General features: G+C 46.3%; 3 protein-coding genes across 4 annotated transcripts in view; 2 read left to right on the top strand and 1 right to left on the bottom strand.

The window, feature by feature from the left end:
• FABP3 (fatty acid binding protein 3) overlaps nt 1-22,175 on the top strand; it is a 22,201-nt gene extending 26 nt beyond the window's left edge. Inside the window, exons 1-4 of the mRNA XM_077838036.1 lie at nt 1-93; nt 6,729-6,901; nt 21,229-21,330; nt 21,911-22,175. The exon at nt 1-93 is cut by the window's left edge and continues 26 nt beyond it. Of these exons, the coding sequence (XP_077694162.1) occupies nt 21-93; nt 6,729-6,901; nt 21,229-21,330; nt 21,911-21,964 (402 nt within the window). The 5' untranslated portion in view covers nt 1-20 and the 3' untranslated portion in view covers nt 21,965-22,175. The remainder of the gene's footprint in view (nt 94-6,728; nt 6,902-21,228; nt 21,331-21,910) is intronic.
• A 2,733-nt stretch (nt 22,176-24,908) lies between these two features.
• On the bottom strand, nt 24,909-52,182 carry ZCCHC17 (zinc finger CCHC-type containing 17). 2 transcript variants are annotated; one of them, XM_077837940.1, is made up of 8 exons: nt 52,105-52,182; nt 50,578-50,752; nt 47,512-47,569; nt 45,718-45,818; nt 44,205-44,296; nt 43,289-43,389; nt 37,158-37,294; nt 24,909-26,320 (listed from the first exon to the last, which is right to left on the bottom strand). In XM_077837940.1, exons 2-8 carry the CDS (start codon nt 50,641-50,643, stop codon nt 26,138-26,140), a joined length of 738 nt encoding a protein of 245 aa, XP_077694066.1. In that variant the 5' UTR covers nt 50,644-50,752; nt 52,105-52,182; the 3' UTR covers nt 24,909-26,137. The 2 variants fall into 2 exon arrangements, with proteins under 2 accessions (XP_077694066.1, XP_077694067.1); XM_077837941.1 differs by lacking the exon at nt 52,105-52,182 and adding an exon at nt 51,131-51,375.
• Nucleotides 52,183-52,395: 213 nt separating this feature from the next.
• Nucleotides 52,396-67,882, top strand: SNRNP40 (small nuclear ribonucleoprotein U5 subunit 40). Its single transcript, XM_077837744.1, has 10 exons — nt 52,396-52,609; nt 53,391-53,520; nt 56,007-56,100; nt 57,020-57,185; nt 58,231-58,353; nt 59,548-59,668; nt 61,426-61,508; nt 61,944-62,005; nt 65,441-65,544; nt 67,221-67,882. The coding sequence occupies exons 1-10, from the start codon at nt 52,469-52,471 to the stop codon at nt 67,268-67,270; spliced, it is 1,074 nt and encodes a 357-aa protein (XP_077693870.1). The 5' UTR covers nt 52,396-52,468; the 3' UTR covers nt 67,271-67,882.
• Nucleotides 67,883-70,416: the final 2,534 nt, after the last annotated feature.

The raw sequence follows: 70,416 nt of genomic DNA, 5'->3' as shown, positions 1-70,416 counted from the left end.
GCACGGCCCCGGGGCTCGCCATGGCTGAAGCTTTCGCCGGCACCTGGAAGCTGATGAGCAGCTGTCATTTCGATGACTACATGAAAGCGATTGGTGAGCGCGTGGAAGGGGGCTGGGAACTGGGGGTACGGGGGACGAGCCTTTATTCCCAAGGGGCAGCGATGGCGAGGGGCTTATTCTTTGCCCCGGAGACACAGGCTGGCCAGGAGAAAAGGCAAAGAACAGAGAGTGAAATCCCGGGATTGGCGCATTCCCGTCGCGGCGCTAAATTCCGCGCACTGGGCGCAGGCAGGTGTCCCCGCGCATCCTGGGCCGGGAGTGGCCTCGCTCGGGGGGGTACTGCGGGTAACATTTTAAACAATGGTGGCTGTTTTCTCTGTCCATTTGACACTGAATTTCCAGCACCCGTAGGGCTGGGGCAAACGTTCCTGTCCGGAGCAATGCTTTGGAAATGGAAAATACGGGACACGTGGTATTGGCAAGCAGTGGCCAGAATGGTCTTTCTTTCCTTTTTTAAAAATTTTAAATAGCAGTTTTTAAACCTAAAATCAAAGGCAAACGGGCTGCTGCGCTGTGGTTAAAATGCGTGCTCGCACACACGCGCGCCCCTATCCGACCTTGATGGGGGGCATGGAAGTGGCAGGGTTAATTGCTCTGTCACCTGATGTCTCTGGGAGCAGCTTGGCCTGGCAGGAGGGTGTTCTGCACGTCTGACAGCTGGGGGGCGGGGGAGGGGGTGTCTAACTGCAAGCGAGCAAGGTCAGTGTAACGGATCCAAGCCTGGCCCGGTACTGATATATCTACAATCAGACACAAAAGGGGAAGCCTGGGTTTTGCAGCGTCAGCCCCCAGTTGGGCAAGCGAGGCGTGGCAACTGGCCAGGCTCATCACTCTCGGCCACAGATACTTGCTGCCAGCATCAGGGAGCTCGCAGGCATCAGCTGCACCCATGCAACCCTCTCTGCAGGAGCGGGGAGGGGGGGTGTTAGAGGCCCTTTGTGTTTGATGTAAGATTCTTCCTACCCTTTGCCTTGCCATGCGCTGGCAGCGGGAGCTTGGCTTCACTCGGTGCCTCTCCTCTCTGCCATGCGCCGACTGCTCCGTGCCAGGCAGCGTTTGCAGATGGATGTGGATTCATCGCTGGGTGTCGGCAAGGTTCAGACAAGTGAGCTGGGCCCAGCAGCAAGCAGGGGGTAGGGGGACCCTGGTCCAGCACCATCACAGTGAAGCTGCCGGGGTGGAATTGAGGGCAGGATTGGAACCCAGGTCTCCTCCTTGTGGCATCGGAGGAAAGGGTTTGACCTGCCCAGTGCCACACTGGACACCCCAGCCACCTCCAACTCACCTGGGCTGGGCAGTGCTCTGCTTTGCACGTGAGTGACTGTTGGAGCATGGGGCAGACACTGCTCCAGAGCAGTGCAACCTCTAGCATCAACAAAGCATCCAAGAGGGGCTGCCTGACTCCTCAGGGGACCCATGCCCTGGCCAGCCTGCCTGAGCTACCCTAAGGGAGGGGATCTGTCAAAGATGGCGAGTGGCTGCTCCAGCCTTCTCCCTAGCAGATTGTGGGGCCTGCTGTGTAAAATGGCTGCTCCCTCGAACTCGGCTCCCAGAAGCTGCTGACATTGAATAAACAGGGTGGGAACATTTTCCAGTCGTGCGGGTTGGACAGGGTCCACGGTCCCCCCCGACTGTGACACTGAAATATCAGGGGTGCAACGTGGCCTGGAATAAATGAATGAAACATTCTGTACGTGTTTTCCTGTGCATACATGTACACACACAGGCATGTGTACACACACACACACACACACGGAGAAGTCACCCAGTTTCATCCCAATCTGATTATTCAGGGCCAGCTCTGGCCTTCGATTACTTTGGCTGGGAAGGTTTGGCTTCCTGGGAGCAGAGGCCCAGCTGACACTCAGTGCAGAGCCAGCTTTGGGCTGCTACGGGGGAAGCCAGACAAATGTAGATCAAGATTTTGCAGAAGGGCCTAGTGATTCTGGGTGCTCACCTGAGCACACCTTAAAGGAGAGGGTTTGCAGAGGACGGGTGCTTAGCAACCCTTTAGGTGTCTCAGCATGGGCCCCCTAAATCACTAGTGAAAACCATGCTGTAGCAGGTTTGCGGTGGTCCCTTGCCCTCTGGCTCAGTGGGAAGCCACTCCACCTCACTGTGACTCTGGGATGCCACTCTATTGGGGATTAAAGCTGCCGCCTTTAGGCAAGGTAGAGCAAACAAGCAGGGTTAAGGCTCAGGCCCTTAGGTGGGGCAGAGCAATACAACAGTCTGGCATCCCAGCTCTGGCAGACGGCAGACAAATGCAGGCCTCTTGTCCTAAGGTGAGGAGGCTGCCACCCCAGGGGGGAGGTTGGCAGCAGGGGGTAGGGGGACCCTGGTCCCAGCCCAGTGGTGGAGTGTTCTGCCACTTGATCAGTGGGGATCTGCCCAAAACACATTGACCGGGGTTCAGGCAACAACAGAAACCAAACTACTGTCTGGTGTCCCTGGGCTACTTCCTACTATCCCACCATAATGTATCTGCGGCTTGGGGTCATCTCCCGTCTCATTGGGGTATATGGCGAGCGGCAGTCTTGGCAGCTCTTCACCTGGTTCAGTCTCCTCCAGGAGCAGGGCAGGGCATGGCGCAGCGCGGGTTCAGGTCCGGGGATCTGCAGCAGCTTGGAGACATCTGCTTCATTCCCTGGCTCAGCCGCAACTTAGTTAGAGGCATCGCCTTTTACACTTCCTGTCTTGCCCCTTAGCTTCCGGCAGGAGGTGTGAGCCTAGCCTGGCTGCACCATCCAGGGATCACGGAGTGACTCTGTGACATTCCCCTGGTGTTATGTGGACCGGTGATCTGCTAGGTCACTCCAATCCTCGACTCTGGGAGCCAGCCTTACCCTGCTGTGCTGTGAGAACCCCCACTCCTGCGCTGTTCACGCACAGCCTCTGGCATGTAACCTGCTCCTTGGATTGTGCAACCGAATGACACTAGCCAATATCTCCGGTCCCAGACACAACCCTAGGAACCTCCTGTCTTTCAATGTCCAGTTATGCCTGCTAGACGCTGCAAGTTTATATGAGTTCGTCAATTTAACAAAGAAATTGATATGTACCCAAGGAGAGTTTCTGACATGCTTCAAACCAAACACATTGCTTCAGGTAGAATAAACAAACAAATTTATTAACTGCAAAGATAGATTTTAATTGATGATAAATCAAAGCACAACAAGTCAGATTTGGTCAAAGGAAATAAAAGCTAAATGCATTCTAAGCGGATCTTAACACTTTCAGTGCCCTTACAAACTTAGATGCTTCTCACCACAGGCTGGTTGCTCTTCAGCCAGGCTCTCCCCTTTGATTAGCGCTTCAGTTACTTGGTGGTGATATCTGTAGATCAGGGGTCTCAAACACATCGCCCGCGGAGCTATTTGCTGCCGCCTACCGAGTTCCCTGCGCACCCCCCCGTTATTTCCTATGGCCACCAAGCTCCCCTCCCCCACCGCCCCCCCCCAGCACGCCTCATCCCCGCTCCTCTACCTACCTCCAGGCACTTCCTGCCACCAAACAGGAAGTGTTTGGCAGCACTTAGCGGTTTCCAGGAGGGAAGGGGGAGGAGCAGGGAGCCGCATGCTTAGGGGAGGAGGCGGAGAAGAGGTGGGGCAGGGGTGGGGACTTTGGGGAAGGGGTTGGAATGGGGGCGGGGAAGGGGTGGGCAGGGGCGGGGAGGTGTCAGTGATATGGCCCTCGGACCAATGTATTAGTCTTCATGCGGCCCTCCTGGTAATTTGAGTTTGAGATCCCTGCTGTAGATGGAGGTGGAAGAGAGAGGAAGAGCATGGCAAACATCTCTCCCTTTTATCGTGTTCTTTCTTCCTTCTTAGCTTTGCCCTATCCCCACTTCAGAGTCAGGTGAGCATTACCTCATCATAGTCCCAAACTGACCAAAGGAAGGGGGGTGACTCACTCGAGAGTTCAACAGATCCTTTGCTGCTGCCTAGGCCAGCGTCCTTTTTTCCTGTGAGGCTGGGCTGGGTTTGTCCCACACATGCCCTGATGAGGTGTGAACTGCCCCTCTGCTCTTGGAGAGTTTTTGTCTGGGCTTGTTTTAAACCATGAGGATATATTATATTCTCAGCCTCATAACTATACACACAAAATTACAACCTATAACATAACTATAACAGCAATGCTCAGTGAATCATGAGCCTTCCGAAGACACCCGACATGACAAACTTTGCACTGGATACCACACAATCATATTATAAGGATGAACATTCATGGGGGTACAGGGCGGTCCCACAAGGTACAGAATGTCACAAACTCCTTCCCTTCTACCTCGGTGGGTGGCCACTCCACCTCACTACACATGCCCACTTGCTGAGAAGCTCTGTTCCCCTCCAGCGGTGGCTAGGCCAAACAGATTGATTGATGAGCCTGCTCCGGCCTTGCCGAGGAGAGCTGGCTCTTTTAGCTCTGGCAGTAGAGGCTGATGCATTAGGATCCAGGCTCCCAGGTTTGATCCCTGCTGCTGCCAGCCTACCTCCCCAGGAGTGTCCGCATTACACAAGTCATTCTTGGCCACGGTTTCCTGCATTCCCCAGCTGTGACGTGGTCTCTGCACCACACAGCTCAGCCCCAAGCAGAGAGGGTGCCGCTTAGACTGTCTCTAACTGGTGGTGGTGATTTCACGGTGAGGACTGTGGCTAACCCGCTCCTGTGCCTGCAGCAGTTACTGCTACATGTCCCGAAAGAAGGAAAACAGGCGCCAAGTTGCATGAAGCCAAGCCCTGTTGTGCCTTAAGTGAACGTTTGCTCAGGTGGTCCCCCCAGCTGAGCCAACATTTGCTAACTGCTGGCGTATCGCAGGATCACTTGCTGCATGCAACTGACCCCCTGGCCTTCCCAGCAGCAGGTACGCAGCACTTGAATCACTTCTCAGGTATTGCGCTAGACGTCAGCCCTTGTGCCTCAGCCATAGGGGCCTTCCACACGATCCTGCTGAACGCCACTGGCATCAACGTCGGAAATGAGTCTGACGCGTGCTTGGGAACAGTGCAGCTGCCATGTAGACGAGTGCAGAGATAGTGGACACTGGGCCAAAATCTGTCCTGTTGCACCTTTGCAGCCCCAAGAAAATCAGCGGGTGAGCAAGGGTGTCCCAGAGACAGCAGCTAGGAGCTTGCAGGTGGGAACGCAGCCATGCACGTGGATGCTGGGGAAGGGTCAGCGCTCAGCACAGCAGCCCTGATGGAGCAAAGCACTTGAGCACGGGTGTGGGGGGCTTTTGTCCCTGAATGAACCTGAGCCCAGCCTTGTGTAGGACAGACCTTCCCTAAGGGTGCTCTCCAGAAAGAAGGCCTGCCGGCAGCGTGGATCCCACAGACAAACCAAGCTGCAGCTGTGCTGGGAGCTCAGGTGCACCTTGGACTCACACATTCAGAGGAAGCGTTTGCTTAGCGTGTGAAGCCCTCTGTCTCATTCCTCACTGCCCCCTCCTCAGTGCCTGCCGTATATCTCCCCTACCCACTGTATCTGAGCCTCTTCCAGCATCTGACTCCCTCCACGGCAGCTGCTCACATTCCTCTGGGCACATCTGTAACCACAAACCCATCGCTCAGACTACCACTGGCCAGATGAGGGCTAGGGAGGCTGAGGGCCAGCGCTCAGTGGGTGGAAAGGGAGTGAAGCTGGGCCACTGAACAGCTGCCAAAGACCGAATCCCGAGGGCATCTCCCATTCTGATGCGTGTCCTGAGGGTTGTAAAATACTGACTCGTGGATTCGGGCTATGCAGGGAGCCCAGTACAAATGCCAATACATTTCAGAGCACGGCTCCTCTCCGGGCTCCATTCAGCTGCTCGCTGGCAGTGATTTGGGGTCAGTAGGCCACATTCTCTCTCTCTCTCTGTTAGCCAGGAGGAATGCCCCTTGAAGGCTGTGATGAGAGAGGCGCTCACAGAGCCAAAAGCCCAACTGAGATAAGTGAAGACAAGAGGCACCAACGCTCAGGAAATGGTCCAGTGCTACCTGGAGAGCGATGGAAATTATTTGTCAGTTGTGAGTCAGTCAGTACAGCTGAAGAGAGAACTGATTTGGGAAGGGGACTTACAGCACACAACCCCACTAAAGCTACTGAGATGCTGGCGGGCAGGCTCCCAAGCTCTTGGTTGTAGGAGTCAGAAATGATCACGGGTGTGTTGTCGCACACCTGCCCGTGCCAAGTGCAAGTGCCTAGCGTGAACCTGCCCCCTCTGGTTCTTGTGTCTCACAAGAAATAGAAAGCTGGTAATAGGCCTGAATGCAGCCCCCAGGAGTGCGTGGGGAGTCACCCCTTGGCAGAGATGGGTGGGAGTGAGGGCAGAATCAGGCCTGATGTGTCCTGTGGGCTCCCGCTGGTCGGTGATCTCTCGTCGGGAGCTGTGGGGAGAGGCAGCAAGGCTGAGCTGGGCAGTGAAGTGCTGGAGGGAGAGGCCATGTGGCGGCAGCCGTGACGGCCCTGTTTAGAGCTGCATTGCCCGAGGAGGAACCAAGGCAGGGCAGTCCAACGCAGAAGGGTGGTGTCAAATGACACGGCTCTATTGGAGTTCGTTCACACCAGCTGAGGATCTGTTCCGCCTGCTCCCCCGCAGGTAGGCCTTGAGCCCACTGCCCTGTGAGCGGGTCCTGAGCCCACCGCCTGCAGCTCCCACTCAGTGCTGGCTGGTCTTGTTTGTCCCACAGGCGTGGGCTTTGCCACGAGACAGGTTGCAAACCTGATCTGGCCCACCACCACCATCAAGCTGGAGGGCGACAAGGTCACCTTGAAGACCCAGAGCACCTTCAAGAACACAGAGATCAGCTTCAAACTGGGGGAGGAGTTCGATGAGACAACTGCAGATGACAGACATGTCAAGGTAGGAGGAACAGTTGGCATGGAGAACAAACAGGACACACACAAGGCAGCCCTAGCCACCAGATGGGGATTCTGCTAGATAGCCAAGGGCTAGTTTACATGGGGCCACTCAGGAAAATGAATCTGAATTAAAGGTGTGAATTAGTGAAAACACATTAAATCCCAGTGTGCATGCTCTTATTCAGCATTCACTTTGGAAGTGAATTAAGGTAGCTTTAATCCCCAGTGGGAGCTCTCTTATTCAGAGTTAATGCAGTTAACTAAACCACCAAACTAATTCAGATTAACTTTTCTGAGTGTCCCCATGTAGACAAGCCCTAGTTCAGATCTGTGTCCTGCCACCAGCATAGCAAATGTAATGCAGGGCTGTGAATCAAGGACATGGGTTTCCAAATGGTCAAGGTCTAATAGATATTACTAGAGATTGGCCTGAGCCAAACATCCCCAAACTCTCAGGTATATTTAGAATCTAGACACCAATCTAGATCCAACTTTGCAGTTGGCCTGATCTCTACAATGGGCCAAGGCCCGGGGTCCTTGGCCCCCTGGCCCTCTCTGCAATCTAGATATGTGGTACCTTAGCACCTACACCCTTCAGTCTGCCTCTTCAACCCATTCCTTCTCACCTACAATCCCTCCCTCTCTGCCTTGCCTCGGGTTTGCCTGTCCTGTCTCATTGAGCCTGAAAGCTCTCCAGCTCAGGGGACATGTCTCAAGGGAAAGTGACACAGTATTTTGTAATAACTGTCCTTTCAACCAGGAGATTTGTATCTGAGCTTTGTGCCCATGGCCCCTTGTTCCGGGGGGTGTGGAGACAACGGCTCATAGCCATAAACAGCCAGTGCAAATCAGAAGGGCTTTTGAATCAGAGAGAGGGAGGGCAGAGTAGAAGTTTCAACCTTGGACAGCAACAGGTGGCTGAGGAACCTCCACGTGCTCCAAGGATCAGAGAAGGGACAGCAGCCGAGGCTGTATTAATTCCCTCCAGTCCATTGACCAAGGTGAGCATTCAGATAGGCACCTTTCCTGCAGCTGCTGTACGAAGCAGGCTGCGAGGCTGCCAGGGCCCCACTGCTGAGCCACAGGGCACTCTTGGGAGTCCTTTGGTAAAACTCCACACCAACCTGAGCAGGGGGCGTCTCCCTACCTGTCCTAGAGTCCCAGCTTCCCTGGACACTGCCTCACCAGAGAGAGCCCAGAGTGAACAGCCCTGCTTGGCAGAGCAACCAGAAAGCACCCAAGAGTTTGGTGTGGGTAACCCTCGGTCTGCTGCAGGGTCATCACCCCACCTCCTGCAAACACCACCCCGGTGACTGTGGGCTGTTGTATTCCCTACTGAGTTTAAGTGAAGCCTGGCTGCTGCGCTTAGGTCCTGTCCTCTCCCATACCCGTCTGAAAAGCCCTGCCCTCTCCTGGGACTCTGATCTTGGGGCCCCTCTCTCAAGTCCTTTGCTCTTGACACGCTGCAGAAGAGCTGCTGCAGGAGTTCAATGTTGCAAAATCAGGTTCTTTTGCGAGATAAAATCAAGAGGAAGTTATCCACGCCTGGCTGCCAGATGCACTGGAAGCTTGTAATGTGAAGGCAAGTTGTGCACAATAAATACACCCAGCCCTCACTTTCCCCAGGGTAAAAGAACAGAGGTTTGCATCCCCCTTCTTGCTTCTTTGTGCCCTACCAGGAATGCCTGGAAGGGGCTTTCCAAAAACATTTGTTGCATTTTTATTTTTTTACATTAGAAATGTAGGTTTGCAGCCCCTGTTTTCCATCCGTGACTGGAGAATTGGTAGGGTTCTGCCACCACAGGTCTGAAGAATGGAGCATGATCAACTGGCGCTTTGGATGGGATGTTTAAAAACGCTGGTTTTGGTAACCCCTCCTTAATTCCAACGCCTGGTAAACAGTGAAGCGAGAACCTCTCTTTGGGAAAGATTCAAACACTCCCACCCCTCTATGCCGAATTACCTCACACCAGATCTCTCCTCTTCCAGGAGTCCTCCAAAGAAACAGGGACGGCAAGTTGGGATACCCCTGGGGGAGGGAACCCACAACCAGGAAAAACCCTTTTTGAGGGGAGGAAACCTGCCTTTTCTAGCGTCTCTATCCATCAGAGTCCCCCCAAAAGGGAGCACACCCTGGATTTCCCTGTCTTCAGGTTACTGTTAGCAAAGAACGCTCCCCTCCCTGGAGCAAAGTGAGATCTGGCTGCACGGACAGTAAGCTGGCATAGACATGAGGCTCCCAGGCTCCATTAAATACACTTCAAAGACCTCAAACATGACCGTTTGTGCCCTTTCATTAACGATGGGGATATCATCAAGGTTGTTGTGTTATAAAAATAAACTCCAGCCTGCCTTGGGGCAGGAAGGAAGGAAGACAGCAAGGAATGGGGCCAGCCCCCATGGGTGCTGGAACTCGGGGTGCTGGAGGGGCTGCAGCACCCCCTGGCTTGATGTGGTTTCCATCCTATACAGGGTTTACAGTTTGGTTCAATGGCTCTCAGCCCTCCCACTACAGAAATTGTTCCAGCCCCCCAAAGAGAACGTGGCCAGGCCCAGGACAATCACGCTGAGCCCTACTGAGGGACGTAGCACATGCTATTTCTGAACGGTCTCCCCTGGCGCCGCCTGGTGCTTGCTGTCCATCCCTGCATAGTGCCTCCACCACGCCCGCACCAGGACTGCCCTTTTGCTCACACCTGCCACCCAGCCAAACACCAAGACCTGCCCAGAGTCCGAATGGCAAAGCTAAGTGGGACAATCGGTCACACGCCCGCGTTGGCTCTGTCATATTCACAGCAGGCTTGTAGCCACGGGTGGGCCTGAGTGGGCTGTGGCCCACCCACTTAGCCTCCCGGCCCACCCAAATTGGGGCTGGAGCCACCCGAACCCACAGGCTGGGACTCCTGCCCCCAGCTCGGTGTCCGTCCCGCTGGCCATGTCCCTGTCCTGCTGGTGCCGAGTGCAGCTGCCCCGTCTCTGGCCCCAGCGCTTGCCCCGCCCACACCCATCCTCACGAGGCACCCCCACACCTGGGAGGGGGGCGAGTCGTAAGGGTGGGTCTGGGTGGGGCTAGCACTGGGGCTGGAGACTGGGAGAAGTGTGTGGTGCCGACAGGAGTGAGACACAGACAGACACCGAGCCAGGGTTGGGAGGGGTGGGCAAAGCTTGAGCCCTGGTGGGGCCCCTTCTGCTCCATGGCCACACCCCCAGCCTGTGTGCCCTGGGCAGCCTCATCTTTGGGTGCCTGCTGCTGAGCGGTAAGGGCCAGTTGGAGGGGCTGCAGGGAGGCGGGTCCCCCTCCTTTCTGGCCCCCTCCCTCCCACATCCTGTCATTGCCTGCCCACCCGAAGGCCGGGGCCCACCCAGTTTTCCTGTCCTCGCTATGCCACTGAGTCACAGTGGGTCCCCCACCCCGAGGCTATGACCTTGCAGGGACAGTGCTTAGTGCAGCATGGGATTTTTAAGGGGAGTGTTTGAGAGAGTCCTATAATGTATGTTACAAGCTGGAAAATCTATATAAATGGCTAAAGATACCTAGCACTTTACATAAGAGGCTTTTTACCACTTCACAAAGCTGGGCAAGAATCATCTCTCCCCCACCTCCTTTTTGCAGATGGGGAAACAGAGGCACAGAGCAGGGATGTGACAGTAGGAGGCATTGAGGGTCACTGGCAGAGTGGAGAGTAAATTCAGGTCCTGTCCATAGAAGCACACGGCCATGCCTGACACCCTGTCACAGGAGGTTGTAACTTACAGTGAAAGAACAGGAATGTACATTGCTATGGGGCTCTGTAAGATCCTGGGCCTATATTCACTAGCCAAAATGTTCAGCTGATTCTACTGTGTGTGTGTGGGTGGGGTGGGAGGTCGACTCTCTTAGCTCAGGCTGCCCAGGGGATCTCGTGATGGCACTGGAAATCTTGAGAAAAACATACAGGGTGACTAGGTCTGATGGAATCTACATTAATCCCACCTGGGCTTCCCATAGGGAGCAAGCAGGCGTGAAGTGCTGAGGACTATTCTTTGTACGCTGAGCATGTGCCCTTCAGGTGCCCCTGGGCAGCTGGCCAAAGGGTACAGAATAGCAGGAAGAGCAGGATGGCAGCACAGTAGCCTCCAGCCCGAGGCAGCCGCTGCAGAGCTGCACCGATCTCGGCACCGCACACAGCCGCAGGTCACCCCGCTGAGCCCAGCCAGCTCAAAGCTGTGCGGTTTGGGGAGAGCACCCGCCAACCTCTAACCAGGGGGCGGGGCTACTCAGGAAGACCAGGGCTTTACAGAGCCCGCTCCTAAGTGACCAGGAGCGGCTAGCAGGGGAGCTTCGTGAGGGAGTTTGGGGGATACATGTAACATTCCTTAAATTTCTTTAAACTTAAGTTAAAACACATCCCCTGATTAAAAACAAAATAACAAAGGAACCAGCTGCAGGAGTAAAAGGAGAATGCAGGCTGAAGTCCAGCACCAGTGTGGGGTCTACCCAGTTTATTTTACTCAGTGCCGCATGTCTGATTACCTGCCCTATGGGCAGGGGCGTATGTGTGCATTCGGAGCCAGGAGCTCCTGCCCTCAGAGACCGTGTACGGGCTTTGGAGGCCAGGGTGGCTGAGCTGGAGGAGCTGAGGGAGACAGAGAGGTTCACAGATGAGACTTTCTGGGACACAGTAGAATAGTCCCACCCGGTACTGGTTTCCCATGGCGCCAGTGGCTGCATGGGGCTGGGCCCACACCCAGAAGGGCCCATAACGCTTGCTTCCTCCTCTCTCAGTGCGTGCAGCAGCACACTAGCTACTGCGGCACCCAGCCTCCAGCCCCAGAGAACACCTTACCCCCCACCCCGCAGGCTCGGCCAGCCCCTGCGCGGAGCAGACGGCCAGCCCTGCCCTCCCCCCCGGGGTATGATACACTGTGTCAGGGCCCTGATACATTGTATCCCCCCTGCCACGACCAGAGACAGGCAACAACATTTCAGACCAGCTCTCACCCTCTGCCTGCAGGGATCCAGCCTGGCAGCTGAGAGCCCAAGGTACGTGGTGTGGGGGTGTAGTTCTTTGACCAGCTCCCTGCCTGGAAAGCTGGGCCTGGAGCAGGAAAGGAACTACATCTCCCAGCATTCCCTTGGCTGCTGTCAACCAGAAAGGGAGGGGAAGCTGCCAGGGCTGTTGAGACCCCATACACGGAGCTTGCTGTGGATGGGGAGCTGGCTGCTAGAAAGGGGTGGTGCTGTGAATGGGGAACATATAGGCACAAGGAGTAAAAGACTGCCCCAGATTGGATTAGGGATGCTAGTGGCCTCGGCTGGCAGTCCCCGAATTGCGTGGAATGAATGGACAATGTGCCTCTATCTGAAGCCTAGCAAGGGTCAGAGGTCTGTGGACCCTGCCAGGAGAAGTTAAAATGATAAGTAAGGAAGGGAAGGCTCTACTAGAGGACCTGGGCAGCTTTAGATACCAGGCCTGCAGGAGTATGTGACTCAGTTTCCACTTCTGAGCCATGGAAGCAGAAATTGGCTTTTCCTTTCCAGACTTATCTAACATTCAGAAAGGGAATCTAGCACCTGCCTTCCCAGATTTACACCCTCAAAGTTCAGAAGTGCTCAAGTTCAATCTGGGCCACTCTCTGTTACTTCATTTCTCCCAAGTCAAATACTGATCCACTGTAATTTTCTGTAGAAAAAGTAGGATAAAATTGAACAACAAATGTTGGCATCTTCCCAATGCTAACGAGGACCAGAATTCTATTTTCAGTAACCATTACCCTTTTTTTTAGTTTTGTTTCCTGTAAAAACATAAAAACAAGATGACAAGTTCTCCACAGAAACTAAGATTGCAACAGACAGCAAAGGCACCTCAACTTTTCCTCATTATGTGGGTCAGTCTTACAATACGGATCCAGATATCCTCTAATCCCACAAACTGAAAATTGTTCCACTTTACTGCAGTTCTGTAACCATGCAGGAACCAATCCTGTGTCCTGCGCATATCTAAAATTCCTACTGAATTCAGAAGTGCCTGGCTTTTGTAACCATACCACCTGATATTTTCAGACCCTGTAAGCTAAGCAGGTTTACGTTCAGTAGTGGAGTGGGAGACCTCTCAGAAAAAGTTACGTGTTGCAGAAGGTGTTGATTATTCCACACCCAATCTGACAGCCTCTGTGCTGTTGAGGAGGATGAAAATCTCAGGGAAGGAGAACATCCAATTGGAGCACAGGGAAACAATCCCATAGTTACAGGTTTCAGAGTAGCAGCCGTGTTAGTCTGTATTCGCAAAAAGAAAAGGAGTACTTGTGGAACTGAAGTGAAGTGAACTGTAGCTCTCGAAAGCTTATGCTCAAATAAATTGGTTAGTCTCTAAGGTGCCACAAGTACTCCTTTTCTTTTTGCGAATCCTATAGTTGGAACCCTCCTTCCAGATGATGTTGTGGTATCCTCTTGCACTGAGGATACCTCTCTGGGGGAGGGAACTGCAGCTATTAAGAAGAGACAGGCATTAGTAATGAGTGATTCGATCATTAGAAACATAGATTGCTGGGTTTGCAATGACCAGAACCGCATGGTGACTTGCCTGCCTGATGCAAAGGTTGCAAATCTCTCGAGACATCTAGATAGGCTTATGTGTAGTGCTGGAGAGGAGCTGGTGGTCGTGGTATATGTCGGTACCAATGACATAGGGAAGGATAGGAGAGAAGTCCTGGAGGCCAAATTTAGGCTGCAAGGTAAGAGATTGAAGTCCAGGACCTCCATGGTAGCGTTCTCTGAAATGCTTCCAGTTCCAGGTGCAGGGCCAGTTAGACAGGCAGCACGACAGAGTCTCAATGCGTGGATGAGACGATGGTGTAGGGAGGAGGCTTATTAGGAACTGGGGAAACTTTTGGGATAGGGAGAGCTTATGCAGGAGGGATGGGCTCCACCTAAACCAAAGTGGAACCCAATTGCTGGTGCTTAAAATTAAAAAGGTCATAGAGCAGTTTTTAAATTAAGGGCTGGGGGAAAGCCGACAGGTGCGGAAGAACATGTGGTTTGGACATCCCTTAGAGGAGCATCTATAAATGGAGATTCCCTATGTCCTAATAAGGAGGAGAGGATGAAACGTGATAAAATACAGGTAGGATCTGATGAGAAACAGTCAAACGACATTCAATTACATCATGCAATGGCAGGCAGCTAAAAAGTGACAATTTTTTAAAGTACTTATATACCAATGCTAGAAGTCTAAATAATAAGATGGGTGAACTAGAGGGCCTCGTATTAAATGAGGATATTGATATAATAGGCATCACAGAAACTTGGTGGAATGAAGATAATCAATGGGACACAGTAATACCAGGGTACAAAATATATCAGAATGACAGAACAGGTCATGGTGGTGGGGGTGTGGCACTATGTGTGAAAGAAAGTGCAGAATCAAATGAAGTAAAAATCTTAAATGAACCAAACTGTAGCACAGAATCGCTAAGGATAGTAATTCCATGCTTGAATAATAAGAATATAGCAGTAGAGATATGTTACAGACCACCTGACCAGGATGGTGATAGTGACTGTGAAATGCTCAAGGAGATTAGAATAAAAAACTCAATAATAATGGGGGATTTTAACTATCCCCGTATTGACTGGGTCCATATCACCTCAGGACAGGATGCAGAGATAAAGTTTCTTGACACCTTAAATGACTGCTTCTTGGAGCAGCTAGTCCTGGAACCCACAAGAGGAGAGGCAATTGTTGATTTAGTCCTAAAGGGAGAACAGGATCTGGTCCAAGAGGTGAATATAGCTGGACCGCTAGATAATAGTGACCATAATATAATTAAATTTAAAACCCTGTGGTGGGGAAAATGGCCCAACACTGTAGCATTTAATTTCAGAAAGGGGAACTACACAAAAATGAGGAGGTTAGTTAAACAGAAATTAAAAGGTTCAGCACCAAAAGTAAAATCCCTGCAAGCTGCATGGAAACTTTTTAAAGACACCGTAATAGAAGCTCAACTTAAATGTATACCCCAATTTAAAAAACAAAGTAAGAGAACCAAAAAAGAGCCACCGTGGCTAAACAACAAAGTAAAAGAAGCAGTGAGAGGCAAAAAAGCATCCTTTAAAAAGTGGAAGTTAAATCCTAATGAGGAAAGTAGAAAGTAGCATAAACTCTGGCAAATGAAGTATAAAAATATAATTAGGAAGGCCAAAAAAGAATTTGAAGAACAGCTAGCCAAAGACTCAAAAAGTAATAGCAAAAAATTTTTAAGTATATGAGAAGCAGGAAGCCTGCTAAACAGCCAGTGGGGCCCCTAGAGGATTGAAATGCCAAGGAGCACTCAAGGACGATAAGGCCATTGTGGAGAAACTAAATTAATTCTTTGCATCAGTCTTCACAGTTGAGGATGTGAGGGAGATTCCAAAACCTGAGCTATTCTTTTTAGGTGACAAATCTGAGGAACTGTCCCAGATTGAGGTGTCATTAGAGGAGGTTTTGGAACAAATTGATAAACTAAATAGTAATAAGTCACCAGGATCCGATGGTATTCACCTAAGAGTTCTGATGTAAAATTGCAGGACTACTAACTGTTGTCTGTAACCTATCATTTAAACCAGCTTCTGTACCAAATGACTGGAGGAGAGCTCATGCGATGCTGTGACTGGGGTCCTAGTGTGGAGCCAGCTACAGTCACTCAATTAGAGTGAACTGCAAAAAATGGAGCAGCCAAACCCCAAAAGCTAGCAGATACTCCAATATTTAGATTCACCAAGACAGCATAAAACAGCTTCTTTATTACCGTACTGGTTACTCAGAAGTCCAAACAACACAGTTCCCTTAAAATGATCCAGCCTCAGGCCTCCATCCAGGTACCTATGTCAAATATGATGAAAATTTCTGTAAATCTTATTTCATCACATAAAAGAAAATGTTCTACCAATCCCAGAGGATCGGGCACATCACCTCCCAGGTTAATGAATGTTTCAGATCTTACCCAATACACGCTACAGCCAATTCTTACTAACTAAACTAAAATTTATTAAAAAACAAGAGAGAGAGAGTATGGTTAAAAGATCAATATACATACAGACATGAATTCAATCCATTGAGGTTCAGATTCATAGCAGAGATGGTGAGCTTCGTAGTTGCAAAGAGTTCCTTTAGAATTCAGTTCATAGGTTATAGTCCAATGTCCAAATACCATATTCAGGGTGTACCAGCATAACTGGGACCTCAGTCTTGTGACTCAAACTTCCCCTGACGAAGCCTAAGCAGATCTGAGATGACAGAATCAGGACCCAAGGATCTTTTATACAATTTCATGTCCTCTTTGACAGGTTGAGAGTTCCTCGGGGAACTATTAGGATGACTTTGAAGGATGTCCATCATCGGTACTTAGCTATACGAATTAACATAAGGCCATTTGCTTGTTCCTCCACCATTCACAGATTATTTGCTATACATTTCAAAGAGAGATGAATACTGAGATATCCTGTGTTTACAATTCATTTAAATGCTAGGATCTTCTTTTGACCTCTGAATTATCAGAGTACAGCATAGACAGGGACTGTTGATTACATTGTTGACCCTACTCATACATATGTAAATACACAAAAACATAAACATTATCTCCCCTCATGTCTTCTGTGGGTTATTTATTTTGCAGGATGTTTAACCCTTTCCAGCCATGCATCTGAGATTCCACTTTTTAAAAAGGGCTCCAGAGGAGACCCTGGCAATTATAGGCCGGTAAGCCTGACTTCAGTACTGGGCAAACTGGTTGAAATTATAGTAAAGAACAAAATTGTCAGACACATAGATGAACTTAATTTGTTGAAGAAGAGTCAACATGGTTTTCGTAAAGGGAAATCATGCCTCACCAATCTACTAGACTTCTTAAAGGGGGTCAATAATCATGTGGACAAAGGGGATCCAGTGGATATAGTGTATTTAGATTTTCAGAAAGCCTTTGATAAGGTCCCTCATCAAAGGCTCTTAAGCAAAATAAGCAGTGATGGGATAAGAGGGAAGGTCCTCTTATGGATTGGTAACTTGTTAAAGATAGGAAGCAAAGGGTAGGAATAAATGGTCAGTTTTCAGAATGGAGAGAGGTAAATAGTGATGTCCCCCAGGGGTTTGTACTGGGCCCAGTCCTATTTAACATATTCATAAATGATCTGGAAAAAGGGGTAAACAGTGAGTTGGCAAAATTTGCAGAAGATACAAAACTACTCAAGATAGTTAAGTCCTAGGCAGACTGCGAAGAGCTATAAAAGGGTGACTGGGCAACAAAACGGCAGATTAAATTCAATGTTGATAAATGCAACGTAATGCATATTGGAAAATATAATCCCAACTATACATATAAAATGATGGGGTCTAAATTAGCTGTTACCACTCAAGAAAGAGATCTTGGAGTCATTGTGGATAGTTCTCTGAAAACATCCACTCAATGTGCACCAGCAGTCAAAAAAGTGAACAAAATGTTGGGAATCATTAAGAAAGGGAAAGATAATAAGATAGAAAATATCATATTGCCTCTATATAAATCCATGGTACGCCCTCACCTTGAATACTGCGTGTAGATGTGGTTGCCCCATCTCAAAAAAGATATATTGGACTTGGAAAAGGTTCAGAAAAGGGCAACAAAAATTATTAGAGGTATGGAATGGCTGCCGTATGAGGAGAGATTAATAAGACTGGAATTTTTCAGCTTGAAAAAGAGATGACTAAGGGGGGGATATGACAGAGGTCTAGAAAATCATGACTGGTGTGGAGAAAGTGAATAAGGAAGTGTTATTTACTCCTTTTCATAACTCAAGAGCTAAGGGTCATCAAATGAAATGAATAGGCCTCAGGTTTAAAACAAACAAAAGGAAGTATTTTTTCACACAACACACAGTCAACCTGTGGAACTCCTTGCCAGAGGATGTTGTGAAGGCCACAACTATAACAGGGTTCAAAAAAAGAACTAGATAAGTTCATGGAGGATAGGGCCATCAATGGCTATTAGCCAGGATGGGCAGGAATGGGTCCCTAGCCTCTGTTTTCCAGAAGCTGGAAATGGGTGACAGGGGCTGGATCACTTGATGATTACCTGTTCTGTTCATTCCTTCTGGGACACCTGGCATTGGCCACTGTCAGAAGACAGGATAGATGGACCTTTGGTCTGACCCAGTATGACCGTTCTTATGTTCTTATGACAGAGGATCTCTGCTAAGCAGGGGTGAGAAGCTCATGGCTCGGAAGGGGAGAGGCAGCTAGGAATGGAATCGATTCAGGGACAAGTGTTTAGGGGGCTCAGGAGAGCAATTAATGAAAGCCCCAGTTCTGGGTGGGTGCTGCTGTCTGGAAGGGTTTGCACCAATGGGAGATGGGGATTGGGTGGGACAGTCCAAGGGGCAGCCAGCGGATGGCATTTGGGGAAGGGATTTCCCTAATGGTGAGATCTGCAAGGCTGGGGACTCGTTTCCTGGAGGTTGGGAAGTCCTGTTCCTTGGGACACTCAAAGCTACCCTACATAGATCTCCCAGATATACAGCAGGGAACAACCCTGCTGTGGTCCCCACCTCCTGGACAGGGATGGCAGGGGTCTGATGCTGCTCTCACTGCGAACAGGAGTGGGCTGGCCAGATCTCTGCCATCTCTAGGTCCTAGGATCTGTTTAAGCTTCCCCCAAAAGTGCTGTGAAACATCACACGGAGGCCCCCCTGTCCCACCCAGCTGCTGCACCATTCCTCTCTCTTGCCTTTATGGAGCCTTCTGCCCTCTGCCCCATGCTCCCACTTTGGGAGAGGGCAAGTTGTGTATCCCCCCAGGTGCCTGGAGCACCAAAAGGCTAGGAGGCCACCTGCTCTAGTGGGAACATGCCTGCAGCCGGGGGGTGGCCCAGACCAGGGAAGAGAGCAGTGGGGCAGGATCACCAGCGAGAAGGGGCTTGGTGGGGGTCTCACATTTAAGCAGGATTAGCAGCCGGGAGCCATGGAACAATCTGGGGGGTTCAGCAAGGAGTTTAGAGAGCCCTAGAGGTGCCTCCCAGAATGTTCCAGGAGGGTGGCTGGGGGTAACTGCATCCTACAGAGATGGGTACTCCCCAGGCATTGGGGTGCTGGAAAGCAGCAGCTGAGTCCTGCAGCCCAAGCCCGTCCCTGCGGGCATGGAAGAGGAAAGTTTTTATTGCAAACACATGCAGAAGGAGCACACTGGGACAGCAGCAGGAGGGGGGTTGGGGAATGCAGCCCATCTCCAGAGGGCAGGAGGCTGTCTGGCCTGAGAGGGACCTGGATTGGCCTCACAGCACCTGATCGCACGGGGGTTCTCTGGCTCTTTAGACAAGAGAATTGTCACGCTGACCTTAGCCATGGCCAGGCCCGGCTGTTAGGCCAGTGTCAACACAAGACGCAGTGTAAACAAAGCCTTGCCAAGGCCGGGGCAGGTGGAGGGAACCATCAAGCTTTAATTACACTGCTCAGAAACCCATTTGTGACACTGTGACCTGAGTCCCCCACCCCTGTCAATAAGCAGCTCATGGGGAGATGAAATTCAGCCTCTACAGCTCTCATTTCCAAGGGAAAACTGGCTCATCTGAGCAACCAGCTGGGCAGTGATTAAATAAAGAGGCCTTCGTGATTCAGTCCTCTCTGAACAGCCCAAGCAGCTCTGAGGAGGTGGTGAAGCAAGCGGTGGGGGGAAAGCAGAGGTAATGAAGCCATGGCCACTCACCACCATGCCACAGCGATCACCAGGACCATCAGTCCTTGGGGCCTGAGCAAAGGGTGACCATTATTAGCACGCTGTTCTAGATGCGGAGCGTAAAGAATAGTGACACCTTTGCTCACTGGCCTCAGTGGACCTCTAAGTCATCCACCTGCCCTCTCACGTACACACGTACACACACACACACCCCCACCCAGGCAGGTGCAGAGCTGCCTGTCTGATTCATCCCGGGAGTCAGAGCAGGGTGGGGGTCACTCAAGCAGCACCAACTCTATTATAAGAGACAGAGTGGCTCCCTGAGGGAGGGCTAGGAACCAAGGCTGAAAAGCCCTGGGATTAGGTGTCTCAGGACAGGGTTTGCATTTGTAATTGAAGCCTTGGGGCTTTGTCAGGTTGGAGTGAAGGCCACGCCAGGAGAGAGCAGGTTTGGACAATCCCCTCCTCGCTGTGGGAGAGACACTAGAAATACACCTGTTCTCATCAGCCACAATGAACAGACACACTTCAGTCTTCCAAACCCGACTGAACTTCTGCTCTGGTCTGTAGCAGCTTGGGCTACCCTTTCCTTATCCAAACCAATGTGGCCACCCCCAAACTCTCACATAACAACCGCAACATCCCCCGCCCCATCTTCCCAGTGGATCTCCTGAGCGTTTATTCCCCCTGGACATTAATCAGCCCCTTCAATTTAAGGTTGAGGCAAGAGCAGCCTCAGGTGGGACCAAAGGATAGGAAAAACTCCCTCCTCCTCCTCCCTTTTTTGACATTAACTCACCAAGGAAATTCATGTCAAGATGCACCATTAAACTCAGGGTCAGTTCTAGGGTCCCATGATTTACGGGGGGGAATGGTATTTTGAGGCCCCTGGATATCGCTATTTAAAAAACAACCCATCTTCCAGAAGTCCAGGGGCTGGTGAAACTCCTGGAAAATCTTGGATTTTAAGAGTTTACAAATAAAACGTAGCTCTGGTGTCAATATTTTGCTGTGATTTAGAATGCATGTCGAGGATGAAGACTCTCCCATCTGCCGCTGTTCATGGCTTTTCGTTGGACAACTTGGTTCATATTTTAGCCTCTCTCACAATTTAGGACCCTTTGATGATCTTTTGGGAGGGGGAGATAGAATGTCCCCTTTGCTCCCCGGTAGCTCTGGGCCTGATTAAAATCTCTCTCTTTGCCACCATGACTGTCCCTGTAAACTAATTCTAGCAGCTGGGAGGGCAGGGTCCATTCTCTCTGCAGCTACCAAGAAACTTCATTTGTACAAGCCACCAAAATACAGCCACTAGGATGGCTGGGCGAATGCTCTGCCCTACTCTAGCTGCAGCAGTGAACAACCAAGCATCAGTGAGATCTAAAAATCCCCCCCTCCAGCCCTGAGCTAATTCTGATGGCTCTTTCTGCAATGACACCACTCTGCCTGCACCCCTTCCTTGGTTTCACAGTTCCCAGGCATTCACCCCTTTAATAGACATGAAAGGTCTTGCTGACCTGGATTCAAGGGCAAATCCTTGGGGACGTGCGAGCAGAGACGCTGCGTGTGCCCGAACCTTTACCCCACGCAGGATCTATTTTATTGCCCCGTTTTAAACCACTTGTGCTGCTCCTGTGCTATGCGCTTTGATCTCTCTCTTCCCCTGCAGTCTCTTGTGACACTAGATGGAGGAAAACTTATCCATGTGCAGAAATGGGATGGAAAGGAGACGACGTTAGTCCGAGAACTAGAGGATGGGAAGTTAATTCTGGTAAGAGGGCAAAAGCATTCCTAGGATCTGCTAATAGCACCTGCCTTTCCATTCACTCAAGATATTGCCAATCAGTGGGTGGCATCAGATAAGCTTAGAGGCTGTCTACAGCAGTAAGTTGTAACTGCTTTAACTAGCCCCGTTAAAGCAGTACAAAGCCCCTTGTGTGGAAGAAGATACATCAGCATAAAGGTGCATATTCCCTTACCAGAAAGAGAAATAGCTATCCTGGTAATAAGGTACATTTATACCAACATATACCAGGGAGGTACCGGTATAAAGATACACTCTCAACCCACAGTTAAACCAGTCCAACAAGTGTAGACCAGGCCTTGGACGGGTTAGAAGAACCAGAACAGCTGGCTGAATATCTGTCCTACAGGGATAGGTTAAAAGCGGAGAGAGAAGCTAGGGGGCAGATCCCAAGATCTGTTAATTCCCTGAAATGCAGCCTAAGTTGCCGTGCCCTGCGGTGAATGCCTGACAGAACCTGGTGGGGGGAAAGTCAGCTGTGAAGCTCCTGACGAGGGACTGACCCCAAATCCTCCTCTAACCTCCCTTGTTTTGTTTCTGATTCCAGACTCTCACCATGGGCACTGTTGTCTGCACTCGCACGTATGAAAAGGCAACATAGACGCCAGCTCTCTGCTGATCACCCGGTGCTGAACTCACTGAATTGCCTATTCCCCCTCCCCCCCAATTTGTATTCAACTGAATATTTGAGCATGGAGCCAGTGTTGGTGAGCCCTCCCCTTCTGCCCGTGACTCTGCTTTCTGTGATACTGTGTTTTTGTTTAATCTTGTAAAACCCCATGCGGAAAATAATAAACCAAAGTTGTTACAGATTGGTGTCTGGCTTGCTCTGGGAAAGGCTCACAAGCCATCTCCATACCAGGACTAATTTCAGCAGCTCTAGCTATGGGCCTCACTCTCTGCTCTGGGCCAGGGGTGGGTTCTGCTTCGGTAATACTGTAGGCTTTGGACTTGCAGAGACCAACAAACCCTAGCAAGGAAGGCAGAGCAGCTTAATACAGCCTTCGCTTCCAGGCTCACTGGGCAGCCAGGGCGGAACAAATATTCTTTTAAAAAATTCTAGATTTTTCCAGGGAGGGAAAGGCTGTTTTCTAGCCAGCTACAGTCGTAGCCCTGCTCAGAGCAGGTCAAAGCAGCCTGGTGTTTAAAATATCAGTGGTCTCTGCTGGCCTCTCTACTAGTGCTCCCACCAGTGGAAAAACAACAGGATACCCATAAAGTTTAAGCTCAAATAAATTTGTTAGTCTCTAAGAACTCCTGTTCTTTTTGAGGATATGCAGTGTGGCCAGAGACATAAGGCCTCAATACACCTACTCCACAACGCTCTAGTCATTGATTGATCAAACACTGTTTAATCTTGGATCAGTCCCTCCACCATCTTCTTTCAATCCCCCTCCAATTTGCCAATAAGCTGAGCAGCAGTTGGGTCTTTTAGGATCACATGCTAGCTGCTAGGTTCAAGGGTCCTGAAAAACAGAGGGATGCTGCTACTCACCTGGATACAGCTCCACAAGTCTCTCCAGTTCCCTCCCCATTCCATCTCCATGAGTTGTTTTTGTTCACATTTTGCATTACACTCCCTCTAAGGGCCTTGGCCCCAGGTAGAATTGCAGCTAAGGAAGGAGAAAAACATTTTCCCAGGGCTGACTTACCTTTAAGGAGCCTGTTCAGGCAACACAGATGTCTACTACTCTGGGGAAAGTTGGATCCAAATGCAGACATAACAGGCACTGTTCCCGTTTGTTTTGTAACCAGGCAGCTAAGAGGGTGCCACAGTGGTTTAAAAAGACAGTGTTCCACTACGATTACTACAGAGAAAAGCAAGCTGAAATTGCAATTCCAGCCTGCCCCCAAGTTTAGTATGAAGACCTCACAATGACGCAGCCTTCAAACATGTCTCTTTACTCCAACCACACAGGACTCACTTCAAGATTTCATTGTTAGTGGTCCCCCTGCAATGGATTAGTATCTGCCGTGAAAGCACGAGTCACAATCTAGCCTGGTTTTCTCCGGGCTGTTATATTTTTGCACCAGCAATTTTACTAGTAGTTGTTCAGAGTATAATTTATATATACCCACACACACATCATTCCACATAACCAAATCCTTACACCACAACTTCAGCAGAGAATGCTGCTGTGTAGCGTAAGCATGATACTGCGCATATGAGCAGAGGGGAAGATGGGAAATCAAAGTTAGGAGAAAGGGATGCTCAGCTAGATCCGTCACACTGAGGTTTGGGAAATGAGTTTTCGATAATGAAGGATTCCTGCTTTGGGACTTTTCAAAGAAGAGTCTGATTTTGAACTGAAAATTCAAGTGAAGCATATCACACCACGCCACCAGTGCTTGAAGACCTTATAAGTGGCAGAAATGTTTGGTCTTCCCTGACTTCGCTGAAGAACACATGTGGAATGAGAGCTCTCTCGATAGCCTGCTCTTTCAATCTAGGGCTGAATTCTTAAGCCTTGTCTACCTTGAGGAAATTCAATCTGGTGCTGCAAATGCACTAAAATTTATCTTGTAGTAGTGGCTAGGGGCCTGGTCAGTGATCAGGGCCCCCATTGTACTCTGCAGTGTACAAACAAAAGGTTTTGCAGGGTTTCCACTCATGTAGCTTACTTCAGTACGTTACTGGTTTAGCTGTATTGATGGAAGCCCTACTTTGCATCAGTTCAGTGCAGTCACATTAGAGTTGGCATATCCTTTTACACTGCAGTGAATTTCCTCAGTGCACCCAGGGCTTTCCCCGAGAGATTTTCTCCCTAGTGAGTTAAATAGGTGTATCAGAGTTTTAAATGAGAGTAAGAATCACTTATCTTCTCAATTAGGAACCACCCTTGTTGTCAGGGATGTCATTCTCTGGCCCACGTCATGCAGGAGGCTAGACTAGATGATCATAATATTTTCTGACTTGAATCCTTCTAGTTCTTCAGTTGTCAAGAGAGACTTTCAGACTTGCTCTCTCTCTGTACATCAGACTAGCAAGACAGTACAAAGCCACCTTTTTTCCTTGTCAGGTCAGTTGACCAGTCTGGGGCAGATTTATATGAGAAAGCTGCAGCATTTTAACTAAAGGTGGTATTTGAAACTGATGCAAACCCCCTATGGGGACAACCCTTAGTTCAGCTTAACGGTGGTCTACAGAGGTTTATCTTACATGGATTTGAAACAGGTTTCAACTACTCTGAAATACACCCGTAAACCATTGCAACTTGTGTGTTTAGACAAGGCCTTTGTTTTGCTGCCCCAGACAAACGACTGTAGCTACCCCAGGAACACTTTACTGGTATAGGAACAGTGTTACACTAGATCAGCAAAGAGCTCCTAGTGTGAACACAGCTCTACTGACAAAGCTGAGCTTTTGCTGGACTGGTAAGGCCACCCCCTACAGGGGACAAGCTATAGCGGTAAAAGTGAGGTTTTGCTGGTATAACTGTGGCACAGCTCTGTCACACAAAAATCACCCCCAACTGACATAGGTATGCCAGCAGAGTCTGGAGTGTAGATACAACCAAAAAAAAATCAAAACAGCATCAGAAGAATGTAATTTAGCATTTCAGAGGTTTATTTTTCATAATTTACACAGCTAGCAATACTGACAAAGCTAATGTTCACCTTGAGTGTCTCCATAACATAATTTAGCTGATTTGTTGCCAACCCTCTGCCACTGCTAGCAGACAGAATGGACAAGATTGAGGGGTTGTCTACACACAAAAGTTTTTCTGCTTTTATTATCCCAGTGTAGTTAAAGCAATACAATCCCCCTACTGTGGATGTACTTTCCTATAAAGACGCCTTATACTGGTACAGCCATTCCTGCATGGCAGGGGATTAAGCTGTATCAGTATAAGGACCAGAGGCACCAACTTTGTGATTTCCCCAGGAGTGCTGGACCCCCACTCTGTCCTCACCGCACCCTGCCTCTTCCTGCCCCGTTCCACCCCCTCACCCCTAGCACCTCCTACACACCACTCAACAACCGATCGCGGCGGCCGGGAGGCGCTGGGAGGGAGGGGAAGGAGCTGATCTGTGGGACTGCTGGTGGATGCTCAGCACCCACTATTATTTTTTCCCCCTGGCTGCCCCAGCCCCAGAGCACCCATGCAGTCAGCGCCTATGATAAGGGCATAATGGAGTTCACACTAGGAGCTACCCCAGTATAACTCTACGGCAAACAAAAATCACACCCCCAGCCACATAGTAACATGGATACAAAAACAGTGCATAGAGCAGGACTGAGATGCGGAGGGGTGATAACTGTAACAATTAGCAGGGAGGCAGTGCCCATGACTAGACAATCAGCTGACAGGGTGTGTGAGTGGCTCCCTCTAATGTTTTGCAGGGACCAAACCCGAGTGGCACAGCTGTCACCCTTTGACAGGCACTGGATACGCTGCTGCTGTCCTGCACACTCCTTGCCGTTTCAAAGGAACTCACTGCAGCCCTGGCAGCTCACTCAGAGGAACGTGAAGCTTTACAGGATGGGAGAGTCACTGATGAATGGGTATAATTAATCTATTTTGGCAGGCAGAACCATTGGCCTCTCAGCAGGAGAATGGCAGCCTGTGTAACTTTATAGTGGATAATTAATTTCATAGTCGACACCTTTAACATCAGTGACTGAATGCTGCTTTAAGAAGGAAGCTCTTCATCCCTGAAAGAAGCGTGTAGTGATTTAACTCTACTCTCTCCGGATAGTTTACTCTAGAAGGCTAGAACAGGCAGGCAGGGAGATGACAACACCAGTGCCCCTTTCTAGCTCCTCTTCTTCTCATTCTTTGTGCTTTTTCTTGTGCTTCTTTTTCTTCTTCTTTTTCTGAGGCTTACTAGCTTTCTCCGAACGTTTGGCCCTCTTGCTGGCTGGCTGAGCCCCATCACTGTCCAAGTCGGAGCTGTCTGAATTGTCGGACTCTGATGACTTCTTGCTCTTGTGTTTCTTTTTCTTCTTCTTTTCCTGTTGGCAAGAAGGAGACAAAGCCACACCGGTTGCAAAGTGCTCACCTCTGCTCACTGGTTAAGGCAGCGAGCTGCTTTTCAGAACGAGAATGTCAAGTCATTTCTTAACATATCGCCTCCTGCTGGGAAGAACAGGATGGGCTGCTGGTCGAGCTACGCAGCAGTTAAATAATTCTGACATGTCAAACCATATCAGCAAACTGAGGCTAGGGTTACCATAATGGGGGCTGTTTGATAAAGCATAAACCTCAATCCTTCAAACTGTTACTCGTGTAAGTAATCCCTACTCACGTGCCTAGTCCCACTGAAGTCAGAGACTATTCAAATACAGATGACTCACTTGGGTAGTAGTTGGCAAGATCAGGCCCTTGTTTATTCATAAAGTGGGTTTCTAAACTAGCTGGTCTAAAACCAGTTTCTGTATCTCCCCTCCCCCGCACTCAAAAATGTGAAAGTAACTGAATCCTTAAGCTCGGCAGGGAACCCTTGGGGACTGTTCCCTACAGCAGCAGTTCTCAGAAAGGGTTCTGTGGCCTGCAGTGGGCTGTGAACAGGTTTCAGGAGGTCTGCCAAGCAGGGCCAACATTAGACTCACTGGAGCCACAGCATCTGAGCAACTGAGCTTTGCCGGCCCCTGTGGCGTGGGGCCACAGGCAACTGCTCTGCTTGCTACCCCCTAACATCGGCTCTGCCTTTTATATTCAGAAAACCAGTTGCTATGGCACAGGTGGGTCATGGAGTTTTTACAGCATTTGGGGGGGGGGGATGGGAGCCCACAGGGGACGGGCGGAAAGAAAAGGATTGAGAACTCCTGGATTAGAGCACTGGTGAGTGAGGGTACATGGAGCCTAGAGGAATATGAAGGGTACAAAAATAGAAAGAGGGGCATCGATCAGAATTGCTGAAAGTAGTACAAAGGGGCATAGTTCGGAGCAAGCAACAATGGAGCTGATACAGAATGGTGCCCCATTAGTGTATGCCGAATGGAAGCATCATTTGAAAAGAAATAGTCTCTTGCCTTTATGGCTGTGATGATAACATCTTGAATGTGACTTACTGCTGTGCTGTTCTAGCCAACTTGCCTAGCTCTTAATATTTCCTCCTGATTCACCTGCCTCCAGCTCCTGCATCCAATTTTGACGCTCTTCTCAATTCTTGCCAATTAATCTGCTAGGAGTTTGCTTATAAAAGTCATCCACAGTATATGTTTCCTACCTTTCTACTGATGATGGCGGCCACTTAAGTATGCTACAGAGCCACAATGCCTTTCTATGAAAGGCAGGGACAAACACACAACCTCACCAAAGGTGCAATCCTAACTCTCACTCATAGCTACTCAAAGCAAAACCTCATTTCAGTGGACCCGTCCAACACACACTTTATTAGGCATGAAGCAACTTAGGATAACCTACCCTCCCATTTCTAAAGCCAGACCTCTGAAGCCAAGAACTTGGCAGGATTCAAAAAAGGATTGGAAATTGACATGGAGAACAAGAATAGCCAGTGTTGCTATAATTAATATTCTTAAAGAGAGCTAGAAAAAGGATCTAAACTCTCATGTTTTCAGACATAAAACAATCACTGACTACTAAGCACAGGTTACCCCATAACTAGCAGAGCAGGATTTCTTCCCCTGAAGCAGTCAGACAGAGGACACTGAACTGAACAGACAGCTGGTATGATCCAGTAAGGCAATTCTTATGTTTAATTGGATGAAGAAACTTTAATGACAGGTTTATCTCATGGGGAATCCTGTTAGGGAGGGCAAGGGAGTACATTCATATTGATTTAATTTAGTAATAAAGTGAAGTAGTAAGGCTAATATTTACAATCAAGCATGCCTATGCCATAACATTAGCAAAATATACCTCTGTTGAAATAGGTAGTAAATAAAAGCAACTGAAGCCAAATAGTGCGTTTATAAGGACACTTGATCACAGAAGGGAATAAATCAGAAATGTTACTTTGTTTAATAACACATGGACTCAGCTCAGCCAGACATACTAAGGTCCTACTATTGTTGTTAAAACAAGGAGAACAAAAATGGAAGGTTTATACAGCTGTTCCAGTTTATACTGCTGGAGACAACAGTTCTTGAAGTCACTTTGTATTGTATAATGAATGGACTGTTAGAACAAGTTTAAAAAGCATCAAAGAATAGGAGTCACCATCTGAATGGTCCACATCAGCACCTCCAAGAAAAGGAACCAGGTTGGACCACATGGGATAGGATAAAACAGCCTGTTTTCTTCAGCACATTGCTGCCCAAAAGCCAAAGATGCCTAGAAAGATGACTGAGGTCCTAGGCCGGCCACCTGGGAGGCCTCCTGGTGACTCCAAGTAAAGTACCTATCTTGGATAGGCACCTTTAACTGTCTCTTATTTTCCAGCAATTCAGGTTGCCTGCTAGTTCATCGGAAAGAGACTATAATCCTGTCTGTCCTTCACTCCACCTATGTTTGCAGCGTTAACTCCTGCTATGAATAATAACTGAGCTAAAGGCTGGTGGCTGAGTAAAGATCTGGTGAGAAGTAATACAAACTTTCTCTTGGGTGACTAACCAAATCACTCACTGACCACCACTTGAAACAAAGTACCTAATGAGTGAGGAAGCATACATGCTTGTGTATGTGCTCTATAGACTGACAGAGTTAGTGTGTATGTCTTTATTTTGGAACAGGTTCCAATTAAGATTGTGGTAAAGTAGATTTAAAACTGAAGACGTTACTGTTAACTACATGTACTGTGAACTGTAGAACTGTACATGTGTTTACCCTAGTTAATGGTTTCATACTGCTTTTCAAGTTCTAGGTGTATGTAGATATAAAGTGAGACCAAGCCTTCAAAATTTTTATACTGGTCTCAGTCTATCATAATGTAGGAGTTTATTTTAGGTAGTTAGGAGTGTTTATCTGATCCTGAGACAATCATTCACTGGGAAGTGGGCAACAAGGGCTGACTACTACATATTAGGAAGGAGACCTTGATGAACTGGAATGTAAATAATTGACCAAATTGTCTTGTGATCTAGCCTTGGTTTGTGCTTCTTCTGTTGTGTTAGCATCATCAAAATCCGTAACTAATTGGCAAGTGAGGATGAGGGACTGAGTCAAAAATCTAAACAAAGTCACTTTCCAAGCCAGTAATTGAGTATAAGTGTTATTCTCTATTCGGTGTACTTTGATTCTGAAAACCTAAACAGCTGTATCAACCAATGTTCTAATTTATGTAACCAAATCATAGTCCAATATCATTTTTGCCTTCTATCGTATATGATTAGTTGCTAGTGTTAATTAAGGATATTTAATAAATTCTATAAATCTACTTTCAAATCATTTTTGTTTAGTTAAGCAATTGAAATTAAAAGAACTCTACACTACCCGCCAGATCGGCAGGCAGCGATCGATCCAGCGGGGGGTTGATCGCGTCTAGTTTAGAAGCGATAAATCAATCCCTGAGCGCTCTCTCGTTGACTCCTTTACTCCAGCGCTGCAAGAGGCGCAGGCAGAGTCGATGGGGGAGCGGCAGCAGTCGATTCACCGCGGCGAAGACACCACGGTAAGTCGATCTAAGTACGTCAACTTCAGCTACATTATTCATGTAGCTGAAGTTGTGTAACTTAAGTCAATCACCCCCCCCAGACCAGGGCTAAGAAATGTGGTAGGGGTAATGAGTTAAATAGTTGCTTAACAAAGGTTTTCTTTATACTCTGTCTTTCTTACAATAGCTCTGAAAGGTATTGCTACCAGTGGGTGAGATTAAACAGGGAAATGGTAAGTTCAGAAGGGGCCATCTGTCTTGACCCCCTTTTGGGGCAGCGTGAGCAAATGCCCGGATGTCTTGGAGTGTTGAGCTTTCCCCAGTTCAATCAACCTGCTTTTGCGTACCCAACACGTCTACAGAATTAGAGCATTTTTAAACAAAATTTCCAAACGAGTGCGACATTGCACCTGTGTATTCTAGGAGGTGGTTAGTGAAAAACCCAGATGACCAGTTTTTCCTTAAGAATGTGATGCTGCCTGTCCCGTCCATCTGCTCTTGTGAGGCTAGAGCACAATGTGGGACCACATCCCACATTCTAGGCCAACCAGCACCACTAACTGGCTTTAATAATACTTTGCAATCCTGATGTGCTTTACCAACATCAATTTGTAGAGCCCTGCACTGATACAAATTTATACTCTCAGATGTGGATATCTGTAGATATAAATTGGTACCCGCGGAACTGCAGGGCTCTCCTAGGAACTGCAGCAGTGAAAGGAGCAGGGCGTGGGGCCGCCTCTCCCAGGAGCCAGTGCCCCGTGCCGGCAGCTCCTCTGGCGTGGTTGTACCGACCCCAGTTCCGCCCATTGGGGCGGGCACCAGGTTCACTGTCAACTTGTGTTCTAGTGGCGCGCACGCCCCCAGACAATAGACGCAGACAGTTGCATGGAAGGGACCAGGGCAGGGCCGGGGAAAGTACAGCTACGCTGCAGGAGAGGGAGCCCCTGGGAGAGGCGGCCCCACATTCTTCCTTTTTCACTGCTGCAGTTCCTGGGAGAGCCCTGGGGTTCCGTGGATACAGATTTGCATCCATGGGTATAAATCTGTATCTGCACAGGGCTCTATCAATTTGGCTCCCAGCTTTGTGCTCACTATAGACGATGCTGGCCTTTAATAACAATTCCTAGCTCTTCTACATGGTTTTCCATCAGCAGATCTCAATGCACTTTACAAAATGAGGTTAGCATCATTTTATTCCCATTGTTTACAGATGGGGAAACTGAGGCAGAGAGGAAGTGACTTGCTGTAGGTCATCCAGCATGCCAGTGGCAGGGCTGGGAATAGAACCCAAGCCAGAGTTCAGTACTCTTACCCACAAAACTCTCAGGAATGGATCATCATGCACTAGGGGCTGTTTTGCATTTTTCATACAGTTCAAGGTTGAAAAGGGGGTGGGGAGGGGAACGGAGGTTTCCTGGGCAGAAGGGGTGCCATGCATACAAACCAGGCTGGTGAAATTAAACCATTGCCTGGAAAAAATATTTGTGCCAACTGAAAAGGGTTAAGAACAACTTCAAGATCAACTACACAAACTCCATCACTCCCAGATCACAGGAAATGAAGCCAATATAAGGTTTACACTGTGCCATAGTCAGATATTTGAGTGTCATTTACTTGCTGTGGGACTGTTGCACTGGTAATCACGAGCTCACTCTTCACTGTGCCTATTTCTGAGAGGGTCTTCTGACCTTCCTTCCCCCGGGCACTAACACGATATGCTCTAACAATGAGTGTACTGTATCAGGATTTTTCCCAACTGTAACTTGTCCCTGCCCTAACTCCCTTCTCCCCCCAGCCCCCTTTGTTCGTTGTCACCCCTTGCTATGTGTATCTCATTTACACTGAAGTCATCCAGCCACTGTAATGCTCTATTAACTGACAGTGTAAGCAGTGCACAGAGAACACAACATTTCTGAGCATGCATCCTCTATTAACAAGCATTCAATCAATAACGGGGTTAAAACAAGTTAACTGTCCAGTGGTTAAAGCATGAGAGGGCTGGTATGAAAGGAAATATGGGGGGTTGTGGGGATGAAGCTAGCCCTTGTTGCTCAGGAAAACAGTCACAAAGCAGTGGGGTGGAGGAGGGCAGAGTCCACTTCCCTCCTCCAGGTGAAGGAAAGACCACTGCACAGCGTCCGTAATGCGAATCACCTGGGCACAGGCCTGCTGGCTGGAGAAGTCCTGGGCTATTCATGCTTGCTTGTCATGAGAAGAGATGAACAAGGGATCTCAGTACATCTGACAAAAAGACTTATTTTATTTTACTTTTTTAGTTCAACAGGTTGACAGACTGTTAACAAGGCTCAGGGTCTGGCTGTGAACATGCTTCAAGGAGCGGAAGGACAGAGGAAGATGAGGCAGCAAAGTAATGGGAGCCCTAACCATAACCTTTTCATTGTTTCTGTCATATAAAGAATGATTTACATTCCTCCCTAGAGGGGAGTGTAACGGGAGAAGCCAAGTGTCACCGAAGCTGACAGCACTCCTTATTATCTTAGGGAAGATGTTCTCCAGTAACCTCGAGCCCATCCCAGGGCTCATGGGGAGTTTTGCTGGAACAGCCTTGCTGTAAATCACTCCTGCCCTGTCACAGCTGTTAGTGCTGTGCAGTCACTTGGTGAGGAAATAGAAATAAACAGTCAAGCCAACTGGTATAGAATCATAGAATATCAGGGTTGGAAGGAACCTCAGGAGGTCATCTAGTCCAACCTCCTGCTCAAAGCAGGACCGATCCCCAATTAAATCATCCCAGCCAGGGCTTTGTCAAGCCTGACCTTAAAAACTCCTAAGGAAGGAGATTCTACCACCTCCCTAGGTAACGCATTCCAGTGTTTCACCACCCTCCTACTGAAAAAGTTTTTCCTAATATCCAACCTAAACCTCCCCCACTGCAACTTGATACCATTAATCCTTGTCCTGTCATCTTCTACCACTGAGAATAATCTAGAACCATCCTCTTTGGAACCATCTCTCAGGTAGTTGAAAGCAGCTATCAAATTCCCCCTCATTCTTCTCTTCCACAGACTAAACAATCCCAGTTCCCTCAGCCTCTCCTCATAAGTCAGTGTGCCAGACCCCTAATCATTTTTGTTGCCCTCCGCTGGACTCTCTCCAATTTTTCCACATCCTTCTTGTAGCGTGGGGCCCAAAACTGGACACCGTACTCCAGATGAGGCCTCACCAATGTCGAATTTCTAAGGAGTGAAACTTTCCTAGCTGGAGAGGAAGGCTACCTCACATTGCCAGGGCTATTTCTTCCCTTAGAAGAGAAGATCCTATAGCCTCTTCCCAGATTATTAACACCACACAAATGTGATTCGATGTAAATCCAACGAAGTTGAATATGGGAGAATGACATGGTTTGTAAATGGTTTAAAGTAAGTGCTTTGAAATACTATACAACTATTCACATAGGACAGTGATGGGACCACAAATACCTAGCTAGAGGGCAGTGTGCGCCAAAACAAGTGACTTTTGCCTTTTTTTCCTGTAAAGTTGTGATTTTAGCATTGTTTGGCATGACAACCAACCAGCCTGTATTTTTAGTAATCCACACTACGGGGCCTGTTTATTTATATAGTTTATTTGACCTACAACAGGATTTAAATATTTTGGGCATGCTGGAAAGACGCAATGGTGGCAAAATACAGGTTACAATGCTGGAGGCTGTAGTGGGCTTCATTCTGACTGGAAATTAAAGGAATTTTTTTCATCCTACAGAACATATAGGAGAGACTGTAGCAAAGAGTATCACTGTCTCCTATAATTACAACTACTTTCAATGGTGCACGCTCTCTCTCTCTCTCTCTCAAGTTATGGAGAGACAATAGTCTCTTCCATAATTACGATGTGGTTCCTTTGTGGAGAAGCAGCTCTGTAAAAATAGCATCTTTGAATTGTATTTAGGTTCTTATACTGCACCCAACACCCTATTCAAGTGTCTCTGCCTTCTTTACTCATAACTCTGAAGATTATGTTCCTATTAACCTTGTACCATCCCACACAGCTGGATGTTGTTCTGGCTCATATAAGTGGCAACAGAAATAACTTAGCTGCAACTATAGGATCAAATTCAGCTCTCAGCTAAATCAGTGAAACCTCTCTGGAGGCAATGGGGCTGCTCAGATGTAAATTAGGGCAGAATTTGGTCTATAGAATCTTTATTGATGGTGATGATGCATTAGCTGACTTCTGATTCTCAGCTGAGTTTGCAGGACTGGAAGATAGAAAAAACTTTTTAATTTTTCTTGTAAACACACTCCAGATTTAAAGGTGCTCAGAGAGACAACACATGTTCTAAAGGTTGTCTGTGCAGTGTGTGAAGTAGCACTTCCTTATGTTTGTTTTAAACCTGACGCCTATTAATTTCATTGGGTGACCACTACTTCATGTGTTACATGAAGGGGTAAATAACACTTCATTTTCTCCACACCATTCATAGTTTTATAGATTTCTCATACCCCTCTCCTCCCCTTAATCATCTCTTTTCTAAGATGATGAGTCCCAATTTTTGTAATCTCTCCTCATGCGAAAGCTGTTCCATTCCCCTAATCGTTTTACTTGCCCTTCTCTGCATCTTTTCCAATTCTAATAGAATTTTTCTGAGACAAGCTATACATGAAGGAACAGACTGGAAAAATACTTCTGAAATATTGTTCTAGTTCTTTTTGAAAGTCACCTCTCAAAACCAGCTCTGTTTGGGATTATGTAAATCCAAGGAGATTGTGCTGTCACTTTATATGCATTAGTCAGACCACTTGACACACAGTGTCCAGTTTAGGACCTTATGTGAAGAAAGATGTAGCTTAGCTACAGAAAGCACAGCATTTGAGCAGAAAATTAGATGCTTAAGTGGAATTAAATAAACTGAAGGAGATTTTAGTCTTATACCTGGGAATAGCTGACCTCTTATGGATGGGGGATGTGTGGGGGAAAAAAATCAGAAGGGAAATTTTTGCTCAGTATATTTCCCTCCTACACATGCCCAGCCGAGACTAGGTATGCACTATGCCCATGGGAGTTTTTTGTTCTCCTGTGACCCAAAAAGTTAAAGAGTTTGTTTCAGTAACAAAATTTGAGGCAGCTTTCACAGAACTTTTACATAATCTAAGGTATTTATCTGGCCCCCATTACCATAATACCGGAGAACCTCACAATCTTTAGTGTAGTAACATATGAGGGGAAACTGATGGACAGGGAGGCTAAGTGACTTGCTCAAAGTCACACAAGAAGTCTGTTGCAGAGCAGAGACTTGAACCCAGGTCTTAGGCTAGGGCCCTAGCCATTGGACTACTGAGAAGTTATATCAACAATGTGACAAAGTTAGTTGGGTTCTATGTGAATACACAGTCTGGTACAGACTACCGTTTCCTGAACAAAAGCTGGCATTTGTGCTGATCAGCGTGAATCATCACTTAGAAGTTAGCTGGCCCTCCATGCAGTCTTCTCATTAATATTTCATTAGCTTTAGTCCTGCAAAGTCCATGGGCAGTCAGGGTGCCTAGGGGCGCTGTGCGTGTGAGAGAATCCCATCTAATACTAGTTGATAACAGTCTGCCTTTTGGGTAGACATGACTAACACCGCTGTGCACTTTCTTTACTTTCAACAATTCCCTCAGATAGAGTGGGTAAGTAGACCCACAGACTACTGATGCCTCCAAGCTGTAGGTCTCATTCCCAACTAAAGAATTCCCTAGCTAAAGAATTAATATAATTTAAATTTATCAGACTGACCACCTTCTGTGATCCAAGAGAGCAATGTAAAAGTACAGATTCCCGGTTTTTCTCCGCAAATAAGTATACCTGAATCCAAGATGGCATTTGAATGTCAGCAATCTAAACAGGATGACCTCTTGGTGACCTCTGATGTAAAGATCTATGTCCTACACTTAGAGCACAACTCCTACACAAAAGTCCTAAAGAACTGAATAGTAAATCACCACCACATCTTTGGAAACATCCTACAGAATTTAATTATAAACACTACTGTAGAATTCCATAGGCTAGTCCAAAACCCTGCAGGAATGAACTCATTCTCTATTACATTTCAGAGGTTTATAGAACAGGTTTGATAGAGCCCCACTTGTATTGCCACGATTAAGTTCTCCGGGGCTTTTTTGACAAGAAAAAGTAAATCTACCCAATTACAATATTCCACCTCAATTGTACCATGGAAGAGATTCAGGTACCATTGCATGCAGTAGGAACACTTTGATAGCGTCAAGTCATTCAAGGTACAAATCAATTCACAATGGAGAGAGGCAAACAGCTGGGTTCCCCAAAGATCTGTACCGGGACTTGTGTTGTTCAACATATTCATTAATATGTTTAATTAATATGGGATTGGGGTGTTTTCTGGTAAGCTTATTAGCATGCAAGTAGGTCCTTTTATTTTTTAAGGAGTTTTTTTTAATGGTTTTGCAAAAACAACAAACCTCATTAAACCTTATTGGTTTTATTTAATGCTCAGGCAATCTGACTTGCTGAGGAGCTTGCAGTATAGGTAGGGAACTGTGCAGCCTGGAAAAACCCCAGTCAGGAAAAAATCCACATGTCTCTGCCCAGGAGAGATGGCTAAAGAGCCTGCAGTCTAGAGTGGGTGCCCATGATAGACCACAAGGGGGTGCCCTGAACTGTGACAAGGCGGGGTAGAACTATCAAGCCATTCCAGACATGAAGGACCCATGGCTGGCTTCCACTCCCATGCTACTGTGTATAAACAGATGAGGTGAAGAGCTCCATTTGACACTGAAAGCCTAGAGATAAACTAGAATTAGAGTTACTTCACTAGATGGTAGCTCAGTTCTATCATTCGTTTTTCTGGAGAAGAGAATGAAAGAACGGACAAGTGGACTACATGGAAACCGATGAGACTGCAAGACTACAGTATACTATCATAGAATCATAGAATATCAGAGTTGAAAGGGACCTCAGGAGGTCGTCTAGTTCAATTCCCCTGCTCAAAGCAGGGCCAATCCCCAATTTTTGCCCCAGATCCCTAAACGGCCCCCTCAAGGATTTAACTACAACCCTGGGTTTAGCAGGCCAATGCTCAAACCACTGAGCTATCCCTCCCCCCACTATGGTAACAAGCACCTCAAATATCCAAGCTAAATTTATTAAAAATGAATAAGTCTAAAGACAGCTAGAAAAAACTTGCATAAATTGTCTATTTCACTACACAAACTGTTCAAAACCAAAGTCTATCCCATTCTCAAACCAATGAGCTGCCTGCTTGTAAACTGGTCCATTTTTCTGTGGTCTAACATCAACAAGGCTACAACCTGTACCTTTTTTCTTTTCTTTGAAGAATTCTCAGTGTGGCTGGATTTTTTATCACCTTCATATTCTGCTGTCTCCTCCTCCTCCGGTATCAGACTATACTTGGTTCCCCCAGGCTGCATGAAACACTCTTTGGCAAAATGACCTGCAAAATGTTTGAAACAGAAAAGAGCAAAATAAATCCCCCTTTTTGGGCTATTTCTTTTGAGGAGCCTAATGAAGATTCTACTTGGAGCCTATTTCTATAGTGGCACCTTAGAGACTAACCAATTTATTTGAGCATAAGCTTTCGTGAGCTACAGCTCACTTCATCAGATGCATTCAGTGGAAAATACAGTGAGGAGATTTATATACACACAGAACATGAAAAAATGGGGGGGGGGGGGAAGAGAGAGAGAAAACCCTTTATAGTGATAATCAAGGTGGGCCATTTCCAGCAGTTAACAAGAATGTCTGAGGAATGGGGTGGGGGGGTGGGAAATGGATAAACAAGGGGAAATAGTTTTACTTTGTGTAATGACTCAACCACTCCCAGTCTCTATTCAAGTCATTCAAGCCTAAGTTAATTGTATCCAATCTGCAAATTAATTCCAATTCAGCAGTCTCTCGTTGGAGTCTGTTTTTGAAGTCTTTTTGTTGAAGAATTGCCACTTTTAGGTCAGAAATCGAATGACCAGAGAGATTGAAGTGTTCTCCGACTGGTTTATGAATGCTATAATTCTTGACATCCGATTTGTGTCCATTTATTCTTTTACGTAGAGACTGTGCAGAAACTCTGAAACCTATTTCTATAGTGATTACTTCCGTCTGTTAATGTTAAAATAAAATCTCCTTAGAAGTGATAGAATGCCTGCGTAATACCAAGTGAGCATTGGGCTGCTCCCCTCTATCTGCTGTGAGAGTTAATGTAAGACACTTCCTTCCACTGTGCTTTTGTTCCTCCCCCCAGTCTTTGTTTAGGCAAAGCTCTCCAGGGCAGGGACAGTTTCTAGCTCTAGTACAATGGGGTGCTGATCTCAGTAGGGGTCTCTAGGTGCTATTATAATACAAATAATAATTAAGGCTACAATTTAGTCATGGGTATTTTTAGTAAAAGTCACAGACAGGTCACGGGCAATAAACAAAAATTCATGGCCTGTGACCTGTCCATGACTTTTACTAAAAATACCTGTGATTAAATCTTGTGGGGGGAGACGCACTGGCGAGGCGTGAGGGGCCTGCTGCTGCTCTGGCCAGCCTCCCGGGGCCGGGGCTACTCCGGCTGGCGTGGCTGTACATAGGGCTGCTCCAGCAGCAGCTGGTGTGGCTGTTCTGGTGGCAGCCAGAGCGGCCGGCCCCGGAGCCAGCTGTTTGGGTGGCACTGGGGTCAGCCACACTGGCCCCTGCAGAAGTCATGGAGGTTGCAGGACTCACGGAATCCATGACTTCCGCGACCTCCATGACAGACACGGAGCCTTAATAATAAATGAACTTGCTCTTCACAGTTGGAGCCCTTTGAAACTGACCAACACGAAAGATAATGAAAGGAACCACTACATACGTTTGTTTTTGTTTTGCTCATCAATTTGAATTTATGTTAGTGTGTCCACGCTGCATTCTCTACAAAGGGACAGATGGAAGATACTGTCACCATACTATTAAAAATCCATCACTATTTCAAACTCCATTCAGTGGTCGTTGTCTCTCATTTGAGGTTGCCACCTTATTGTATAACTCTAAACATCCCAGCAGGAGCCAGGAACGAGAGAACTTTGGCCCCATGAAAAAGCAGATTTTCAGACAGTTGACTCAGTGTACAGGACACTAAAATAGGACTAAAGTCCTGCATTCTGTTCCTGGCTCTGCCACTGGTTTGCTGTATGACCTTGTTTCACCTCTCCATCTCTGTTTCCTCATTTGTAAAATGGGGATAACAGTGCTTCACAGAGATGGATGAGCACTGAGATAACTGGGCCAAAAGAGAGAAATACTGAATACGTTTCAGAATTATTTTTAAAATATGGTTTGGTTAATTTACAGTTAATTGTAGCCCGTTTTGCGTGTGTTTATGTTATATATATATAACATATGTGACAAAGTTCCTCCTCTACCTTGGTGGGTCCTGCGCTTATTGGCAGATTTTGCTCGCCTCAGAGATTCACAGTAGCCCTCAGTTTGGCCACTTTTGTGGCTCAAATCTGCCATTCACTCAGATAACCTCATCGGTGGCAGCATGGGGAAAAAAAAAAAAAAAAAAAAAAAAAAAAAAAGAGGAAGAACAATCCCCACAGTTTCTACTGATCCACCATGTGGGTCAGGGAACAAATCAGAGACCTTCCCCTCTGGTGGAACCTCCTGTATTGGGTCAGGAGTTGGGAGGTTTTGGGGGAACCCGGGCCCACCCCCTACCCCGGGTTCCAGCCCAGGGCCCTGTGGACTGCAGCTGTCTAGAGTGCCTCCTGGAACAGCTGCACAACTGCTACAATTCCCTGGACTTCTTCCCCATGGCCTCCTCCCAACACCTTCTTTGTCCACACCACAGGACCTTCCTCCTGATGTCTGTTAATGCTTGTACTCCTCAGTCCTCCAGCAGCACATCCTCTCACTCGCAGCTCCTTACACGCACCTCACTAACTGGAATGAGAGCCTTTTTAAACCAGGTGTCCTGATTAGCCTTAATTAATTCTAGCAGCTTCCCAATTGGCTACAGGTGTCCTAATTAGCCTGCCTGCCTTAATTAGTTCTAGAACCTTCCTAAGTGTTCTGGAATAGTCCCTGTTATTTTACCTAGGGAAATGGGACCTGCTTAACCTGGAACTAATTTATCTACCTTCGACCACATATTATATAATTATAAAAATAAAATTCAGTACTTAAATACTTGGAAACTGGGACCAGAGGGCAGTCCTGATTTGCCTTGTAAGACTAAAGATGGTGGTTTCTCATTTGTTTTTATTGTATTTCAGACATTTAAATCACTGCTTTTTTTATTAGATGCAGCAGTGACAATCTCCTTTCCTTTAATGTTCAACTGGTTTAATCTGCACTGATTAACCAACCCAGGGTACTGAATAGAACACAGGTCACTTAAGAGGGATTAATCAGACAAACCCAGTGCCCTGGTGTCTGAACACCCAGTGCCCTGGTGTCTGAAGAAAGAACTATGGGAGAGACTTATCTGAGCAGGGGCTTCAACAGTAGAAGGGACATATGGCAGAGGGAATAAGCCCATGTCAGGGAAGCTCTTCACAAGAATGGGAATGTCTTTCCAGCCAGCATCTTAAGACATCCCCAAGGCTTATAAGGATTCAATTTTTTAAAATTGGTGTCAATTTTACTGTACACACACAAACCAATGAAAAAAATATTTCCATTGATAATAATAAAACAAAGATAGGAAAACTAAGAAAAATGCTGCATGAGAACTCAGTTTGATTTAAGGATATTTTGTATCCTTGATTTAGTTGGGGATTGGTCCTGCTTTGAGCAGGGGATTGGACTAGATGACCTCCTAAGGTCCCTTCCAACCCTGATATTCTATGATTCTATATTTTGACAGGCGATGTTGACAAATTGTGTTCAAAGGTTAATGAAGCTGTCCCTTTTTGAATCTCAAAGTCTACTGCCATTAAAAAGAAAAGGAGTATTTGTGGCACCTTAGAGACTAACCAATTTATTTGAGCATAAGCTTTCGTGAGCTACAGCTCACTTCATCGGATGCTCACGAAAGCTTATGCTCAAATAAATTGGTTAGTCTCTAAGGTGCCACAAGTACTCCTTTTCTTTTTGCGAATACAGACTAACATGGCTGTTACTCTGAATACTACCATTAAATAACTTAACTGTCTGATGCCCCCATAATTTCTCACAACTGAAAATTAAAATGGACAAAAATAAAAATACTTAAAAAACAAAGATATTATCAGTCGAATTAAAAAAAAACACATCAAATTCTGGCAAGCCATACAGAAACAACTGCTTAGTTTTGGAAATTAGCCTCATTTTGGATCTACCCTGTACACACCAATGGCTGAACTCTAAAAATAGTTCCTGCCAACACATCTTGCCTAGTCAATTTGGACCAGACAAAGCCATTTTAAAAATAATGCTTTAAAACCATTATCATAGTTAGGAATCTACTTTAGAAAATGGTTTTCAGCCTCATTTTCAAGATGGTTGTGTGCAGTCCATACTGGACAGGTAACTATATTTAGCATCAGCAGAAACTGCTTTTAAATGTGCACTTATTAAGCTTTTTTAACACAGTTTAAAAGTCCACCATAACTATTAGCCAATAACCATGTAATATATAAGAACAAATAGAGCATGGTACAAATTTCGCAGGCAAAATGCTTAATTAGGACTAAGGTTGCTCATATGACCCATCAACAAAATCACTATGCGTTAAGGAAACCCCCAGTTAAGCCAAAAAGAAAAGGAGTACTTGTGGCACCTTAGAGACTAACCAATTTATTTGAGCATAAGCTTTTGTGAGCTACGGCTCACTTCATCGGATGCATACTGTGGAAAGTGCATAAGCTTTCGTGAGCTACAGTTCACTTCATTGGATGCATACTGTGGAAGCTTATGCTCAAATAAATTGGTTAGTCTCTAAGGTGCCACAAGTACTCCTTTTCTTTTTGCAAATACAGACTAACACGGCTGTTACTCTGAAACCAGTTAAGCCAAGATTCACTTCCAAACAACCCTCATATCTAGGCTTCTCAGAATTCAATATTTTTTTTTATATAATTTTGACAGCTAAAAATAGGAAAAATGCATAAAAATAAAGATTATCAATTTTCACAGTTCTGAAACCTCATAATTTTGCAGATTTATTTAATAGTAGATGTTGAGATTCAAAAAGGCAAAGCTTTATTAACTGTTGAACACAAACTGTGAACTTCACGTCAAAATATGCAAAGTATCTCAGACTCAGACTTTAAGGACAGAAGGAACCATCATAATCATCTAGTCTGACCTCCTGCACATTGCAGGCCACAGAACCTTACCCACCCACTCCTGTAACAGACACCTAACCTCTGGCTGAGTTACTGAAATCCTCAAATCATGGTTTAAAGACTTCAATTTACAGAGAATTCACCATTTACACTAGTTTAAACATGCAAGTGACCCTTCCACCTTCCTCTGCAGTATGGGGTAAAACCTACAGAGTCTCTGCCAATCTGACCCGAGGGAAAATTCCTTCACGACCCCAGATATGTTGGTCAGTTAGACCCTGAGCATGTGGGCAAGACACACCAAGCAGACACCTGAAAAGAATTCTTTGTAGTAACTTGGAGCCCTCCCCATCTAGTGTCCTGTCTTCAGCTGTTGGGGATTTTTGTTACTGGCAGTCACCAACAGGCAATGTGCCATCGTGGGCAGTCCCATCCTACCACCCCCTCCATAAACTTATCAAACTCAGTCTTGAAGCCAGTTAGGTTTTTTGTCCCCACTTTCCCTTGGAAGGCTTAAACTCATTTTCATGCATTTCATTTTAATTTCTTTGACTATAAGTTTCATTATCATAGATGGAAATCTTTTGTGCTGGTCTGTGTGTGGTGAAATCAACGTTTACCAATCAAAAAAATCTAATCCTTCCAAACTTACTTATCTCACACACATTAAAACTGAGCGTTTGGATAGCGATTCTAACAGAACTGCTCACAAACATGCATTCAGTTCCTAGTAGCTGATGGAACTAAGTAGTTCCATTGGCTTTTCTTGAAATAGCAAGTAGTTAGGATGAATTAAGGAAATAATAGTTTCTGTTGAAGTGTAAAATTAGAACAGTATCCTTGCTGTGAAATGCAATGTGTGTGAGACAGAAAAGTATGGAAACTGTAGTGACTGGTTCTTTAGCTAGATGAAGTTCAAAAGAGCATGGCTATGAGAATCAAATCTTTAAGAATGAGCATTTCTAAATGTTTCCCCTGCAATAGTCAGAAATGACAGAAATTTCAGTTGTCCTCTGAAGAGTTAAGTGTGTTAAGTTTGGAGACCTAAATTCAATCTTTACAGCGAGAAATGGGTAGCATGCTTTAACTGAATATATCAACACAGCCATAATTGCAGAGTCACTACTGATACCTCCGTAATGAAGGTCAAGACAAAAAACTAGAACAATAGAACAAGAATGGAAACAGCACAAACGTACCTTTGCAACCACATTTTTTGCAGACAGTGTTCAAGACAGCTTCCAGGGTAATCTTCTGACTAGTGTAGTCTCTGAATGAACGTTTCTTCCGCTCATCCTGACTGTGGAAAGAAAAGAACTATTTTTCTCTTCCAATCTGCATCACCTCTAACCCCATGCATTTGCTTGGAAGCTCAAACAAAAGTTTTCAAACATGGCTGCCTGAAGTTAAGCTTTTAAATCCATAGCTAGGCATCTAAATAAAAGCGACTACTCTGCAGAATGCAGTTGACTACTTGGTGGAGGAAGCCACAGACAGCATATTACGCTTGCTCCCTATTTGTTTCTTGGTATAAGAGGACTCATTTCAGAGTCAGTTTCACAGAATACAGGCAAACACTCATAGCTTTATACTTTATAGTATAGCCTTATACTTTGGCTAACACGCAGCTGCCCTACTTCACACTAATATATACATACACGTATATATAATGTACACAAACATATGCCTGGGATAAAATAATTATTTTTGACGGAGTAATAAAATGTCATCACAAGGAAGTGCAGACAAGGAGATTTTGTGCCTGGGATGGTAAGTGTTTGTAGGGCTGTAAGCTCACAGGAAATAAATACACCCTCAGCACAGGAAGAAAGATTGCCATGGACAGGTCATTATGTACAGCACGTTTTGTTAGCATGCTGAAATTTGGTATTCAAATGTAGTCCTTTGCCAACAGTGCTGCAGAGGGAACATCTTAGATTGTTCTTTAGAGACCCCTCCATTTGCTTCAGAGCGGCATTGATGGGCTCAGGAGGGAGCTGCCGCCTCCTTCCTGGCAGGAGGACCAGGTCAGTCACTGTAATAGGAGGGCAGGGAACAAAGGAAGCAATAGTCGCCAGGCTGATTTATTACACCCAACAGAGCAGATTTACCTACTCAAGGGCAACATTGTTTGGATCAAGGTCCTTTCCTGTTCCTTGGTTAACGACCTTCATGGAAAGAGACAGCTTCAACTTGTCATCTTTCATCTGTAAGAGACGGACACGGAGGGAAAAAAAGCAAGTCATAACAGAATCCGGTTATAGGAAAACCCACAAAGACTGAGTGAAACTGCCAACTAGTAAAGAAGTGAATGCTCTAAAGTCAAGGATACATCACAAAATGTTTTAATTTTGACAAGTATATTTTAGTTTCATTTACACTTCAATGTTCTAGTTAATGGACCAGAGTATATTACTTAAAAATAATGGTCTCAGAAATAAGATCATAAAAATTACCCCAACAGATCAGAACATAGACTCATCTAGCCAGTATCTGGTATTTAATAGTGGCCAGTAGCAAATACTTTGCGGAAGGGAGGGTGTGTACAAGAAACTCCAAAATGGACAATTATGGAATAACCTGGCCACAAGGGAAGTTTCTTCCTGATCCGAGCCAGGTTAGTGGTTGGTTTACGCCTTGAAATCATTTACACATTTTTGTCCTTTTCGGTAAATGGGAATGTTCTAATTATCCGTATAAAAGGCTCTTTTCTGAATCCTAATCAGCTCTTGCTCTCCATATTATCTTGGAGAGTTTCACAGGTTGAGTGTTGCTTGACATCTTTCTAGAGTACACAGCCTTTTAAACATTCTTGCTAATGATGTGGGGTAAACCCCATCATAGTGTGAAATAATGAAATGGGCAGGTTACAGTGAAGCGCCGCTCTGATGCAATTTGCAGTCAGGCCAAAACTTGGGAGTTATTTTTCATTTATTTATTTGCAAAGTCCATGTGTTCTTTTGGGTGCTTTAACAGATAATTTTATTTTAAAAAACAACATTTATCCACCCTGCACACACTTCCCATCAGACCTTCTTTAGACACCACAAAGAAGCAGAAGAGGGCACAAGCCCTATTGTTTTTTATTTTGCAAGTCATCTTTAAAAACAGAATGAACACTGTAGCAGTGTCCTTTCAAAGAAAGTTCATTCCCTCAAATAGAATTAAGAGAATTCTCAGCTTCTGCTAAGAATGGGTTAAGAGACCTTTCCAATCGTGAGCAGTTTACAACTATATAGCACCTTACTTTCCAATAAATCTTAAAGTACTTCACATGATATACAAACACCATAGAGGAGTCATGTAGCTACCTACAGGGTGACATGCCAACCAGTAAACAGTAGTCTGAACAATGGTGCAGGGGGGAGGCAAGATGACATTTGATCAAGGATGAACTCCTACTTTTGTGAAGGATGCCATGTGATCTGTGAAGCCCATGCAAATCAGACAAAAGGTTGGTTCTTAAATGCTCATGTGATGAGGAACATGATTAGTTTGTGTTCACAACAAACAGCATCATGCACTAGACAAACACTACGCTTCTGTTAACATGAAAATCATTAGCTTGCTGTCGTTGCAAATTTTTTCTTAGTTTACACAGTGCTTAAGACACCATAAGCAATTTTACCTCTCTTCCAATAAGCTTCACCCACACTTTGTCTCCAACATCTACCATTTCCGAGGGTTTGTCGACCCGACAGGCTGACATGTGGGTTTTATGGACAAGGCCTAGAGGTGGTTTTAGGGGAAATAAATAAAATTGTTTTTGGTTGAACATAACATTTTATCCTCTAGAAAATAAGAGCATCAAGGTCTGGAGCATCCTTAGGTGAAATTAAATATCTGGGTTACTCAACCACTACTTCACGCAGAATAAAGATTTATGAGGTTTATTGGTTTTTCAAAACCATTTATAAGCCAAATGCAGCCAGCTAAACCCACCAAAATCTGCTCCAAACTCACAATGGGGCAGCTCTTGCAAAATTAGAACCTGACAGCTAAAAAAATGCTTATATCATTCCAATCTCATAGAGTTAGTGTAATTTCCCCCGAAGAGTTTGATCCTGCAAGTCTTTGTGCATAGGTGCTTGCAAAATTAAGGTTCTGGTGCAGCAACAAGCTCTGTGCAGATGGGAATCTTGCAGCCATATGGAACTTACTGAGAGATTGGGCCAAAAGTCTCCCTGACTTCAATGGAATGTAGACATCCATAAAGGCTGCAGGATTAGGTACCTACTGCATTAAACCCAATGCTAATTACTTCGGAATACAAATCACTCTCGTGGGAAGGGGAAGATGGGAGGCTGCATATTCTAGATCTTAGAGTGCAGTTAGTAAGAAAAGCAACTGAAAGAAAGAGCATCCTATCAGACAGCGAAGGTGCTAATTTAAGAGGCACAAACAAGTTTTAATTCCTGCCAATCCTGTGGACCTAGCAGAGCTGAGGGACGACAAACAAGATGCTGTTCTATTTTGGGCATTAGCAGCACAATTTTTAGCTGGCAACACCAGAGGCAGAAAACATAACTTGACTTGAAGACTCTGGCTTGGCATTGCAGAACTAGCAGGGAGAAAAGAATCATCCTTTTAACTTGCACAAACTAAACATTTGGTGTGGGACTGTCCAAGCAAGATTAACTATTGAACCCATAGTGGCATTTTTCAGGGTATTATCACATTTCAAAGGAAACCCCAGGTTTTGTTTGTTGGGTTTTTTTAGTGTCACAGTTGCATTGGAAAACTTGCCACTTATTTTTGTCACAAGTAACACCCCTAGTGCCACTGCAACGCAGAGACCGGAGAAAAAGATATTTAATACTTTTTCAGTTTGGTTTACCTCGTGCATTTGACAGCATTCCCTGTACAGTTTCACTATTTCCCTTGTATACTCAGATTCACCTGTTAGTGCAAGTCTTTCACACAACTGATAGGAACATGAAAAATAATCAGGAAAGCCTGGACTGTGAGGCAGTCAATGATTTACCATTATGATTTTTCCTTCCATCTATGAATTCCATTTCATAGCAGAAATTAAGCATCCCAGGCCCTGAATATGTAGGGAATTACTGCACTCCAGTCTAGTGCCTTATAATGCCACTCCAACATATTCTATCATCACCTAGAAATGCACTTTTTCATTTAACATTTTTTTCTGTAAATGAGAATATATTCAGTATTAATGCAAGCATTTATATAGCCCCATCACTGTATCTGGAGCTCTTGTGTAGCATAAATGGGGACATAAAGATCTCCATAAGAAACCAAACCCCATACCGGGAGGATTTAATCAACTGGGAAGGGGTGAGCAACAGACTCATTTTGCAGCATTTTCTAAAAGATGCCAAGTCCTTCTGCAAGGGGAGGACTGTATTAAGCAAACCAGCATGGAACTAAGTCTGAAAATCTAGTCTAAGAAACAAACCTTGTTTCCTGCAGCCTGGAATTTTTATAAATGCCCCATATTCTGTTACAGCAGCAACCTGTGAAGAAAATCAATATATCCATTGACTGAAAGAGAATCTTGTACATTACACCCATTTTCTGTCTCATTTTCTCCTTCCCTGCAACCCACTCTCGTTACATGCACTTATTTGGTTTCAGCTGTTTCTAATTTGCTTTCTATGAGTCTCCTTCAGGTTATCTTCTTTTGAACTGGGGAGCTACATAACAACACATATTGTTGCATCAGATACACACAAAAGCACAGGATCATTATTTTCTGCCTGCAAGATTACAGACAGATCTTGAAAAATGACATTTTTCAAAGAGAATCTATTTGCTATATTCAGCAGCAGGAGCCAATATTTTTAACTTCTATTTTCCCCTATTTTACCATTTGAGTAAATTTAGTGCTGACAGGCCAGACTGACAGGCCTTGGAAACAGTCTTATGCTCATCTATGGAACAGACAGTGGACAGGCAACAAAAACTTCCCTAAATCTTCAAACTAGTGTGCCTCTGAAGGGACTCACCCTACCATTTGGGGAGGGATAGCTCAGTGGTTTGAGCATTGGCCTGTTAAACCCAGGGTTGTAAGCTCAATCCTTGAGGGGGCCATTTAGGGATCTGGGGCAAAAATTGGGGATTGGTCCTGCTTTGAGCAGGGGGTTGAACTAGATGACCTCCTGAGGTCCCTTCCAACCCTGAGATTCTATGATTAAGGGGAATTAACCCATCCCTCCATGCTCTATTCTATCCTAGGCCTCTCTAATAAGACTACCCAAAAGAAGGCCAGTCAGTGTCAATTGTGGCAGTGGTGGTTTTGAAATGGATACTTGTCCACTAGTACCTGCACTGAGACCTACCAACTAATTTCACATAGTTATTACAAACAAACATCTGATGGTAATGACTTTTGCTCACTGCTGACTATGGCCCCAATTATGTAATAAACTCTATGTAAATAGACACCTGAGCCCGCAGAGAACTTCACTGAAGTTAATTAGTCACGGCATGGATCCACCCATGCAGAGCTTTATTATGGAATCAGGGCCTGATGTTGGAGTTGAACCAATCTAGACTTGAGAGGCTCTTTAACTCATTCTCTGTCCCCTGACACCTATAATTCTAGCCTTTGTCCTCTTCTTACTATTCTTATGGGGGGAAAATAGTACCCAGGGCTTTTTTGATTATAACAAGGCAGACAGGATCTCACTTCCCTTTTAATTAGAAGAATGGAAAGCTAACATTAAAATGTTCAGTGCCCTTAAGTTCAGGCACCAATATGTGGAGTGAGCCCGAGGTATTGCAATTCAGGACTTTGAGTTGTGCCAAATTGAACAACAAATATTCTTGATAGCAGCTATTAAATTCAAGACAGTTTCCAACTTTTAAAAGCTAAAGTCTCTTGTACTTCACAGCATGAGGCAGGATGGAAAGCTTTATCCCCAAGCTCCACAAAAATTAAAGCAATAAGATTTTCAGATCCCTCACACTTGAGTCGAAAAATTAGACTTGGCTGAGAGAAATAATCAGCATGAATTCTCTGAAGACAGCTTTTCTCATCCTACAAGAGGACTAGCATGTTTATGAATACACATTCTTAGCTAATCCTCTTAAAGAGAGTTATTACTCTTCAGACTGGAGGTGTTTGCATTAGCAATGTGGCTCACCCATCAGTTTTATTTTAAAGACATCTAATGAAATAACACCTGCAATAAGAGTCTCAACCTGTTCTCAAAACATTAGTTAAAATATTTGCAAAAAAGTGTGTTAAATATTTTTCTTTAATCTGAGAATGCTGGTAAAAGGCAGCAGCTCAAGAGACTGAAGTCCTCTTCTCATCCCTGTCAATGTAAGCTCATGCTCAAATAAATTGGTTAGTCTCTAAGGTGCCACAAGTACTCCTTTTCTTTTTGCGAATACAGACTAACACGGCTGTTACTCTGAAATCTGAACTCTAACCTAGTGGGGGAGAGGGGAGTTCTCTCTCTATATAGCCTATGTACTCCTTAGTCCAGGAGTGGGCAAACTACAGCCCAGGGGCCACATCCGGCCCTTCAGATGTTTTAATCTGGCTCTTGAGCTCCCGCTAGGGAGCAGGGTCCAGGGCTCGCCCCGCTCCGGTGCTCTAGCCGGGGAGTGGGGTTGGGGGCTTGCCCTGCTCCACATGTGCCGTGGCTCCACACAGCTCCCAGAAGCAGCGGCATGTCCCCCCTCTGGCTCCTACGTGTAGGGGCAGCAAGGGGGTTCCGCACTCTGTCCCCGCCCCAAGCGATACCTCCACAGCTCCCAGTGGCCAGGAACCACAGCCAATGGGAGCTGCAGGGGTGGTGCCTGCGGACCGGGCAGTGCACAGAGCCACCTGGCCGCGCCTCCGTATAGGAGCCAGAGAGAGAGCATGCTGCTGCTTCCGGGAGTTGCTTGAGGTAAGCACCACCTGGAGCCTGCGCTCCTGTCCGCCTCTCACTCTCTGAACCCCTCCATCCCAGCCCGGAGCACCCTCCTGCATCCTTAACCCCTCACCCCCAGCTCCACCCCAGAGCTCGCACCCCCAGCCTGAGCCCTACCCCCCCCGCACCCCAACCCTCTGCCCCAGCCCGCAGCTCCCTCCCACACCCTGAACTCCCCATTTCTGCCCCACCCCAGAGCCCACACCCCCAGCCGGAGCCCTCACACCCTCCCACACCCCAACCCGCAATTTCATGAGTATTCATGGCCCACCATACAATTTCCATAGCCAGATGTGGCCCTTAGGCCACAAAGTTTGCCCATCCCTGCCTTAGTCTCTATACCAGGAACGCCAGCAAGGGGTCAGTCTGAGGCAGCTGTGGTGGCAGTAGTTTTGTGACGTAGACACTTGTTCTCTATGAACCACAATACACAATAGCAGCTCATTTCACACAGGTCACTTAGCTTTGTTGCCAGTAATTAGGGCTGGTTCTGAACTGGTGATTTAAAAATGAAAGGCTCTATATTCTTTCTCAATATCCTGCACTATTCATGTCTCCAATACTTTTTTGTGACCCTAAGCAACGACAACACATACCTCTCCTTGGAAGACGTCATAGAGTTCAGGCAATGTCTCCATGGTCTCAGGTCTCACAGACTTCATTTGGGAAGTTTTCTAAGAGCATGCACTGCACAATTCTTTCCTAACCTTGCAGCTTACTTTGATTCCATTTATGAGATGTTATCCTTCTGTGGAGCAGCCCCATTCATAACTGAAATGAAGACAGACACCACTTGTTGAGAGAAATATCTTCACTGGTAATAAAAAAAATAGCTCTTGGGGAGGCCTTCTTACCTGCCCCACTTTCACTCATACTAGTCACACTAATTTCTCAATATCCATTACTATAGTGACTGGTGCTTACACTATATACTATGGCAGTATAATCCAGTTGGTAGACAAGCCAAAGAACCAGAAGACATGAGTACTTCTATGATACAGCTGCCAATAACATGCTGTGTAAAAATTATAAGAAAGTCACTTAAGTTTGTGTCTCACTCCCCCCCCCATAAAAGTGTGTAAGTATTATAGTACCTAGGCAGATACAGCAAAATATGTACCCATGACTGTAAATTGGCTCTGATAATACCTTGCAATTTTGTCCCGTTCTCAGAATTCAGCACCCTCATGCATATGTAGTTCCTATTGTTCTTCAGCGACTGTATTTAGGGTGTATTTGGGGGGAGGGATAGCTCAGTGGTTTGAGCATTGGCCTGCTAAACCCAGGGTTGTGAGTTCAATCCTGGAGGGGGCCATTTAGGGAACTGGGGCAAAAATTGGAGATTGGTCCTGCTTTGAGTAGGGGGCTGAACTAGATGACCCCTTGAGATTCTATGATTATAATCTGTTCCCTTCCCTAGTACCTACGACACAGGCCTAAAAACCAGAATGTAAACAAACGGAGCCCGCGATTCCTTGCCTAAGCCGCCACCCTTTAAAAGGCCGACTAGAGCTTCCCAAATGCTTGGCTCAGCCGCAGAGGGGCGCGCTCTCACCCATACAAGGAAACACTGGAGCATCTCAAGGACTGCGAGCCCCCCCAGTTAAAAGTAATGAGCCCAAATCATTAGAATGACTTAAAAATCACAACGTTCTTTAAACACCGCCTTTGGGATTCTTTTTATGTGCCGTCCTTCCGGTTGCCTCCGGCTCACGTTTCCAGGCTGTCCTTAGCTCCAAGAGCAGGGGCTTAGACGGAAACACTAAACACGCCGCACCCTCCCCTCCTCGATTCCGCCCCATCCCAGCTAGCGCCCAGCGCCCATAGCGAGCGCTTACGGCGAGCCCCTGGGGCGGGGCCAGCGCATCGCTGCGCTGAGTCTGTACAGCGCCGATCACACGGGCTGTCACCGGGGCCCGCAGGTGCGACCGCCGCCCAAGCGATCACCCCGCCGCGGCTATCGACGGCCAGCAGGTGGGGTGGGGAGGCCCAGCCCGCCCAGCGCCCCTGGGCGCAGCAAGGGGATGGGGGGGGTGACAAGCCCCCAGTTGGGGAAAGGGCTGAGGGCTCAACTTCCCGCTGCCGCCCCCGGCCGGCCCACCCCGCTGCCCCCCGTCACTCACCCCAGGGCGCCTTCGTCGCCGTTAACCCGCCCGCGCCCCGGTACAACCGGGGACGACGAACCTTGCGCCGACCAATCACCACGCAGCATACTCCTGAGTACCACTCACACAGCTAATGGGCGCGCTCGATGCTAGAACGCCCTCAGCTAGCCCGCCGATAAGTACGGCCAGCTCTACCCAATCAGCGCACTGAAAAGAAGGTGGTGGTGTGGTCGGTGCTCGCAACCAATCAGAGCGGGGAAACTGGACCGTTCTGTCCAATGATTGGAGGACGGGGGCGGGGCTTGGATGCTCCGGCGTAAAGCCTCTGAGGCCTAGCGCGGGGCCGAGACCCGAGGCCGAGTGGCGGCGACAGGGAGCGGCGATGATCGAGCAGCAGAAGCGCAAGGGGCCGGGCCCGGAGCTGGCATTGGTGGCGGCAGCGGCCAAGCGGCCCCGGCATGAGCTGCTGCTGGGGCCCGGCCCGGGCGGGGGGCAGCCGCCTCCGGGGGCCCTGCTGCAGGCGGTGAGTCCCGGCCCCAGGCCTCCGCCCCACGGTCCCTGCTCCCCCCGCCGCCCCGGCTTCCTCGGGGGCTCTCGCTGTGTCCCCCGCCAGCAGCACGTGCTCTCCCCTCGGCGGGGGAGGCAGTCCCCCCCCGCCGGGGTCACTCAGGGCCAAGCCTGGCCCCAGGGTTCCCAATGCCGGGATGGGCCGCTCCGTGCCCCCGCCGCCTTGTCAGTGCCCCCCGGGCGGAGCTGCGGCCAGCTCAGGCGAGCCTGGCTTGGCGAGCCTTCCCCCGGCTACATTGACACAAGGGCTTCCAGCTGCTGCTTGCCGATGGCAGAGGCGGCCCCAGCTACTTCCCTGTCTCCCTCTGTGCCTTCCCGTGCACCCCGAGCCAGAGGGGTGGCAGACTTGAACCCCTCCCAAGAGAGCCCTTGGGGCAGGGGAGCAGTTACCCAGCCCCATTCTCTGGACTCCTGTTATAACGTGGTTTAGATTCTTTGTGTAGTTCCTCTGGTTGTAATATCTATACTGACACCAACTTGCGATGTGACTTTAGACAAGTTATTTCACCTCCTCGTGCCTCAGTTTCCACATCTGTAAAATGGGGACACATCTGGAGTTGTGAGGTTTGATAAGTGCTTTGAGATTCTGTGGTAAATGGGGACAGAGAAGTGGAAATGTTAGCTTTGTAAACCCAATAAGGGAGTTACGATTTTTTTTTCTGCCTTCCTTTCCCACACTGCAAACATTCTGGTTCATATGTTTCATTATCGCTCTCTGCATTTTCTCTATATTTTAGGGCCCTCCACGATGTTCCTCCCTCCAGGCACCCATAATGCTGCTCTCAGGACATGAAGGAGAAGTTTACTGTTGCAAGTTTCACCCTAATGGAGCCACTTTAGCATCTGCAGGATTTGACAGACTGATCTGTGAGTTTGTAATGATCGGTAGTTCGTGATATGAGCTATTTTTCTGACAAAATCCAGTGCTGCTGTAAACTGCTTTTTATACATTCAAATGGCTATGGAGTGAGCTGTTGTGAGCACAGAATGCTGATAGCTTGGCATTGACCTGCTATGTCAGAGGTGGGCAAACTTCGGCCCGTGGGCCATATCTGGCCTGCGGGACTGTCCTACCTGGCCCCTGAGCTCCTGGCCTGGGAGACTGTCTCCCCTCTCCTGCAGCCACGTCGCCGTGCAGCGCAATGCTATGCCAGCCACCGGTGCTCCAGGCAATGTGGTCAGGGGGTGGGTTGGGTAGAGGACAGGGGAGTCTGGGGGCTGGTCAGGGACGTGGATAGGGATCGGGACGTTCAGAGCGTGGGGAACAGGGGTTGAATGGGGGCAAGGGTCCGGGGGGGGGCAGTCAGGAAGGAGGGGGGGTTGGATTTAGGGGTGGGGGGTCCAGGGGTGGTCAGGGGACTGAGAGCCTGGGGGTGGATGGTGCAGAGGTCCCTGGGGGTCTGTCATGGAACAGGGGGGATTGGATGGGGCAGGAGTCCTGGGGAGGGGGGGTGTCAGGGGCCAAGAAGCAGGGGAGTCGGATAGGGGGCGGGGGCCGGGCCATGCCTGGCTGTTTGGGGAGGCACAGCCTCCCCTAACTGGCCCTCCGTACAATTTCAGAAACCCAATGTGGCCCTCAAGCCAAAAAGTTTGCCCGCCCCTGTGCTATGTACTTCTAGGAGTATTTCAAAGTGTTGGTGACCTAAAATTATCTGGGACCCAGCCCGTCTCTCACCTTGCACTCCACCACATCAGTTAGTATTGGAGGGATTGTTCTTGCTCTCATTTTCTGAAGGGGAACTTAGCAACATTAACAACAGAATTATTATTGGTGGGGCGGTGTTTGAACTCAGTCTCTTTGTCAGTCTCCCAGAGCCCACACTGAGCATCTTTCAGTCAGGAGGACTCGCACATTTATTAGATTTAGAACTTGTCTACATTGGAAAATTGCACAAATTAAATTTAAATCTGTTTTTTAAATGGATATACTTAGACTGGTGCAAAGCCAGTGTAGATACTCTTATTTTGGTTTAAAAGTGGTTCCTTTCAATTTAACTTAATCCTGTTCTTAGTTGAATTAAACTAAACCAGAAGAAGCCATTCTTATACTGAAGTGTGTTTACGGAGGAATTTGCATGAGTTTAACTATATCAGTTTAAATTAGTGGTTCTCAAACTTTTGTATTGGGGATCTCTTTCACCCAGCAAGCCTCTGAGTGCCACCCCCCACCTTATAAATTAACATTTTAAAAAATATTTAACACTATTATAAATGCTGGCGGTGAAGCAGGGTTTGGGGGTGGAGGCTGACAGCTTGCGACCCCCAGTTTGAGAACCCCTAGTTTAAATTCACACTTAGGGTTATACCAATGCAACTTTCCCAAGGAAGGCTGTGACTTTATAGGATTATGCCCAACGCTAACTCTTGTGAGTAGCAGCATAGTACTGTTATGGTTTTGGTTTTTTTGTTACTGTTGTTTTCAACATGCAGTTAAATCCATATTCATACAAACAGGAATATAAACTGATGGGAAATCCTTCTGTATAAGGAAAGATTGATCTGGGGCTCCTTTCACATCCCCTCATATTTGTCACCTCTCTACATTAAGAAGCATACAGCATGAAATGTATAGGAAAGTTGAAACAGATGCTTCTATTTACACTTATAGTACAGGAGGCAACATGACACTCAAAAGTGAGGAAAGGAAATACTTTTTGCCACAATGGATAATTAACCTGTGGAACTCACTGCAACAACATGCCATTGAGCCTAGTAGGATTCTAAAAAAAGATTAGATATGTATATGGAAGTCATCCATGTTTACATTAGATAGAATACATATTTATAAGGGAAATAAACCTTCCTGCTTCTGGGCATGAGGCAGCCACTCATTGATGGGGAAAATTTTCTCGAATCCACTATGGGCAAACTGTTCCTTAATTGTCCACTACAGAGTTTTTTCCACCTTCCTCTGAAGAATCTGAAACTATCCTTGGTCGTTATCACAATTTCCATGTTCCTGACTACCACTTACAGGTGGCCAAAAAAGCAAATTTTACCATACAGCTAATAAAATGGTGTATGTTTATTGATGTCCACAATAGAAAAATATTAGTGCTTGGAACGGCAGTGGAGGTATTTACAAAAACATGCTTCCCTTATCCAGCTTGGTTTAAGAACACACACAAACCAATATTTAAGGTATATTTTAAATTTCAGCCATCTCTCTCACATGGAACTTACACTGACCATTTAAAGGCTTCCTATTCCGGGTAGTAAATACTGGGGTTTGGAGATGGTGCTGAATACAAGAGGCACTTTATTTTAGTGAGCTCAGGAAGTGTCACTATAGATATTTGGACAAATTGGTATTAAAACATAGTTTTGGGTTTGTTTGGTTTATTTTTTTACAGTGCTGTGGCATGTGTATGGGGATTGTGATAATTTTGCTACCCTGAAGGGACACAGTGGAGCAGTTATGGAGTTGCACTATAACACTGATGGCAGGTAAATATCAGATGAAACCGACTTGACCTATAATTAGCCTGCCTTGCTGCTGTTTCTGCATGAAGGCTCCAAAATGTTTTGGGAGATAGTTTGCATGAAAGAAGCTGCTAAATGAAGGTGGTGGTGTTGAGGTCTTGGGTAGAGATAGTAAAAGATCTTGGGTAAAAGATACTTGTAGTTGGCAAGGGGGATACTTGCTGGTGAATGTAAGCTACTCTCCAGCTCCTCTTCATTGCTTTTGCTCTCAGCTGGTGGCTCTGACGAGGAGACGCAATGGTGTTACTTAAATGGTTGCACCTCCCAGAAATATCTCAACATATTACATCTGTTCTAGAGTGCAGGAGCAAAGAGTAAAGTCAGTGTGACAAGTTCCAAGGCCCATGGATGGGGAGCAGAAGATCTAAAGCCTAGACATTCTGTCCCAACCCTAGCAAGCGAATCTGTGAGAAAGTGAACAGGGGGACTTTCAGTGTGAAAGAGAGAATGGAGCAGAGATTTGGGATAAGGAAAGAAAGATGGGGAAGGAAAAGTTGACTGGTAGAGACAGCTTCTGACATTATCCAACAGTATCTGAGGTTTTTACAAAAGATATCCCTCCCACTTCACCATCATCCCAAGTGATGTCAAGGAGGTGAAATCTGGCAGGAAGCCAGCAGACACCCCTCCAGTAATTGGATTGAGGGGAACATAGAAAATGGGCTTTTCACCATCATGCTACCCCTTGGTCCTGCCACACAACCTGGAGTCATCTTTTGATATCAGCCTCTGAGTATTGGGTTTAGTCTTCTAGCTATCATCTACTTAATTTTGTAACCTCTAGTCTTGGATGTGCTTGTAGAGTAACAAAAGGGGTTGGGGGCAGATATTTTATCACCCTTCAGGATTCCATAGCTATGTTGTCTTTTCCCCCCCATGCTAGCATGCTCTTCTCAGCATCCACAGATAAAACAGTAGCTGTGTGGGATAGTGAGACTGGAGAAAGAGTGAAAAGGCTGAAGGGGCACACATCATTTGTTAACTCCTGTTATCCAGCGAGGCGGGGACCCCAGCTCGTCTGTACAGGCAGCGATGATGGAACAGTAAAGGTCAGTACTTCTGCAGGGGCTGACTTTTGCAGTGATGGAGACTATACGAACACTAGATGACCCATCTGAATAAAGGACATTCAACTTTGGTGACTTTGCAAAAATAACTAATTGAATAAACCACTTGAGTAAAACTTTGTTCATCTGAGACCGCTTCACCCAGAATTGCCTCTGAACCAAATTCCAGCCTGAGTCACTTGCCCATTAACTTCCTTAGTTATCCTCATATATGCTGGCCCTGAAATGTTTTGGATGAACAAGACTAGATTGTTAAAACTAAAATCAAAATCCTAGAAAAGAACATGAGACTAAACCCGGAAAATGGCTGGCTCCTTTTGTGAATCGAGATGGATTTTTAAATGAGATTTTTCCTGGATCAGAGCTGTCCAGTTCTGTGTGTCCAGTTCTGTCCTTAATTATGCTCCTGTAAGTTCACCGGCTAACAACTTAACATTTAAAAGATCAATACTGTTCTCCTTCCCCCTGCCCCAAACCCCATCACCACCGTTTGGGCAGGCATTACCAAGGCACCACAGAAGTGTCCATATTGGAGCAGTCTAACCTACATTATTAGATCCTCTTTGGGGAATGGAGTTATATTTATACAGCATCATAAAAATATAGGGCTGGGCGGGCCGTCAATAGGTCATTTAGTCCATCCCTCCACCCCTACACTGAGGTAGAGATAAGTGGACCATCCCTGACAGGTATTTGTCTCAACTGTTCTTAAAAACTTCCAATGATGGGGATTCCAGAACCTCCCTAGGTAACGTGTTCCAGTTTTTCCTACTAACTACCCTTAGTTTTAAGTTTAGAAAAAATGCAGTCTGATTTTTCCATCTCTCCCCGCCACTTGAAAACAAACGTGTGTGTCAGGACAACAGGTTTCATCTGTCCTGTAGAGATCCTCCACATGTTCTTCCCCCAAATTCAGCTCTTAAGCACTTTGACAATGTGGGGAGTACTGATGTGACTACTTAGTTGTACTGTGAAATGTATGGTGTGCGTATAACTTTAAAAACTTTTGCTTCCCGTGTCCTTTCAGCTGTGGGATATTCGTAAAAAAGCTGCTGTCCAGACATTTCAGAACACTTACCAGGTATTAGCTGTGACCTTCAATGATACCAGTGATCAGATTATATCAGGAGGCATAGACAATGATATCAAGGTATGTTGACTGTTTTAATGCACTTTCCTATTGTAACTATCCCAAACAGACTCCCCAAACCTTTAACATTATCCCAGATGTTGTGGGTAATTGCATGATATGGTAGTGGGCTAGTCTTGATGGTTATATTATTCTTGTGGAAGTCTGACACTTGATACATTTTTCCTAAAGAGCCAGACTGATTTGACCATGTTGAGCAGCTTCTGTGATAAACTTAGCCTCTGCAAACCCAGCTCCAGTTTCCTACCAAGAGGTGATTCCATTAGGTAAGATAGGGCCAGGCTGGTACGAAGATATTTGCTAAGATTACATTTAGTTTAAATGAAACACTGCTCAGCTATTTTTGAGTGATGTGGTCTGCAGAACTGTTCTTACATGACTGTATAGTACAGCTGGTGATGGTTCCTCCTCCGAGCATCCAGTCTCCATCTTATCTAGGGCCTGGGCAAGCCAGTGCTAGGCCTGGGGAGTGCTGAGGTGATGAAGGGGCTGTCACGGAGATGAAGCACTAGAGCAGTGTCATTTCTGGCTGACCATTTGAAACTTAAGATTCCACAATCTTTTTTTTTTTTTTTTTTTTCAACAAGAACAGAGCACAACCTCTGGGTCCTGGCCGTCATGCCCTCTCTCTGTCAGACAGTTTGTAGCTCCAAAGTGCTGGTAGGGTTATCACTGACCATGTGGTGATTGCATCATTCACTTTGTTGCCAACATCCAACTCCTTACTGCATAAAGCAGGGGTACCTTGGGTAGGAAGTATATGAAGCCATATATCCCATGCTTGAGACAGATGTGCAGGCTTAATTCTTCTAATTTACCAGTTCCAATCCAGGCCAGCAGTGAGTGAGAGTTGTTCCCAGCTCATGACTGTTCTGTTCAGTGGCCTGTGTGAAAAGAGTTGAGGACTGAGGTCCCAGTCAGTTTCTTTGGGTAGGCATGTGCATCACAATTTGCTCTAATTAGTTTCTGGTGAGAATACCAACAAGGGGTCTTTGCGGCTGTCTCTCTAGATCAGGTTTGAGACAAATGGTGAGGAGAACTTTGCACTGTTGCTGCCTATGATGTACCAGTTCTGTGGGTTCAGCCTCCAGAGCAGTCAGGCCAGCTTCTTCCACTCTTACCAATTACATTGACAGGCGCTTCCTTACATGGAGAACCAAACCACAATACCATGCATGTGCGCTTTTCTTAAAGGTATGGGACCTTCGCCAGAACAAACTAACGTACACAATGAGAGGGCATGCTGACTCAGTGACAGGCCTCAGTTTGAGTTCAGAAGGCTCTTACTTGCTTTCCAACGCAATGGACAACACAGGTAATTGCCACAGCTTGCCATCGTAGGAATCAGAGTTTTTCATGCCAGTTAGAGCTACAGCTGGTTAAGGAGTGGGATTGCCTAGCATTGTGAGAGAAATAACTCAATGTAATTGGATGCCAAAGGAACAAAGGAAGATCTAGGCTGAATTTGTCTGATAGACTGATGATAGTGTGTATGTAAGGGGTAATTCCAGTTATAGTGACTCTACTTACAATGATGCTTTTTCATGAAAAGGGTGACTGCACGGGGAGGGCTCGTCATCTCGTCAAAGTGAGATGAAGGAGACCCCAACGCAGTTTACTTAGGAGTGGAAAGCACTGCGGACATTCAGGGAGCATCAACCCCACCTTGTCAGGACCTAAGTTAGCTGACCCAGATCTATCCTGCTGTCTCTGATTCCATAATATTCAGCATTGCAAGAGGCAGATCGTTCAGCTGACACCCCAAGCACAATGAATTGGAATGAGTGTTTTGGGGTTTACTGAACTAAAACAGCCTCCAGTTTAGAGAACCTGGTAATGTCTTGGGACAATGTACTGAAGGAAGGATGGAATTTCAGCCTTTGTTCTGAATTTCATGTTTCTTGTGGATTTAGCCTAGGAGCTGAGATGGTTTGAACATACTTGTAATAGCTTAAATATACTACCAGAAATAAAAGCTATTTAAAACAAAAAAGGATTACAAATAATACTCATTTGTGGAGATGACTGCTCACGTAGTCACTTTGTTTGGTACGATAACTAATGGTCTTTAGCTAGTTGCTGACAGATGTCCAAAGCCAACTGCGAAGAGTTACAAAGGGATCTTACAAAACTGGGTGGCTGGACAACAAAATGGCAGATGAAATTCAGTGTTGATAAATTCAAAGTAATTCATACTGGAGAAAACAATCATATAAAATGATGGAGTCTAAATTATCTGTTACCATTCAAGAAAGAGATCTTGGAGTCATTGTGTCTCTGAAAACATCCACTCAATGTGCAGCGGCAGTCAAAAAAGCGAACAGAATGTTGGGAATCGTTAGGAAAGGGATAGATAATAAAATAGCAAATATATTGCCTCTATATAAATCCATGGTACGCCCACATCTTGAATATTGCTTGCGGATTTGGTCGTTCCATGTTAAGAAAAATATACTGGAGTTGGAAAAGGTCCAGAAAAAGGAAACAAAAATGATTAGGGATATCTAACAGCTTCCATCTGAGGAGCAATTAAAAAGACTGGAACAGCTCAGCTTGGAAAAGAGACGACTGAGGGGGGGATGACGGGGATCTATACAATCGTGACTGGTGTGGAGAATGTGAATCGGAAGGTGGTGTTTACTCCTCCTCATAACACAAGAACGAGGGGTCACCCAATTAAATGAATAGGCAGCAATTTTAAAACAAACAAAAGGCAGTCTTTCTTCACCCAAGGCACGGTCAGCCTGTGAACTCTTTGCCAGAGGATGTTGGAAGGCCAAGACTATAACAGGGTTCAAAAAAGAACTAGATAAGTTTATGGAGGATAGGTCCATCCAGGTTATTAGCCATGATGGGCATGGATGCAAAACCGTGCCCTGAAGTGTCCCTAGCCCCTGGTGCTAGAAGCTGGGTATGGGCGACAGGGGATGGATCACTCTATGATTACCTGTTCTGTTCATTCCCTCTGAGACACCTGGCATTGGCTGCTGTTGGAAGACAGGATACTGGGTAGATGGACCTTTGGTCTGACCCAGTATGGCTGTTCTTATATTCTTATGTGCTCCATTATAGTTCGTATCTGGGATGTGCGACCATTTGCCCCTAAAGAGAGATGTGTGAAGATATTCCAGGGGAATGTGCATAATTTTGAGAAGGTGAGTGTTCTGCTAACCGAAACGCTGCTCATTAATGAAACGCTGCAGCTCTTTAAAAAACAATTTACAGACAAATTACTAAACTCAAGAATATAAACTAGAAAGGATTTAATGAGGACTAGAGGCAAGGTTAATGTGTAAAGGGGGATTCCAATTAAAGCTGTAGTAACAGGCTTTCTTTGTTCAATTCAGCTATAATTAGCTGTAAATTAAATATTTTCTACATTTAGTATCTACTTTGTGTAAAATAACAAGGCACTGGATGTTTCCAGCATTAAAATACAGTCTCTTAACTACAGGCTTATCTTCCAAAAGGAGATCATTAAAGTGTTCTTTGTGATATTTAAAATCCCATGGTGACTTTATTTTAAGCAAAAGGGGAACCAAAAACTTCTCATCGAAATGGACCTGTGTGCATTTCTCTTTGTTTCGCAGAATCTTCTGAGATGCTCATGGTCACCAGATGGGAGTAAAATAGCCGGCGGATCAGCAGACAGGTAAAACTTAATCATTGTGCTTCTCTCTGGCACTTTCCATCCCAAAGCACTTTACAGTCACTAGCTGGGCCTCCTCCTAACCCTGTGAGTTAGATTCAGTTAGACTCATTTTCCAAATGGCACATACAAGAGATGAGCCCAGGGGCATAGCTGAGACACAAGCTGCAGTCTTAGAACAATATGCTGCACAATAATGTAACAATGTGAATGTAGTTGTTAAAAGAATATCCATGATGTATTTGTTACATAACATGCAGTTATACTTTGAGGATAACAAGACCTTCAGCACTAACAGAATGGGGTTTGCAAAGGACTTACAAACATGGTTCGTTCTTGATCAAATTACAGAGCAGCTGAGAGACGGAAGAAGCATCACACAAAGGCTACTCAAAGTGCTGCTACGTGAAATGCTAATGCTGTTATTGCTTAGACAATAGAACAGCTGCTATTTATTAACACAGCTAGAGCTACGTCTGGTCCTTGACTGGACAGCGCAGCATGGTGACTCAGGGTTAAAACTACAAGGTGTTAGATTAGGTGCTGGGTGCAGTCCCACAACCTGAAATGAACTTTGTGTGTAATGCATAACCAAGTGCATGTGGTTGTCTCATGGTGGGACAGATAGGGATGCTATATTCTGGGCCTGTCCGGAATACTGTTCCACTAATAATACAGCTGCAAAATCTTTTTTTTTTTTTTTTTTAAAGTCCTGGTAGGAAACTAAAGTGAAAATAAGTATTCTGCCTCTTTGAGGTGTAAAAGTTGGCTGCCAAGTAATGATTGGCTTCCTGCTACATTACATGGACCCTCAAGATGACTAAATTTAGCTGACTAACCAATTTATTTGAGCATGAGCTTTCGTGAGCTCATGCTCAAATAAATTGGTTAGTCTCTAAGGTGCCACAAGGACTCCTTTTCTTTTTGCGAATACAGACTAACACGGCTGTTACTCTGAAACCTAAATTTAGCTGGAGATCCTTAAGCATGTAAAATGACTATTTGCTGAGCCTTCAAGAGTTTGTTATGGCTAAAAGAAGCAAATGACAGTGCCTTGCCTCTCCCACAGCATTAATGAAAATAGATAACAGGGAGAATGTTGGAGCAAAGATTTGTCACAGCTCTCACCTACTAAGTTGAAATAGCTATACTCTAGTTTAAATAGATGCAGCATTAAATAAGGGTTCATAACTTACCCATGCTTGTAGGTAGCATATTTTTCTCTTTAAAGAGGTTTAATGAAGCAGGTAAAGTGTGGTTCCAGTCTGGAAAGTGACTATGGCTTGCTCAGCAGATCTGCTCTATGTGCATATCCAGAGTAGGACCTACCTACCTGACCAAAAATAAGTTAACCCTCTGGAGCAACACACGTCTGGGAGAGGGAGCTGGATTCTGTGTCAACTAAGAGTTGTTTAAAGTTCTAATTACAAGGCCCAATTCTGCCCCATCACTGCTGTGAAACCATATAGAAGGCAATAAGATCGAACAGCTGTAACTAAGGATTTACTGCATCTTGATTACTGGTAATACACAAGGCAGAAATAGTGGGCTGGCGCAGGCTTGGCACTCAGATCTCGGGCTGAGTTTGCAGGGCTGGCAGAAGAGACTTTTAAACAGAGCACATCTGATTTGGAGAGAGAGAACTATGGGGTCCCTTTTGCAGAGAGACCTATTTCAGAGTAATACAACACTGTAGGTTGCCTTTATGCAGTTTTTCTTGTCTGGTCGTCCTCTGTGCCCTCATTCTTTGCAATGTCCCTTTTAGTAGTGATGCGGAGCAGTTGAGCCAACCTTCTCATTCAGCCTAGCCAATTACTGCAACATCAAAACTTATTCCCCAGCTAGCAGAATTAGTTTGAGAGGCTGGTGATGTCCACCAAGAGCGCTTCTTTCTGTTAGCATTTCCATGCCAAAGCAAAAGAGAGAGCAGTCTAAATGTAGTCCATAACTGGCAGCTTTCCTGAGCTCATTTCAATGAATTCTCTCAGATCTGAACCCTCTAATGAGTGGCCTTTCACATGATAAAACAGTTCTGGTGTATTTGAAAGGAAGTCATTCAGGTGGGACACACAGTGGTTTTGCCTGGTTTATGATACTTTGCTCAGAGCTCTTTCTCATTCTGATTGACAACAAACCCCTAAAAATCTCACTCTAGCTAGGGCCAAGTCTTCCAGTGAAATTGGGCATTAGTTGAACAGTTACTTTCTCAGCCAGACTGGCAGCAAATGACACGTAAATGAACCATATTTACAATATGTTTCAGGCATTGGTCAGCTTGCATTCTTGGTGTAGCATGATTTGCAGTGGGCTTTTTTCCTCAAAAGAAGTTTTCTTTGTAAACATAATCTGCTTAAAAGCTGAACTACTCATACTGCCAGCAGTTAATTTCTGACCCATCACATGGAAATATTCTAGTGTCTCCTTCACAATGTCCTTCAGCCAAGGCGACAGAGCTGGACAGGACCCAGATATGGTGCAAACAGGGATAGAGAGTAGGAAGAGATTCACAAAAGGGCTTTACAAAATCTGATCAATCCCCTCATAAACTAGGTCACTGGGAAGTGACTCCTGACTTTGTAACCGATTAGGAGATAGAAATCCACCTATAAACGTTATTAGCTGTGAGGAATTAAACGGTATCGAGAGTTGGTTTTGTGCAAAATAATCAGCCATTCCTTGGTGGAACAACCTGTCTTTCTATAGCAGTGCTCATCCCAAGGCACGCTGACACACTGACTGATAGCAACTGCTGCAGGGTGCTGCTGGGCTGGCAGCTGTCTAGCAGCAAACAGCTGTGCTACACAGTAGTTTGTCACAAGCTGTGGAAAATGCTGATCTCCAGCTGAAATTTTCAGGATGAATTTGTAAGGAGGCGGAATGGTAGCCGGGTACTTCCCCAGAACACTGGGATGAGCATCCTGCTCTTCCGAAGAGTTACATAACCGCCAGAAGTCAGGATCTCAGACCTGGTCTCATCCAAAGCCTACACATCAGGCTCTCGGTGCCCTGTACTAGCATGCTGGGGCAGTGACGCTCAGATAAAGCCCCCACTGACACCCCTCCCGTCCCAGATGCCACTTCATCCAAAATTATTGATGGGTGCAGAGTGGCTCTGTGGCATGTAATTCCAGCCATCTGCCTCCTTGTGTGAAACGCCTTGCTAGGGCTCCCTGGTATAGGCCGAGAAGCTTGCTCCCTGCCCAGGCTGCTCTCGCTGTCTAACCCTTTCTTTTGTCTGTGCCTGGTAATGACAAATTTTCATCTCAGGAGTAGTCTCTTGGCATGTTAAAGTTGGAAGACAATTGTAACTATTAAAGTGTAGCTGGGGAAATGTAAGTTACCAGGAAACCTAGACGAATTGGGGGCTGGAAGTTTTCTTTTCTTTTTGAAGTCCTGCCATCAGGAAGCTTTCACCCTCATAACGACTGTGTCTTGCAGGTTTGTTTATGTGTGGGATACAACCTCCAGGAGAATTCTCTACAAGCTGCCAGGCCATGCCGGCTCAGTAAACGAGGTGGCTTTCCATCCAGAGGAACCAATTAGTAAGTCTTGTTGATTTGTCAAAAAGCTCTAGTCTTCTGGGGAAATGAGACTGAGTGCTGTTGAAATATTTCTAAGCCTGTATGCGAAGTGCAGGACTCCCTCAGATCCCAAGAGAGGGGCACTGTGCTGCAGGGTTTCTGCAAGCAGCAATGCTGTCACCAGCAAACAGCATCATAAAACCTTCTGTATGTTCCTTCACCTCACTGGGCTGAGCTCCCCTCATAGTGTTCTCAGACATAAAGGGGAAGCGCTGGAAATTAACACACATGCAAATTCAAATGCATGTGAAGTGGCCTTTTACCGTTGTTTCTTTAAATGGCCTGCTCTAGGCGGTATTGACAGACACCGTGGTACCCCGATTCGGTGGGGTGGAGGGGAAATCTAACTCAATCTGCTAGATGGCTTTGAAAACCGTCGTCATCACACGATGCCTTCTCTGTGCTTGTGCCACCACTGTGTTAGCTGAAGCCACTCTAACAACACCTGTTTACTGGCACAGTCGTCTTTGTAGTACAGACAGGCCCTCCGGGTTACATTGTTTCCATGGAAACAAAGACTCATAGTTATCATGGGCTGGGTCGCCCCATTGCATTGGCCAGGAAATCAACACTCCTCACCCCCTGTAAATGCATTTTTCCCAGGAATGAATATCTGCACAGAAGGTTGGGTGTGGGAATTCAGTGCCATGAATTATGGGTTTGTGCCTTGGTTATTCATTGTTCTGTCTCCAGGTCAGAGAAGGTGCTAAAAGCGCAGAGCGATCTTCCCCTCCACAGAGGGGGTTTGTTGTTTGCAATTGCATTCAGCTAAGTACCGCTTTGTGAATCAATCATTCGTCTGAAAAAATAAACAAGCGATCTGTCCCCTCCATGGGCAAGGGTTTATGAGAGTGACTCCTGTTAACATCAAAGGGAGTTAATCTTGTAAACCACTCCCTTCCTTCAAGACCCCCACGCCTCTGCATGCAGAGGGGCACAGACTTCCAAAGACTGAGATTATGGGCCTAAATCAGTAATCCTTAAATAAGAAAGTCTCCAATTGACTTGCATGGGAGCCTGCTCTGGGTAATGGGTACAGCAGGTCTAGAGAGACTGTCACTGCACTTGAGATCTGTGTCATGAAACCACTGAACAATTATGTCTGAATTAAAGAGGTTCAGTGCTTTGTTATGTTGGGATGACAGCTGAATTTTTTGTTTCATAACTATTGTGGTAAACAAGAATAATGGCCCTTAAAGACTTTTGATAAAGAGATTGCTCCCTCTAGTGGCTAGCAACCAGAATTAGAGTACTTAAATTTCTGATATCTGAATATTTTTTTGGCAAAGAAAATAACATCTTTGACATTTTATTGCGGTTTTTCTTGAGGAGAACAGCAGTAACAGTGTAAACAGAGTGTGTACCTTAATATGAGGTATACCTGCAATTATAACTTGGGATAGAAAAATGTCAGTGTCAGGAACATGCAAAATGTGATTAGCTGTCAGGTAACTAATTCTGAAGCATGCTGGGGAGAAAACCATTTTAGTTCAAAAGTTACTTTATAGACACAAGATTGAGAACAGGTGAAATAAAAAAATCTTAAATCCAGATGGGTATTCACTCATCTGCAACTAAACTCTCCAATGGACTCTTAAAGTTTTTGATTTTGTCTCTCCCTCTCTCTCCTGACTCAGTACTCTCTGCATCTAGTGACAAAAGACTGTATATGGGAGAGATCCAGTGAAGATGAGAAGACTGCTTAATATTTGACCTTGACTCCTTTGGTTTACAGAAGTAGAATTGAATTGCTTCTAACCAATGCCAGCCCCTTCAGACACGTGTGGTAATAGAAAATATCAAGCCAGCTTCATTTGCAGAGCAATATTTATGTCTTAACCAACAAGGCTTCCAAGAAGCTTTAACTGGATGCGCCTCCCACAAAGAGAAGAGAGGAGAATTTTTGGTAGGAAATGCATTAGAGTCTAAAATGGTTGGAATTTTTAAGATGCTTCAGGTGTTCCCACTTTCAGCTGCTGAAGAGGTTATTGGCCATGACCAGAATCACTTACAATTTATTGTCAAATGTGTTAAAATGCATTAAGTGATTTGTATATTTCCTGTCCAGTTTCTCTTGGTTGTTTTTATACAGAAAAACTAAATAGACAACTTTTTATAAGAATTGTGCCTGGAATTTATTGCTCTGTTTTATTCTTCTATTGTACAGTATTAAATGGGGAATTTTGCTTTAATAGAGTCCAGGGAAAGAATCCACTTCATCTTCAGAGGAGCTGCTTTATTTTTTATTCAGAGCAATAAAAGTGACCATGCCGGAAATAATGATCCGGCAGCCTCTGGATCCTATTTTCTTCTTTTGTGTGAAAACCAGCCAAATGCTATAAATAAACTTTAAAGGGACGGGGGTTTCTAGGACAAAGTCAGAGTATTTAGTACTCAGCAGCCAAAGGAACCAGTACAGTCACTCTCCCCATTCCCCATAGACACAGTTTCTGCAGGAAGCATTCTTTTGGGGGCTGGAGCAGAATGAAAGGGGCTAGTAGCAGGGTTTCTGGCCGGTTAGCCAGTCTGTCTCTCAGCCTTGCCTTTGATGCTCCAGAAGTTAATTTCTTTCAGGATGATCAGAAATCCTTCCCAACTGACTACATCCCTGCTGCTGGGAGTTTGCATCTAGGCCAGTCCACTGCCAAAGGGCAGAAATAGAACTGCTTTGCCCATGGGATCATTCTAGATGAAGAGTTCAGGCTTTGTCCACAACCCTCCTTTATGCTTTAAAGAAGCTGTCAAATATCGGTCCCCTAACTAGAGTAAATGGGGTTGGACAGCGCAAGTAAACCCATGGAAGTCCCCCTAGCATGCCTCTTACTAGCCTTTATCAGATGGTGGTGGGGTTGCCCCTCGACAAGGGTGCAGTGGGCTCCGATGCCCAGACATGGGTGTTTGGGTGAGCATGGTTTCCTCTTACCACAGTTCCTCTCTCAAGTGAATAGAAATGTCTTTACAGAGCACCTGTCACCTGGGTGGCTCAGGCTGCTCAGAGACACTGTTTTGGCTAATAGCCTTTGATCTAAACCCGTCCTTTCCAAAAGTGCCTTCATCAGCTTTTCACCAAGCTGCTGGCTCAGTCAACTGTGCTCACTCTACCTGCCCCCTCCCCTGGGCTGCCTGCAAGGGGTTGGACAAGTAGGTACAGTATTGGTTTTATCCTCGCAGCAAGTTTTTTCAAGTCTGTAAATCAAAAGTTGCCTGACTGCACAGAATAAATTCACTGTGTGGTCTCTGTGCTCTGGGCTAAACATCTGACCTAGAGTTGTGTTCACAATGCCCTCAGATGAACATGCATGCTGCCAAAGCTTACAGGAACCCACATGTACAGATCTGTGCCCCCCATGCTCTCTTGCAATGATCCCTAGTCTCTTCCAGGCAGGGTCTTCTGTGGGTGCTCTTCCATGGCATACCCCTCCCCTGAGGCTCTGCACTGACCTCAGTACAGAGGGCCTGTAACCTACCCTGTGCTGCTGTTTCAGAAGAAGCCAGAGCTGGAGTGTACGCTGACTCATCCTCTGCTTGTGTGGGTGGGTTTTCTGGAGGGAAGCCTCTGCCAGAGCTTTGTCCAGTGGTGCATAAAGAAGCTGCTGGAAGGTGGGCCAGCTTGGGGCTGTAAAGGTTAGAATGGATCTGGACAGCACAGTCGAAGGGTGTTTCTCATGAGAGCAAGCGAGCTCTGAGAGCACGAGTGGCCCTGCGTAGCTCACTCTTCTGCACTGCACCCTGGCAGTCAAAGCCCCAGCAATTTGCTGTTCTCTTTCACCACGTACTCATAGGCTTTAAGGCTGGAAGGGACGGATGGAATGATCTAGTCTGACCTGCATAACCAGGCTAGAGTATACACCCAGCGATTTCTGCATCCAGCCCAGAATCTCTGGTTGAGCTACAGTGGATCTTTTAGAGCAGCCGTGGCCAATAGAAATTCGATGCTAGCCACACTTGTGGTTTTGAATTTTTCTCATTAGCCACATTATAAAAAAGCCACATGCATTAGCCACAATTCAGTAGCCTATTAGCCACATGTGGCTAGTGGCGAACGTATTGGACATCGCTGTTTTAGGGAGATGGCTGAGCTTGATGTAAAGATTGCAAGTGATGGAGAATCCACCACATCCTTAGCCATGGGATGCTAAGGAGTAGGAAAGCCATCGTTAATGCAGCTTGTGCTTTGGGAAGCAAAGGGAGGAAAAGACAAACTCCCCTTCCTGTGAGAGTGCTGTGTGCTGCAGCGTCTGCCTCTGCTGAGCATGTGGGGCCCTCTGATGGGGTGTACTCCCCACACTGGCTCTGCAAGTGCTGAATGAGGCCAAGTGGGCCCAATTGGCCAAGTAAGATGCCAATGGGGGAGCTTTAGGGTGTGTGGAGGGAGCAAACTAGAAGGAAGCTCACCTAGGAGGGCCTCCAGGCTTTAGAGAAGCCCCGCAACAACATGGGGATCAGCGGGGAGGAAGCCTGCAGCCCCTCTGCCTGAGGTAAGGGAGAAGCAGCATGGTAGGGAGGAGTCATGGGGTAAGAGCTGTAAGGTTGGGGTAGATGCAGACCTTAACTGTTCAGTACAGGGCCCTGGACTGGCCCCCAGAGTAGAGGATGGGCCTGAGTTCCTGGGCAGAGTGGTATTACTAAGGGCAGTGGATACGAAGCCTACTGGAGTCACTGCGGGAGGGACACAGTCAGGGCGGCAGGCGTGAGGGCTACCTGATGCTGCTTGTGGAGACAAATTCTGAACGGCCACCCCAGAAGGGGAAACCGCTGAGCAACCTGGCCAGAGAGCTGAGTGCGAAGAGGAGCGAGAGAGGAGCCACAGCCTGAGCATGGCAGAGTGCAGCC

The sequence above is a fragment of the Eretmochelys imbricata genome, chromosome 19, assembly GCF_965152235.1.
Source record: "Eretmochelys imbricata isolate rEreImb1 chromosome 19, rEreImb1.hap1, whole genome shotgun sequence".
NCBI classification, from domain to species: domain Eukaryota; kingdom Metazoa; phylum Chordata; order Testudines; family Cheloniidae; genus Eretmochelys; species Eretmochelys imbricata.
This window is presented reverse-complemented; position numbering and strand designations above follow the sequence as displayed.

What these genes read in the sequence shown, in the direction of transcription:
- ZCCHC17 (XM_077837940.1), bottom strand. Translation starts at nt 50,643, where the DNA reads ATGAAGTCTGTGAGACCTGAGACCATGGAGACATTGCCTGAACTCTAT. An exon ending in ATGACGTCTTCCAAGGAGAG is followed by an intron (nt 47,570 to 50,577) that starts GTATGTGTTGTC and finishes TTTTCTTCACAG; the next exon opens with GTTGCTGCTGTAACAGAATA. An exon ending in TCCAGGCTGCAGGAAACAAG is followed by an intron (nt 45,819 to 47,511) that starts GTTTGTTTCTTA and finishes AACCACCTCTAG; the next exon opens with GCCTTGTCCATAAAACCCAC.
- SNRNP40 (XM_077837744.1), top strand. Translation starts at nt 52,469, where the DNA reads ATGATCGAGCAGCAGAAGCGCAAGGGGCCGGGCCCGGAGCTGGCATTG. An exon ending in CACTATAACACTGATGGCAG is followed by an intron (nt 56,101 to 57,019) that starts GTAAATATCAGA and finishes CCCCCATGCTAG; the next exon opens with CATGCTCTTCTCAGCATCCA. An exon ending in ATGTGCATAATTTTGAGAAG is followed by an intron (nt 61,509 to 61,943) that starts GTGAGTGTTCTG and finishes TTTGTTTCGCAG; the next exon opens with AATCTTCTGAGATGCTCATG.